The sequence below is a fragment of the Megalobrama amblycephala genome, linkage group LG1 (assembly GCF_018812025.1).
Source record: "Megalobrama amblycephala isolate DHTTF-2021 linkage group LG1, ASM1881202v1, whole genome shotgun sequence".
Lineage (NCBI taxonomy): Eukaryota > Metazoa > Chordata > Actinopteri > Cypriniformes > Xenocyprididae > Megalobrama > Megalobrama amblycephala.
Genome location: NC_063044.1, coordinates 10,564,881 through 10,625,828, shown reverse-complemented (window position 1 = coordinate 10,625,828; position 60,948 = coordinate 10,564,881). Strand labels below are relative to the sequence as shown.

The following is a 60,948-nucleotide window of genomic DNA, read 5'->3' as shown; positions in this document are numbered from 1 at the left end:
CTTTTCAGCCCCTTGAGTTCCCTCAGTTCTCGCCATCGCTGGAAAGCCACGCCGATATTAACTCGCGTTTTATTTCTTTGTTTATCCAAAGACTTTTTGTTCATTGCCTTTTCTTGTACTGTTACTGTCTTCCTTTTTTGCCTGGTTTGCCTTCACTAACTGCATAGGCCGGTACTGTGAATTTAGCTTGCTGTTTCTCTGCCATTGTTTTGGTATTCCTAGGATCCATGCCTCTTGGATTCCCCAAATCAAACGTGCGCGCGCAAGTGGGCAGGTCATGTGTGGCAAAAGGGTGGTTGCCATGGTTGCGAGAGAGTGACAGCCGCCTAAGCCAATCCTATGTTTCGTCCCGGATGGAAATAATGAGCTGTGTTTAATACAGATTAAACGGTATAGAGTCACTCGATTTTTATACTCTTTTTATCAGAGTTCTTACATTTTAATTATGCATGTATATATATAGAAAGTTTAAACAAATTTGGAACAAAATTTCTTACCTACCCTGCCTTTAATGTCTGCCTGTATCACATTGCATCAAGTTTTTATGCATTGCATATTCACATTTAACTTACTGTAGGATTATTCCTGAATGAACCCCACCAAATTAACATAACTCCACATCCCAAAGATCAAAGAGATCCAACTCCCACCACCGAACCATTTGTGAGCCATAAAGTTGAACCTGGGGACTAAAATTGTCGATCGAAGATGGCTCCTCCATGTCTGCTTAGTTACAAATATTTGATTTTAGTAACAGAGCAAAATTTTCAAAGAGACCATCTTTTATTTTGTTAACTTTAATCAAAAAGAGGGATCAGCAAACACAAGGTGTAAATTCCCACTGTTATCAGGAAACTCAGACTTGCGACACATCTCGAAGTGAAAAGTCACAGCAGGCCACCACGGGAATCACCTACAGGAAACATTCCCTCTGCCAGCTTTGCATTTTAAAAAGACATTCCAAAGTTCCCCTGGCAGACAGTAAAGCCACTCTCTTTGTTCAAACAGAGAATACTGCCAAAGATATGAAGTTATCACCAGAAGTAGCCTTTAATATATCATATGTATTAGGCATATTTTATTTTGTGCATAGAACCTGTGTAATTCTTTCTTTGTATATTGATTACAGGTAAATTCTTAGGAAAATCTACCTCAATTACAGAATATGTACTGTTTGGTATGGTTGTGATGGATGACTGCTTTCCAGTATTTTGGTGCAAAAATGATTTATGTGAGATGTACTTTTGTGTGAGACTTTTGAACTAGCTAAGTTAATTTCTCAAAGTTCTGACTAAAATCCTGAGTTTGAGAACAAAGGACTGTAAGGACATTATGCTAATTAAGTACAAGAACAGGAGAATTGGGTGTAGGACCCACCCAAAACCATATCTAATTGGCTAAAACACTCGGAAAGGCGGAACCAACAAACTGTTCAAAACCCTTTTGCCTTTTGCCTTTGTTTGTGCTTTTTCGCCTTGGCCTTCACTGAGTCGACGGACCGACCATCGTCCTGCCTGCAAGCTAAACCACTTCAAGAACTCACTCAACCCCCCTGCAAGAACATTCGTTGAACTTTGCAGAAGAAGACTCGCTCAAAGTCTTTTAGTTCCAGCAACTCCTCGAGACACCGAGAGAAATCCACGCAGCAACGCGTAACCCTGCAACCACTCACAAAGATTCCATTTCCTGCAAAGCCAATTATTTCCCCACGGGAACGCCGTTCTTCAGAGCTCTTGACCGACCAGCACCGCAAAAATTCCTTCAACTCCATCACGAAAAGAACACGTGGTTACAGGAGCATCTAATGCAAGTAAAACAGGTCTCCTAAATTTGTTGAGCTCCTGCAATTTTTATTAAGCAAATGAAACTGTAGTTGAATTGCTAGTATATTAATTCTCTCAGGTTATGGCCAAAGAATATTGTTAAAACTTGACAACTGGGGAATCCATTCACCTCCCGATAACAATCTCACAATTTTCCTGTAACTTAATGAGTGTGCGTGTGTGTGTGTGTGTTTTTGTTAGATTAGTTTGTGTGTATTAGATTAGTTCAAATAAAGTCTTGTTTGATTTTTCACATATACAAGTGTCTTGTGCTGTCTTTGCCAAATTACTGCCTTAAACTAAAGATTGTGCTACCTTGCTCATATCAGTAATCATAACTTTATATTATTACCATTGGCCACGGGGTAATATCTTGTCCAGAATTGGTAAAATACTTAAACCTCAATTTTTCGTTGGACGAATAATTGATAAAGTGTTAAATATAAATTATGAATAATTTACAGTTAATTCTGTTCTTATTCACTGTAATTTAATTACCTTTGAGATATAATTGATCGAGTTAATTCTTACATTACCTATCAAAAAAGTATTTAGTTGATAATTAATTACGCAGAATATTGTTATGTTCCCATTAGTTAGAGTCAGAGTAGCTCTTGCAGACGAGTAAATACTTCCCTAGGATTAATGTGATTAACCATCAGAGATTAAATGACCAAATCATCTACAAGTTAGCACATCAGCTAGCCCCACATTTACTAGCTGCGTGAACATAGCAGGAGCATTTATCATCCCAAACGTCATTACAGTGTACTGTAGAAAGTAATCAGATGTCACAAAGTCTTAGATATCAAAGGGTGTAGGTGTTAAAGGAACCTGTCAATATAAACATCCCTTTAGTAAGTACAGTTTAGTGACATATTTTGCTGAACCAACATTATCTTATACTGTATTTGATTCTTGGAAATGGATAGCAGTCAGGTAGAGTAATAGAATTCACCCTCCTGTAATCCTGTAACATTATTTTTAACAATAACTGAATATAAGAATATAACAATTCAGTGCATAAATTTCCATACTTGAGCACCCCCCAAACATATGCACTTACCATTCAGTTCAGACAACATTCCTACAATCAAAACAACTTGTCTCAATAAGAAACTTGTGGACTCTCCTGCTGGTGCACAATTGACTCAAAAAGGTTTGGCTGATTTTATGTTTTATCTTCTAAATATGAGATGAGTGCAACTCTAGCATCACCAGTGTATCTTTCATACATTTATTTGTGAAATGTGGCATAATGGCAGACACACCACTGGAAAGCTTGATTTTCATTGTAATTTTTAATTTTTTTTTTTTTTGCTCATTTTGGTGAATGTTCATATTAGCGTGTGAACTATGGTTACTATGGTTATCGTCAGGAACTAGGAACCTCTCCTGGTTGGGGTTAGAATTTATATAATCTTTATATGACGCACTTTGCAAATGTATTAAAATTGAGTATAATATGGTTCAGTGGTCTGTTTTTTTAAGATATTGCAGGCCGTATCTGAGCTGCCGGCTGTCAGTTGCCCATCTCTGATCTAGAAGAAACTCAACCTCCTGTTTCTTGATGGCTCTCTTTACAGGATTAATATGATGCTACTTAATATGGGTCACATCTGTGACTACTATGTCATGCTGTAAAACTCTGTTTTGGGGAAGTATATCTCCAAAAAGTGTGGAAAAATCTGCAACTTTGCAGAAAAGGTCACCTTGCTCAGCTTCTGACAAAGGTAAATCAGAGATCATTTGTGAATTTCTAAATGTCTATCTGAATTTGTACCAAATTAGAGAGTACTAGATCATCTTCAATCTCTGCCTCAGCAGGTACTTATATTATTGCCAAATGCTTGGAGGTTACATCGTCATTAACAGCAATGGTGTTCTTTAGCATGTTAATTTGACAGATACGGGTTTGACGTTTCCCTTACATTAGTTGTGTGAGCAGAATCAACAGATAACTCATCTCTGAAAAGTCACAAGGAGCCATGAAGAGTATGTCCAAAGAAAGGTTCTGCAGGACTAAATCAAAGGGACTCCTGCACAGCTTCGCACACAGCAAAAAGAACGAAAGGAAGTCTTTCATCCCAGCACTTTTCTGTTTCCAAACAGTATTTGCAATGGATAGACTTTAACATCTGATGCCAACACTCAAGTGGCTTTGAGGGCAGTCGGTTAGAGAGTCAGACTGGTGGTTATGGGAGGGAAACATGGGACATGGGAAACATGGAAAACATCTAGAAAAATACTTAGAAAAGGAAAATGACAACCATACACTGAGGCAACTATAGCTGCCGGTGGGCTAAAATGGGTCAGTAACCTGATTATTTAGTCTCTAAATAATATAAATATATCTAATTAAGCAGAACCTTTAAAAGCAAGTAGATGGCAATATAATTGGGAGCATGTCTCTACTGTAAAAATAAAATTGTCCTGTAAATTAACAGTTAAATACTTGCAAAAAAAAACAAAAAAAAAAAAAGCCAGTAAATTACTGTTAATTTTACAGTTCTTTGTAGTAATCTATACCATGCACTAAATTAAAACTTGAAACTGCCATTTAAGTTTATAAACTAATATTTATAATGTGCTAGTAATGTGAGCATATTAATGCTGTGAATTTATTTAATTTGAGCCCACTAAAAATATTAATACTTAAAGGTAAATGAAGCATCAAATTAATTTGAGTCTCTTGCAGATAACTGCTAGATAACAACAGCACACATGCATGTGCAACTGGAACTAACTAGGACATTTTCACTGCATCAGCAACTACACAGTTACTGCCTTTAAATAATGCAACATACAACTTATCATTCAACTTAACTTAAAATATAATCAGTGTTCTTGATCTTCTCCTGGACTAAAGCACATGCTCTACTCTTGAGCACAATGGTGACCCACAAAACTCAGACAACAGAAACCTTTTAAATTCCGGGGATCACGTGACCCTTCGACGGCGATGCACACATAGTCCTTCGCTCCGCTCACTTTGTCAAATTTTTCTGTAATCCTGAATTTAAATTTCGAACCACTCTTCATCTAACCCATCATGAGTACTTCAACGACCAAGGACAATCGGAAAAGAGAGATCGAGCAGTCACCAATAAAGAAAAAATTCAAAGATTCCACCATCTCCAAAGAGGACCTTGACGACGCCATTGCTAACGGTATTAAGCTAGCACTCAAAGAGCAACAGAGTACCTTGGATTCGGCTGTGGCTTCAACAGTAAGAGATGCAATTGACTCTGGTACTGACCCCAGCATTGCGTAATATACATATGGACATACAAGCTACCAACAATTCCGTCAAGGAGTTAAGAGCAGAACTTGAAATGTTAGCCAGCACGACGAAACAGACACGTGACCGAGTTGATTCCGTTCAGGCAGCTGCGCGTGAGGACAGGAGGACAGTCACGAACTTGAGAAAACAGCTGGAACAACTTACCGACAAATTTACGGACATTGAAGACAGAAGCAGGAGAAACAATGTACGACTGGTGGGGTTACCGGAGGGGCGGAGGGCTCCGACGCGGTCGGCTTTCTCAGAGCCAATCTCTCCAAGTGGATTCCAGCACTGAAAGGCCGCGACATCGAGATTGATCGCGCTCATCGTATTTATGACGGAAGAAAGAACTCCGATCGGCCGCGTACTCTTATCTTTCGGACATTAAGATGGCAAGACAGGTCAGCGATCCTGAGGGGTGCACGACAGTCGTACCCAGTGAAATATACGCAAGACAAGGTCACGCTGCTATTTTTTCCTGATTTTAGTCCAATCACAACGGCTAAGAGGAAGAGCTTCAGCCCAATCCTGAAGAAGATGACGGCACTGGGTCTGCAGCCTTTTCTCGTGTATCCGGCGGCGATTAAATTACGGCACAACGGCGAGCAGATGATGTTCGACTCTCCTCAGAAAGCGGAGGATTTTATCACCTCATTGCCACAGAAGAAGACGTATGCTGCGGCTCTACAAAGCAACGGGAAGGCAACGGATACCGTCTCTACCTCCTCTGCTCAGCGAGGGGAATTTGTCGATTGCGGTGGTGGTGATTTTAATCGCCCAGGAGAGGAGAATAACGACGCTGACATGGTCACTTAAGTTTCTTGCTGCGATCTTGTACTTCTCTTTTTTTTTTTTTTTTTTTTTTTTCTTTAAACTTGTCTAGTGACTGGTAAGCCTTAAAATCTCTCTTGGGGCTAATGGAGGGAAGGTTCGACTATAGTTCTTGACACCGTGGGCTGTATGGGGACATGTTTTGCGTTGGAGTGGACTGGTCACGTATCGAAATATTTTTCTGTTTGTTAGTCAGACCTATATTCTCGGTAATATGCGGTCTGTTTTGGTTCTTGTTCAGAGTTGTTTATCGTTCCTGTTTTCTGGGTTACTTTTATATATATATTTTTTTCTCTACAACAGACATCAATACTTTATTTATTATTTTTTAACTTTAAAAGGACTAACTCAAGTGGCTTGGTATATAGAATACTTATCAGTGTTGACATGTCATTTACAGGTTGGAATTGATTGCTGCTTTTCACTTACTAGATGCAATTTTGAAATTACGAATATACAATGCTGGCTTTAAATATTTTATCACTGAATGTAAATGGCCTAAATTCCGCTATTAAACGTACCCGCGTATTAGAATATTTGCACCGTAAATCGATTTCCTGTGCACTGATACAAGAGACGCATTTAAAACAATCTGACGTGGCACGTTTTCAGAACAAGCATTATAAATTGGCAGCCTTTTCCTGCGCTCTTAATAAAACTAAGGGGGTGCTTATCTTAGTTAACAGGAAATTGCAGCTAACAGTTGAACATACCGGAAGGGATAATGAGGGTAGATTTGTTTTTATTCGTTGCAAAGTACATAATGATAGGATAACATTGGTCTCTATTTACGGTCCGAACGAGACAGACAGTAATTTTTTTACAAATATATCCAGTACATTGCTTGAACAGACTGATAGCCCTTTAGTGGTCGGTGGGGATTTTAATGCTGTCGTAAATCCTGCTTTGGATAAATCTCATTCTGAGACAACAACCAATCCATCTTCTAAGTTGTTGAATGAATTTATCACCGAACTCAATATAATGGATCTTTGGAGAATTCAGAATACCACCTCTAAGGATTTTACTTTTTTTTCTAATAGACATAAGACTTTCTCTAGGATAGATTACATATTTCTCAGTCCATCTCTAATCTCGTCTAATTCCTCCATCTCTATATTACCAATCTTATTGTCTGATCATTCTGCTGTGTTGTGTAAAATTCATCTTTCCAATATTAAAGCCAAAGCCCCTAGATGGCGTTTTAACACATCATTATTAAGTAATCAGACTTTTACCAATTCACTAAAAGAACATATAAAGGAATTTCTGGAAATTAATATGGAAGGTGATATAGATCCTCAAATATTGTGGGAAACGACCAAGTGTGCTATACGTGGATTTTGCATAGCTTTCTCTTCCACTCTTGCAAAAGCAAAAATTTGTCAGATTACGCAATTAGAAAACAAAATCCAATCATTGCAAAACCTACAAAAACAACATTTTACTGATCAGCGGGCCATACAGTTGTCCTCCTTAAATGAAGAATATGATTTACTTTCACAATCAAAGGCAGAGTTTATCTTGCATAGAACTAGGCAAAAATACTATTTTGAATCGGAGAGACCCAGCCACTTGCTGGCTCTTAGGCTGAGAGAATGTGAGTCCAAAGCATATATCAGCGCAATAAAAGCATTAGATGGTCAGGTCACTACAAACCCTACGATGATCAACAACATATTTAAAGACTTCTATATAAACTTATATAAAGCTGAAACAGATTCTGAGGAATCAGTTAGTAAACAGTATTTGGCTAAATTAGATTTACCTCGGATTTCTCAGATTAACAAAGAATCTTTGGAGGCCCCATTAAGTTTGGAGGAGCTCCATAAATCACTAAAGAGCCTACAAAAAGGCAAATCACCGGGTCTAGATGGTCTTCCCCCTGAATTATATTTAGAAATCTGGGATTTGATAGGGACACTTATGCTTAACTCATTTAATTTTGCGATCGAGCATGGTGCATTCCATAGAGATCAAAATACATCGATGATATCGTTACTTCTTAAAAAAGGGAAAGATCCATTAGACTGCTCCAGCTATAGACCGATATCTCTTATCCCCGGTGATTTAAAAGTTTACGCTAAAGTTCTTGCCTTTCGAATGGAGAAGGTCATTCATGGTTTGATCAAGGAGGACCAAACTGGTTTTATAAAAGGGCGCCACGCATCTGATAACATGCGTCGACTCTTCCATATACTTGATTTTGCAGACTCGCATCAGAGCCCCTGTGCGGTTTTTTCACTTGATGCAGAAAAAGCCTTTGATAGGCTAGAGTGGAATTATATGTGGGCAGTTCTGCAATGTTTTGGCTTCGGTGAACATTTCATTTCTATGATTAAGACTCTATACCACTCACCTGCGGCATCAGTCTTGACTGGCAATGTTATTTCTCACCCGTTCTTTCTACAAAGGGGAACGAGGCAGGGATGTCCACTTTCCCCATTACTGTTTTGTCTATCTCTTGAACCATTAGCAGAAGCCATCAGGAAGTCTGAAGTAGCATCGATTAAGATTCAAGATCAGATTATTTCACTGTATGCAGACGATATTATTTTGTATTTAGATAACTTTGATGTATCAGTTCCTGAGATAATTAAGGAATTTGATCACTTTAGTGTTTTTTCTGGATATAAGATAAATTGGACCAAATCTGCTTTAATGCCAATTAACAATGTTAAATTTAATTCTTCTATTCCCTCGTTTATTCCTATTAAGAACTCTTTCATTTATTTGGGTATTACCATATATAAAAACATACATAAGATTACTAGAGACAACTTTAATAGTATTATAGTTAAGATCAAAAGTGACATTCAAAGATGGAATAATCTTAAAGTTTCTCTTCAAGGTAAAATCTCTACAGTGAAAATGAATTTGTTACCTCGTCTTAACTTTTTTTTTTCTATGCTACCACTCTCTCCTCCTCCAGGCTACTTTAAGGAGTTAAACTCCATACTTTCCCGTTTTATATGGAATGGTAAGCGCCCCAGAATCAAACTTACCACTTTACAGCAACCTTTGTGTGCGGGAGGACTGGCCGTACCAAATTTTGAATTGTATTATTGGTCGTTTCAACTTAAGGCCCTTTATAATTGGGTTGATCCGCAATCTAAAGTTGCATGGAGAATGATTGAAGCGGACAGGGTTAAGCCAAACAGACTTCAAGATATTTTATTTGCTGGCACAGGGAAAAAAGATAATTATAAATTCGGCCCAGTTATAGCTAATTCTATTAGAATTTGGAAAACAGCTTGAACGTCTGATAGGAGGACCCTTCAAACTTTGTAACAGTGCACCATTATGGCATAATCTCAATTTTTTATGCGGAAATCGTCCATTTGTCCAACCATCTTGGTCTTCCCTAGGCATAAACACATGCGGAGATTTATATGATGATCAAGGCCTTTGTTCGTTTCAGGCACTAAGAACTAAGTTCTGTTTACCAGCATCCTCATATTTTGTCTTTTTTCAATTGCGCTCTGCCCTTAAAGCATATGGAGTTCCCTGGGCATTCTCCTATTTCCTCTCATCCTATGCGAGATTGGATTGCACCATCCTCTGGTCGATCATCTGTTTCTTTATTATATAGTAAAATTATTGACCGTATTATAAAATCTCTTTCTATCAAGTCTGTTTGGAATCGGGAACTATCTGACCTTAATTTATCTGTCGACTGGGAGAGGGTGTGGGCTAACCTCAGTTTAACTTCTAAAAACTTGGCTCATCGTCTTATACATTTTAAAGTTATTCATAGAGCATATATAACTCCCTACAAAAGATTCAAAATGAAACTGCAATCAAATTACAACTGTTATATCTGTAACATTGTGTCTTCTGGTACTTTTCTTCATATGTTTTGGGAGTGTCCTATTGTCAATAATCTGTGGTCACATGTACATGTCGTTTTGTCCTTTATATTACAAATTGATTACCCCAATAAGCCAAATTTATGTCTTCTTAATGATGATTCTGATCTCTGTATAAGCTTAATACAAAAAAAAATGTTGTTTGCTGGTTTTACAGCTGCTAAAAAGACAATAATTCAGAACTGGTTTACACCACAAATGTCTAGGGAAACGTATTGGATACATAGTCTCCTTAGAATAGGGGCCTGTGAATGTACAATAGCAAGAATCAATAAGGCCAAACCTAGTACTGTTGATGCTTGGCAATGTTTTTGTTCCAAAATACTGGATTATATAAAAGAATAATGTTTGTTTTTATTTTATTATTATCTATATCTCTCTTTTTGGAACATGTTACTTCATTATGTGTCTGTTGTTTTTGTTGTTTTGTTTTTATCCCGAGTGGATGTTATATGCAAAAGCTAATAAAAATTTGATCACAAAAAAAGAAACCTTTTAAATCCCAACAGAACATTAAACACTAACAGATCTCCACTATATCATTATGTGCATTTAATTAATGTTAAGTTTTAAGTATATGTTTATTAGTATATACATAAGCTAGAGCAGAAGTGAAATGCAGAAATGTATTAGATTTTCTAACATACATTTCTGAAACTGTGCTATATGCACCACCAGTGGCAGAGGGAGTGGATGAAGCACAGTACTTTTTTTAACTTTTTTTTTTTTTTTTTAAAGCTAATTATAATTTTTCAGTGCATTTCAATTTTTTTCTAACTTTTGATTTATTTAGGGTGCAGTATATGCTAATTTCTATGCATAGTGAAATATTTCCTATGATGAGAGCCAGAAAAGTTCCAACAAATAATTCACAGGGAAGGTCCTTTTTTTTGCCAGTGTAAATTAAAGAATTAAGAACAGAATTATGAAATTTGACCGGGGAATTGAGCAGATAATTCCTGTTGGTGGAGATGAAAAAAAATTGCCCTATTTATACAGGTTTTGCTTTACAGCTGTTAACTAGTTACGAAAAGATACAAAATACAGTTTTTCTTTCAGTGTCCGTTTTCATTTTCCTCTAAATTCATCCTGACTAAGTCATTCATCTCTGTGGTGAAAGCAGTTTCCTTCATTTCAGTTCGTTGCTTACTGGTGAGAGGAAGGTTTGCGTCTGGATTACACAGGTGAAGCCAACGCTGTCAAGACACACAAACACAGGGTTTATATAAATCGAATTGGATAGTTGTGTAGATTTGCTTTGCTTAAATAGTTAGTTAAACATTTGCATCCCTGTTTTGATGAGATCTCAGTGGCTTGTTTATCTGAAGAGACACTTTAATCCTCACCTGTTTCAGGCTTCCGTTCCCAGCAAACATTCGGCCCATCAGCCATCCAGGCACCAGCAGAATGGAGGACAGGGCCAGTAACCAGCCTAGTGCATATGCCCAGTCCGGGTACACATACCAACGGTTAAAAGTCAGGGGCTTGTACTCCACCACAGAACAGACAAAAGATGCCTGAGAATGAACAGAAGAGAAAGAGAAGTTGTTGGAAAATGTTGGGGAAAAAAGAGTAAGAACTGATCTTAATTGAAGTGGTTATGGCAATGAAAAGCCTCAGGTAGGAATATAAAACCAAAAAAATACTGATTGGTTGTTTTGACCAATAAAACCATCAGTGAAGCCTAAACAGATGAATCAAGTCCAAAGACACTCACCAAGGACACGAGAGGAGTCAGGTATTTCCAGCACAGCATGAATATGTAGTTGGGTCGTGAGTTGGTCATGTCTTCAATGACGTCAAACATTCTCGCAGCTCCTGTGGTTGGACAGCAACATTTTAAATCACTACACAGATAGCAAGCAACCATCAAAACAATGTTAAATCAATGTTAATGTGTCAACGTTAACTACATTGAATCAACATCACTTTTACACACGCAATTAATATTGAAAATGTAGAAACTTCATCAAAACATCAATGGTAATGGCATTGAATCAATGTTACAATGTGATGATGGTTCAACTTCATGCTTGCACTCTCAGAAAATGAAACACAACAACTACAACTGACTTAAAGCCACACAGCCTGAAATCAACTGAAGATAAAAGAAGACAATAAATCTCTGAAGATCGCTGCAGAGGAGAATTAAATATAAAACTATATCACCTGATCGTCTTTGCTTCAGGCTTTCTTTGTAACAAATTATGTGTTTTGGAACTCACACAAAAAGCCAAGAGTCAAACTGGCCAACTAAATGAAACACTGATCACCATAATGATGACCATATTTTTTTCAATAAAACATCAACATCTAAACTTCTGTTGATTCTCATAAAGAACTTCTGTAGATGAACGACAGAAATAAAGTCAATCTGGTTAGTAATAAGTGAAGCTGGTAATGCTGTTTGTGGAGATGTTTAATCCTGCTGTGCTGAGATCTTCAGAGATTTATTGTCTTTTATCTTCACTTGATTTCAGGCTGTGTGGCTTTAGGTCAGCTGTAGTTGTTGTCTTTCATTTTCTGAGAGTGCAAGCATGATGCTGAACCAACATCACATTGTAACATTGATTCAACATTAACTGCAGGGGCAAAAGTGATGTTTATTTAATGCAGTTATTGTTAACACATTAACAATGATTTAACATTATTTTTATGGTTGCTTGCTATCTGGGTAGCTTTCCAATACTACTATTGTATTCTGTTGGCTTTTAAGGTCAATTTTTGTTGCTTGTGTGTGATTCACCAAAGATCCAACCCATGGCCAGAGACTCAAACACAGACAGAAAGAGAAGACAGGCTCCACTGCAGGCATAGTGGTCAAACAACTGGAATACATACATCCCCCCCTGCAGGTGGAGCACAACGCAATTAAGTATAAGGACTGAGGAGAGGGAAAACACAGGTGTGCCCTACACAAAACACCCGTCGTATAGTATGCATATGATCTGCCACGATTTCAAATAATTAGCAAAGAAATTTGTCATATGTAAATCCATATTCATAATAGAACCATAATTCATAAAATCTTTCACTTGGAAAGTTGAGTCAGAACTGTTATCTTTAACATAAGGCCTGACATTTATATGTTTAATTCAATTTTATTTTGTGTATTATTATTAATTTTTCACACTTTTCTCTGACCTCTGTAACCATGAAGAGCTGCCCGACAATGCAAGCAAGACAAAAGAACAGGAGGAAAATTTCTCTGCGTCCCACTCTACGCAGAACTGCGGGGAACAGATCGATCACTGATGTAACGACAGCTTCCACTGCAACAAACTTCAAAGGGAAACATAACAAAAGCACATGCACTGTGAACACAATAGAAGATAATAATAATAAAAAAAAATCCATGTGTTTTGTAATGTCCAGTGTTCTGTAAAATACCTTGGTTTACGTTTTTCAGAAAAAAGAAATGCATATAGGTTTGGAATGACATGAGGGTGAATAAATGATGATAGAATTTTCATTGATGTGTGAACTATCCATGTAACGCAAAACTAACCCTGCGATTTGTTTGCACGTCTAAATTTAGACTTGTAGATGTATTTTAAATTCTTAAAGTAAACATTTGTTGTCATTTCCAGTTTCTTCAGTTCATGTATTACAATTTATGTGTGAGTTTAAGCTCACATGAGTATCTAGCCCCAGTAAAATAATCATGATGAAGAAACAAACAGCCCACAGCTGAGGGAAAGGCATCATGGCTACTGCCTGTGGATAAGCTATGAATGCTAGTCCTGGCCCTGAAAGAGAGAGAAATATCTGATTTTGAGTATTGCTTAAATACATTCTCTGATAATAATCATTTTCACCTTGATTTCATTGAATGTTCCCGTACCTGATTCTGCCACCTCGTCAATGGGGACACCCTGTTCGTGGGCCATGAAGCCCAGGACTGAGAACACAGCAAATCCAGCCACCAAACTGGTGCCACTGTTCAGAAGGCAAAGCCAAAAGCAGTCCCTGATAGACATGGATAATATAAACACATACACACACATCAAACTCATTTACTGAGTTGCGCATCACAAGAAACACTATACACATTTTTCAAGAACATTCATCATAACCCACATAACCACAACCAAAACTTTCTACCTTTGACTCATTCATTTGCCTATTTGTCGGTACTGTCACTTTATTAAAAGCACCAATACTAACCTGTAGCAGTTGTTGTTGTATTTATTGTAACTGCCCAATACAGTGAGAGTGCCAACAGACACACTATAGGAGAAAACAATCTGAGCTCCGGCCTCCATCCAAACCTACACACACACACACACACACACACACACACACACACTTGTTGGGTTTCCATTTTTAATGGGGACATTCCATAGATATAATGGTTTTTATACCGTACAATCACAGAAAACTTTCTTCATTTTTAGATTTCCAAAAACAACATTGTGCATGATTTATAAGCTGATTTCTCATGGGGACCAAAAATGTCCCCATGGTCAAAAATTACTGGTATTGCCACTTTGTAGGGACCTTTTGTTCCCATTATGTTTCTTCACATCATGCCTGCCAAGCCTAAGCCTGCTCATGTCATGCCCGCTAAGCCAGAGGCTGTTCACGTCATGCCTGCCAAGACTGAGATTCTTCACATCACATCATGCCTGCCAAGCCTGAGTCTGTTCACGTCACGTCATCCCTGCCAAGCCAGAGCCTGTTTACGTCATGCCTGCCAAGCCTGAGTTTCTTCACGTCATGCCTGCCAAGCCAGAGACTGTACACGTCATACCTCCCAAGCCTGAGTCTCTTCACGAGAATGCCACCGCGCCAGAGTCATCAGCCAAGATGGCCGCCACGCCTGTGTCTTCAGACAAGATGCCCACCAAGCCTGAGTCATCAATCAAGGTGGCCGAAGGTGGGGTTGGCTATAGGTATGTTGCCCTGGAGGTGTCCTAGCCTGCCGGCATTGCCCATGTTCCATGGCTCAGGTCCACCCATGCTCCATGACCCAGACTGCCTCTGCTCCACCACCCTTCTGGACTTTCTTGTCATGTCTAGTTTTGTTTTTTTGTTGGGTGTTGGGAGCCGCCCATAGAGAGGGGGGATCAGTAATATACAGTTTTGTTTTTTGTTTTTTTGTTCCATGTTTATGTTTCATGTCTCACTGTCATGTTTCCCGGTTTGCCATGTGCTGTTTTTTGTCATTTGATTCCCTTGTCCTTTGCTTCACTAGTCTCATATGTGCAGTGAATAAACTGCACATGGGTTCAACTGCAATTTGCCAACAGTGGACTTTATGACAGGGTATCATTTTTACAACATTGTCATCTGTACAAAAGAAAAGACCTTTTCATTTTTAGTACATTGTTGTGCTGTAAACTTACCCTTAATGTGAAAAAGGGTTACCTGTGAGTCAGCAAGAAGGGACGGTTCAGGGTACAAGTAAAACACAATCCCCTGCAGAGCTCCAGGAAGAGTCAAACCACGAATCAGCAAGACCAGCAACATCACATAAGGAAAGGTAGCTGTGAAATACACCACCTTCAGGCACAATATAAGAAAGCCTCATGTTAATTTAATGCCAACAAAGTAACAATTTTTATTACAAATTAATGTCATTTTTTTTTTTTTTTTCTGGCACACAACTTAAACTTATTCGTTGACCTTTAGAAAATAATAGACACCAGTAAAGTCTCATACTTACACACCTTGCCTGTAGATTTGACTCCTTTCCAGATGCAGAAATAAGATACGATCCACATTGCAATGAGACACAGAAGAATCTCCCAGTTTATCCTACCAACCTCCTCAATACCCCCAGAGAGAGCCAGTACTCTGCGTCTGTATAATTTGACGTGATAAATAGATATAGAAAGATTTTTTAGTTCATTTTTTATTTAATTTATTTAGCTTATTGCTATAAAATGTGTTAATGCAAAATGGTCAGGTCAGACTCATTAGGTTGCATGTACACAAATATATATTTTCTATGCACATAAGAACACCTGCATGTACTGTAGTTATCAGTAAAAATGATCATATAATTTGTGTTTACTCCCAGAACTCAGTAGCTGCAGAGGTTGAATTAATCAGTGTTGTCCAATTGAGGGTCAGATTCTTTGCAGCAAGATTTACACAGTCATCTACAACAGAGAATTAAAAAAACAAAACAAAACAAAACAAAACAACTTTTTTTTATTACAGCATATTATTCAGATGTAATGTGAGTTTTGATTGATTCATTTATTATCACCTGTGTTCCACATGTTGTCACAGCTGGCCCATGGAAGTTGGGAACTAAAAGAGAAGATGAGGTAGAAAAGCGCCCAGGCCAGAATGATGATGTAATACATGCAGCTGTACACCTGAATAAGCTGTCCTGCATAGCCGATACCTGATGTAAAGTAAAAACACATGTTGTTAAGAGCTATGAGGTCCCTCTAGGAAGCAGTTTTGCTGCTTTATGACTCTCACCCTCAGCCAGTGGACAGAGACGACGCCAACATGTAATGCCTCCTTCCTGTGTGTATTGTCCCATTGGTGTGTCTAGCAGGAACAGAGGAAGCCCACAAGTAGCCACAAACACCAGGTATGGTATCAGGAACGCACCTGAGAACATGCCAATACAGTAATATATTATTAAATTACCACTGACACAATGTTAAAACATAGTGTGTTATTAAATGCATTCAAATTAATTAATTTTTGTAACAAAACAAACAAACAAAAATCCAACAATTGTGCATTTGGACTGCCTCATACCTCCTCCGTACTTGTAGCAGAGGTAAGGAAACCTCCACACGTTACCCAGTCCAACCACATTTCCTGCCACGGCTAAAATAAACTCCGCTTTACTCCCCCAGTAGCCTCTCTCTTCTATCTGTCCTTCGATTGTATTCATACCGTCACTCCGTTTTCACCAGATCACACTGATCCTGCTGTCCAGACGGATGTAATTCTACAGTGGTGGAGGATCAACTGAATTCTGACAAAGGCATAATTTGAAAAACAAATAAGACAGTGTGAGAATTCTGGTAAAATATGTGTTTCAAAGAAATTCACTTCAGAAATATTTTAATATGTAAAACCTACAGCCCTGCCCTACAAAGGCAAGGAACTGAGAACTGAGAAAAATAACTTTAAAGATTTTTAGTTGTCCAGACAAATTAATTAAACGTAGTACACTAGAAATCTGGTAATTAGATGTTTTAGTAATGAAAATGATCTATATAAAAAAAATCTTGAGCTCAGACTTTTGACCACTATTTTGAAGTTACTGTACTCCTTTGTATTGTTTGTAAAAAGTGAGAAGTCACACTAATGCAAATGGAAGTAACTTTCACATGATCAGTATTTGGTTGCTGATCACCATTTACAAAATCATTATAGTAACACCAGTATAAAATAAATAGTGATTGTGGTAATTATTTTGGATGATTTACAATTGCTTTGTTATATGGAGCAATTTGGTAGCTATTGAATAGCTGACTAGCCTATTTATGCTATAGGGTGCTAGCTAGCTAAATATTGTGATCTATCTAATTTGTTTGTCTAATGCATCTTTTGTGTTACACAATTTCTTACCTTGACCTCGATGTCTGCATTTCAAAGCCATCTCAACCATCATTTTCCTTCAAGAGCAATGGGCCATCCTTAATCACTATTGGTAAAAACTACCACTCAACTATTTGTTTTACCCACACTTTTTTTCAGATATCGTGTGTGTCATAAGTGCTTCAGTGACAGATGTATGACACAGGCTACACCATAATTTAAACGCAGCAAACTTTAACACAGTAAAACAAAGGCAGAACACCTTAACTCCAAGCCGGCACAGTAACTTCTAAACAACGGTCAAACAAAGGCAGAGTACCCTAAGTCAATTTGGGCATCCCAAAACAAAGGCAAAGAGTGGTAACTGATGTTATGGTGTTTTGCCTTGGTTTCTCCTGTGCTTTTGGAAGTTACTGTTAAGACAACCCATTATTTTTCATAAAAATCAACAGAATTGACTTATTGATACTTATTCACAAATGAGGTCTTGAATGTCCCAAAAATATCAATAACTCATTTGCGACCAAAAGTTACTGCCTTTTGCCTTTGTGGGGCAGAGCCTCTAGCATGCATTTATTCATACAGCTGCTGCTACTGAGGTCTAACATTTTAAGGGTTTACCGAGAAAGAACGAAAACCCCATTCATTTGCATAGTTTTCGACTCTATTTACTGCCCCCTTCAAGCTTTTCACTACATATATTTAGTTTCTCCCCCTTTTCAGTAAGGTGCCATAATCTGCGTACAATATCATAAGCCACAACATATCATAAGCCTTCTCTTCATCGAAAAACACTCCAACTACTACCTCTTTATTCATTTGAGCATCATATTTGCTTCAGTGAGTCTTCTTAGAAATCCCAGGTGGTTACCTGCCACAACAGCTTATAACTGCCTGGATGGGTCTGATCTTTCCCTGGCTTAGCAATCGGCACTATGATCCTGTGTTTCCACTCGAATGGAAGTTTCCCTGTTTTCTATAATTTATTAAACAATCGTAGTATCATTTTAGTGATGTTTTTGATATATATATATATATATATATATATATATATATATATATATATATATATATATATATTTTTTTTTTTTTTTTTTTTTTTTTTTTTTTAAATATCTCAACAAAAATGTTATCTTTTCACCCTCGATAGTGCTCTCTTCATTTCATACAATGTAAACTCTGCCTCTATTACCCCCATGCCCTCAATTTTCTAAGATTTTTCTCTAACATATAGTTTCCTGTATCATCATCATTACTATGCACCTTCATGAATGTTTCTGGTAATACTTCTGCTTTTTCCCATGTGTAACTGCTAATTAATCTTTATTTGTTAGAGCTGGTATACTACTGTATCGCTGAATCCCTCTCATTTTCCTAATCATCCCCCATATCATTAATTTCCCTCCAATATTTTCTATTTGCTATTCTTATAACATGCTCCACAATTGCCTGCTTGTGCCCTATTATAGTTTATTAAATCCATAAAATTAAAACTACTTCTTAGCTTTATTCCTCATTGAAACTACCTGCTTTCTTTTTTGCTAATTGCTTCTGCTGCGCTCTATATCATCTTGCAATTTATTTTTGATAAACTGATCTATATCCTCCATTTAATTTGACAACACTTCAAATGATTTTCACAAATCTCATTAAATTTATCCCAGTTAGCCATCTTTCCATTCTTTCTACCTCTTCTTTTTGAATATCTATCCCTCTTTTACAGAAAATTGGAAAATTATATTGTTATTGTAATCGAGAAAAAAAAAAAAAAAAAATGTGGGCCAGATCTGGGTTGCTAACAAGGGGCTAAATGGGACTACAGAGGTTGTCAAGGACATTAAACATCATTACACCAAACAGCAAAATCTACTCATAAGTCGCTTTTACAGCCTTGTTGTGTTTATAATAATGCTCTTGTAAACTATTCTAACTCAAACTTTCAGGGAAATGTTTTTAAATAATGACTGAAAGAGTTGCTGAAGGCTTAACGGTGGTAACGTTGAAGTCATGTGACTTTGGTGTAGTTTGTTTATAGCCTACATTTAGTTATTACTTCATTTCGATTAAACTTAGACTTTAAAGTTCATAAAAAGTTTTGTTCATTTGTGAAGATTATCATGATGTACAAAACATGTAAGAATGATACATTTTTGTTGGTCAAAGAGCTTATTTTCTTCAATCATCAAAAAGCTAAAAGAAAAATCCTCTGGCATTTTGTCAAAGGAACCAGTGTTACGAACCGAACTTTTAAAGTGCTTGTTAGGGAAGGGGGTAAGTAAACTTCCAGGGTGATGTGAACTTCCAGATCGGAGAATAATGTTCAACCGTCTGTTACTCATTTTAAGTGAGGACTATTAATGCTTTGTAAAGCTTTTATAAATGAGATTTAAAGGTTCAGAGATCTTCTGCACTGCTGTTCTCTAATGTTTTAAAGTTAGTACTGAGGTAGTTTTGACACTAGGAATATGTTAATAAAGCATTTATTAACACACTGAGTAACTATATGTCTAAATAATAAGATGCTTACATGTACATTTAAATATTTTATTAATCATTTACTTACACTTCCTAAATGATCTGACAACTCCTAAATAACTGGTTGGTGAATAATGTAATACATAATTTAGAAATGATAAATTGATCATTAATAAAGTATGAAAATACAATTATTAAACTCATTATAGATATGCTTATAAATCAAGAACAAAGCATTTACAGTATAGCTGTATTTATAAATGGCTTACTAATGTCTATTAATGTTTTATAAATGATGAATTGACTATTTACTAATGCTTAACTAATGCTTAACTAATGCTTCATAGCGTGAGTTATTATAAAGTGTTACCGAACTGGTAACTATCAGTATTATACTGATATACTAATGGAAAAATATCACACATCCTTACTACAAAACATCTGTGCATGTAAATTTTGATCTTTACTGTGATGGTCACTTTTGGAAATGAATATAAGGGGTTTACTGTGTGAAGAATCACAAAAATATTCTTCTTTCCCTAAACACTGACAAAAAAAAGGGACCGGAAAATGAACCATATGATGATTTCTGATATTAAGAACCACACAAACTCAATCATGCAAACAAAGATTTATTGCTCAATTTTGTAAGACAGCAAAATACAATTAAACTGAATAGTTCTGGATTCAAAGTAATAATTTCTAGAGAACAGAATATGAAAATGTTAGAGGGCATGAACAGGATAACAGTATCACATTCACAATACTTCCCCCCCCCTAAACTATTGTAGGTCAACTATGATATTATGTTGACTATGCTTTCGTGTGACCATATTTATTTGCATGCAATGACAAATTGAACATATAATGTTGGCTGTTATTTGGCATTGATTTTTGACCCTTAGAGAATATTGATACAGATGTAGACAAAAAAAAAAAAAAAAAAAAAAAAAAAAGGTTTATAATTTGGCTAGAGAGCAACAGGACAGAAGGTGAATGTACAAGTGAACAACAGATAACTGTCATGATCTTTTGAGAGAGTTGCTGTACATTAATAATCAACTGGACATTCTGGCTGTTTACTTTTTGATGTTGAAACATGTAATGGAGATACTATATTGTGCTTGTTGGCGTGTTTGACTGCACAGATGATGGTATTTCTGAGATACTCATACCCTTGTTTTGGCACTTTCATAATACTGAGAACAGAGATGCCGTTATCTCGTTGAATTGGTTGAATTGGTCGCTGGTTGAACCCTTTATGTAACGCCCATTTCCCACTTTCCACATGATATAGACATCACCAAGTTTAGGGCTGGTGACCTCACACACCAGAGAGACTGTGTCTGTGGGGATAGTATCAGGTGTGTAAATGAAAACACTGGGTTTCCGTCCATCTGAATTGAAGAAAGTCATAAAGATTCATTAAACAATCGAACAGAAGAATCAAACAATATTGAATAACAAAAGTTTAACAAGCCAAATATGGACAGCATGTCTAAGCATTTCAAATGTCCATACAATAAAATCATATTCAACCTTTCATTATCTGAATGCACACAGAGCCACACAATTGATGATTTGGATTGACTCACCTCCTTTATCAAAATGAATCTCCTGCTTGATGTCTCTGTCATGAATGCTGCAGGTGACTATTTCACCATCAAACCATTTCTCTGTATCAACGATGATGTAGCGGGTTTTTTTAAACTGTGAAGTGCCTTCAGGAAAGTTAAAATTTCCTGTAACACTGGTTACAGTTTCATTCTTCACTTTGCACGACACTGAAGCTTCTTGCACTGTCTTTAGATCATCTCCAGAAACAACAGCTTCCAAGACAACTTTATTATTGACAAATAATTCTCTCTCAATTGGTGGCTTCAGCGTCAGTGTGAGTTTATCTGCAAAAGATTCAATGTGTAAATTTGTATTTATAGAAGTGACAGTGTGAACTAGAGAGCAAACCAACATTAGATGACTTACCTTTAAAGTTCTTCCTCACACTAATCGGTTTTCCCTGGTGGTTGACCACACAGGTATACTCAGTATTTGTATTCCACGTCTCACTGCTGACTTTACACAGACTCTGTGTGTTGTAAAGACCTTCATCATTCAGTTCGTACTCCAGGTTTGATTGTCTCGAGCAGTTAGTATCATTTACTTCCCACTGCACAGTGAGGTCCTTGGGGTAGAAATCCTCAATAACACACATGACTGATGTACTTTTCTGAGTTATTATGGGAACCAAGCTCATGGTTGGTGGTTGTGGGTTCACTGAAATGAAAACAATTTTGGTTTATATACAACAACTGTTATTGTCTGTCCTTGCCAACTGTTAGGCAAGTTATACAGCTTTGATTTAATTTCTCTTAAAAAAAAATTTTTTGTCTCCAGTTTTTACTGTTGGGCACTGGATGAAATCAGTCAGGGCATTTCCACTCTTATCCATCCTTTTGAAATCAAGAAAACTGGCAGACGCAGCCATCAGAAACCAACAGACAAGATTATTTTTCACCAAACCCTATTGTGAACCACAGAACACTTGAAAATTATGATACGTGTTCTGTGATGCTTTCTCATCTTTTTTTAACCCTTAAATGCATGAATGTTTCGCTAATCATTCTTACATATTTCGTCGCTGCCCGATGAAACTCACGTATGTCCAAAACGGTTACTTTTCAGGAAGTGAAAAAAACACCGTATTTCAAAAGCAGTTGAATGTAGCGTTGTCATACTTGGTACGGCATCTTTACATGTAACCATATTCTTGCCAGTGTAACGATATAATCCACATTTGACCAAAATTGAGTTTAAATGGACATACGTGCATATTTTACAGTAACGGTGGTCGATACGCGTTCTTCCGATCATTAATTAGAATGGCCAAGTCGCTTTTCATATTGACAGATGAATACGCTCAGTTTATTAAATAGCCTACGTCTTAGTTTATTTAATATTAATTATAAATTTATTAAATGTCTCTTGCAAACTATGAAGGGACAATGAATCAATACACTGACATGGTAATGCTAGACAGATACTTTGTTTTCACAGTCCTACCGTAATTTTGTCACTCCTAGACGTAAGTCTGGCGTCAGGGGGGGAAACATTTACCTCGATAAAGGAAAGTCATTGTATCACCAGGCTATGTTTATTTGGCAATGTAACCTCACAGTGTTATAGACCCTTTTCACATGACGTCACACAGCTTCCGTTAGGACTCGAAGCAGTGTATCCTCACTTCCATCAGCATAGTGGAATACTAGCGCGACTCGAATGAAGTGCACTCAATAGTTGTACATATGCCACAAATGTGGTTAAAGGATGACTGTAGTCGGCTAATTTCATGTAAATTCAAGGTGAGGTATTTGGCAGCCGCAGATCTCAATTACCATAGTAAAAAAAACATTGTCATCATTCATCTCTTTATTGCAGAACAAGATCGTCGCATACAAAAATATACAGAGGATTTACAACAGTACTCATTGTTATAGCATCATTAAATGAACAACATCAAGTTATTTCTCCAGGGAATAACATTAAATGAACACATAGGCTACTTCCGTTTTGTATTTTCAATACACTTCTTACAAATTATACAATCTTAATATATTACAGCAGTTCAGTTTAAACTGGTATGATGTAAAATGATCTCAAATCTTCACACCATTAATTCTTCGGAGTATTTGTGTTACTTCCAGGTCCGTCCATTACTCGTAAATAAATCTCACAGGAACAATATCCATTATCATATAGCCTACCAATTTCTAAAAATAAAGATTTGTTTTTAAAGACAATATTCTTGTTATTCCAAATAGGCTAACAGATTTGTGTGGACACACAATCGTTGTGATAAAACTCAATTCAATGACAACATTGCTAAATAAGTTTCTGCTCGTGGAAACCCTAACCAAGGCAGTTACAGAAAGGAAATAATAAATATCATTACCAGAAGAACCCGACTGTGTAAATCCTTGACATAAACAGTTCGCATTTAAAGTTATTAAAGCATTTTCCCGAGAAGTCGCCGGCGCGAAGGTAAGATGGAACAACTGATACACTGCTTTGCGGATAGGCGGAAGTTAACTGACGTCATTGTGAAAAGGGTCTATTCGGCTATCCAGTGCTGAGCTTCGATGAAACTTCACGAGACTGGCGAGATGCTTCCACAGGGCGGGAGATACGTGGCGTGATTGACAGCTTTGACACCAAATGGATATACGTGAAAATCAGATGACATGATTTCACAACTTTTCATTGGCCATTTAGATATGTGAAGCATACTGTATACGGAAATGAACCTGGACATTCAATCCGTCTAAAAATCTCAAAATCGGCAAAATGGACATACGTGGTTTTCATCGGACAGCGACGATTTGTGTCTTTATTGACCCGGATCTATATCTAACACTGATGGATCTCCACCTGTTGCGATGATATAAAACTCCTCTGATATTAGAGTAACAATTACAGAAGAATAAAATAAAGCATATTTTGTTAGCTTTTGGAGCTTGAAAAGGTTTATTTTGAGCAGATGTTTTATGCCATCATCACTGTCCTCACCAGAGCTCATTTCCCAGCACATTCAGCAAATGATAGTTTTGAGAATATGTTTGAGATCACGAATATGAGCCCATTCTCAGTCTTAAACATTCTCAAAACTATCATTTTCAACATCTTCAAAATCAATATTTTGATCGCTGACAGCTTTACCAGATCCAGTCATATTTACTAGTGACAGTCATATTTTACTGAATTCAGTACTTGCTCTGCAGTAAATCGCTGAGCTATTTCAAGTTTTGCTGATGATACTTCTTATTCTTTTGTTTTCTGTCTGAATCAAACGTCACTTCATCATTGTGTATCAGACATGCCACCTTGTGGAACTGCACTAATTCCATTATCAAAGATTCAATTAGTATTCAGTTGTGCAGAAATAAACATGCGTACACTGATACACACCTCGGGTCGATAGTGACCCTATATAATTTTTACAAAAAATAAATGGGAAAACAGGCACTCTTTTATGAAACTGTTATCTGAGGTTAGTAGGGTGACAGTAGTTTGAAGCATTGCCTGGGCTGTCTTAAGGCCAGTGTAACCTGTCATGCAATTCACTTTTTCACCATCAGCACATGAAGTTTTCACAACTAGTTCTGTGTTTTCATATGTAATATCCTCTCAAAGACATGCTGAGAAGCCCAAACAAACATTACTCAAAGATTACTGTCTAATGTATATCACATGCTGAAGTACAAACTCAACTCTCTCTAAAGCTACATGAGGTCAGTTAAATGTTACAGGAAGTTCATATAATACTGTATGAGTAACTTTTACATTCAAGTCAATAAAATGCAAATGAAAAGGACACTGAAAATAAAGAACAACATCAACACTTGCCTTGACCTCGCACAAAACTGAAGAAAAACAACCCAAAGAGGAAGCAGAGGACTTTTAGTGGACCTGCCATTTTGAGCTCACTTCACAAGTCACTTTTTTGGTGTTTGCCTCTGAAACTCTTCCCCGCATGGGGATCAAAAAGTTGATCAAGTTAATAATTTACAAAAGTCAAATAGACATATTTTACACCAGTCTTCTCTGTCACAGACAATATTTCCTGTAAATAAAAACAACAACAAAAAAAAATCCTATCTGAAGCAGCCATTCATTTCTGTCATTTGGAAACACCACAAGTGTGAAGTCAAACTTCTTGAATCACATTTATGTAACATATCAAAGTTTAAGTTCTGAAATTAAGGCCATGTTCACTGCTGACCTCTGAGGCCTAAACCTGTTAGATGTTTTCATGTATTTCATTGATTCAAGAAGAATGGTATTTGACAGATAAATCTGACCCACAGAGCACTGTAAAGAAAAAATGAATAAAATTAAATAACTGATATGAAAAATCTTTCATAATGGCCTGGTTTCACAGACAGGGAAAGTCAGGATTAGTCCTTAGTTCAACTTACCCTAGAAAAAAAAAAAAAAAGCTCAAACATGCAGTTTAGTCTAGGACTACATTAAGCCTGGTCTGTGATATCAGGGGAACAACATATAAAGCATTGCAATGGTACAGCCATTGTAAAATATATTTGTAACTGCCACTGAAAAGCATATCGTTTAGGAAAAACTGAGATGTAGAAAAACGTTTGACACAAAGCATTTGAATGTGTTTAAACAGCACAAAACTAAAGTTACTGTTGTCTCCTAGATCAGTGGTTCTCAAACCTGTCCTGGGGACCCCCCACCACTGCACATTTTGCATGTCACCCTCATCTAACACACCTGATTCAAGTCATCAGCTAATTAGTAGAGACTGCAAGAGTTGAATTGGGTGTGTTAGATGAGGGAGACATGCAAAATGTGCAGTGGTGGGGGGGTCCCCAGTACAGGTTTGAGAACCACTGTCCTAGATGACCGTGATGATCCTCTTTATCTTCTCAAACTGAATAAAAAAATAAATAAAATGTCATTTATAGGATCTTGGACTTTTGATAAACACTGAAAATGTTCAACTCAAAGGTTTTTCACTTTATTTGCAAATGGTTGTTTGTTCTGAGTTTGAATCAAAGGTTGTTTTGTAGTAAATGATAAACTTATTTTCCTAAATTTGTAGGTCAGAAATATTGTTTAGATTTTAGAGATTATCACCAGATGAATTATGACCCTGTAGTGATTTTGGACTAGCCTCACTCAAGGGTACCACAGATTTAGTGGTTTATGGTCTTAAATATTAATATTAATATTTTGTATTAATATTAATATTAATATTGAGTCAGATGATTCCTTCCAATATTTTCGGGGCACCAGTCAAGTTTCACCTTGACAATAAAGAACAATCATGGAAGATTGTTGACTGAATTACAGTCATATGAATTGGAGGAAGTTCATAATCTGACCAATATGAAGGATTTGTGAGATATCGTTAACTTGTAGAGCCTCTTACTGTATTATCAACACAAGGAAGACACAAGTGTAATAAATGGATTTTATTAACAAAAGGATAGACAAGAGTAACTAACAACTACTGAACGGATAAAGTGCAAAAAGACTGATAAATGCAAGTGAATGAGTTGGATGTTACTATGGCAGTTACAAGTTAATCTTATGGAAAGATAAACTGTAGTTTCTCAAGAAGAAATAAGGTAAACCTTATTCTGAATTCAACAAATAAACCAAGAGATTATTTGTTATCAACTGATATCAGCTATGCAATATCTAATGCAAAATAGATAATCATAAACTGACAATATACACTAATGCCAAGGTCTCTAGAAAGAGGTTTGGTAAGTGATATTTACGTCTGCCTGGTCGTGCTGAGTCCGAAGGTGACGTCTTCCACTTGTTGAGCTGAGCAGCGTTGCAGTGGGAAGAAAGGAGTTGGAATCCGGTTCACAGACTTGAACACGAAGTACTTGTGAACGTTGAACTCCTGGAGCACAGAGAAGGTCTTTTCCTGGAACACGCAGAAGAAGAAGAAGCCTTGAAGAAGCCTTGAAGGTTCTGATGTCTGTGCAGATGATCCTTATTCTCTGGAACACGCAGACGGAAGGATCTTTAGATTCTGAAGTCAGTGCAGATCCGGAACACGCAGATCTGGAGGATCTCTGATGAGAGGACTGAAGTTGGTACAGAAGATATCTTGAAGATGGGGGGCTAAGCTTGTAGTCGTTGTCTCTGTTGCAGTTTTCAAACTCCCCAAATTCACTTCTTGCAGAACTTCCTTGTTTCTCTCTTTATAGCTTCAGAGTCTTGAGAGTGCAACCTCACAACTCTGTAGAGTTAGACTTAACTTAGCACATCTTGGGACCAGAACCTTGAACCGGGACTAGAACAAGTACTGGAGCCTAGAACCAGAACTGGAAACTGCAGCAACCCAACTGGAACAATTATCTGTCCCAGAAACAAGTCTTTTAACCTGTCCTGAGAGGGAGGGAGATGCAAATTTGCACCTTTCAGATGCACTGTTTTGATTGGCTGATGCTGTCAGAGGTGGCTGCTGGATGGCCCCCCTCTTGCATGAGGTTCATTTGCATAGCTTAAAGTTCACATTTAGAACAATGTCTTTAAGGTTTTTCCTATGCATAATTCACTTTCCAAACCAATTTCAGATTACCCTAGCATTGTGCTGAAAACATAAAGACCAAACATCATTGAGTTATATTGACCTTTTACCCATGCATTAATGTATACCTTGGTAGGCAAGTTTGTATAGTTTGCATGTACACAAACAACACTCATGAAGTATATAGAGTTCTTGATAATAAAAATGGAGAAGATTTGCTCCATTTTGTCCACTGTGTGTCTATTTTGTGTCCTTTGTGACTTCAAGTCACATAGCAAAACCTGTCTGGTGAGTGGAGTTCAGTTTACACCTCAGGTCTAACGACTGAGGGACTGGGGTGATCAATGGGGGAGAATGGTGATAGAATTAGCCTGCACAATGACATGCTAATGTCATCTTTCTTCCTTTCCGCAAATGGTCAGGGTGATTGTCTTGATAGGCTTATCTGCTAGCCTATCTATTCCCTTGTTTGCTTCTCTTGGAGGTGTGAGTTTTGGAGTCCTGTGCTTTTCATCATGGCAGATGAGGTGATGAGGGGAGTCTTCCCTCATGTCTGCCTGCTGATCACTACAACCCAATATATGAACTAATTACTGCTGTTTACTGAGTCAGTCATCACTAGTAAGAAACGATGGTAACTTTAACCACATTTAACAGTACATTAGCAACATGCTAACGAAACATTTAGAAAGACAATTTACAAATATCATTAAAAATATCATGATATCATGGATCATGTCAGTTATTATTGCTCCATCTGCCATTTTTCGCTATTGTTCTTGCTTACTTACCTAGTCTGATGATTCAGCTGCGCACAGATCCAGATGTTAATTCTGCGTAATGCATTGAACATGGGCTGGCATATGCAAATATTGGGGGCGTACATATTAATGATCCTGACTGTTACGTAACAGTCGGTGTTATGTTGAGATATGCCTGTTCTACTGAGGTCTTTTAAACAAATTAGATTTATATAAGAAGGAGGAAACAACGGTGTTTGAGACTCACTGTATGTCTTTTCCATGTACTGAACTCTTGTTATTCAACTATGCCAAGATAAATTACATTTTTCATTCTACGGCACCTTTAAAATAGTTCATGTGACTACAGTGGTTCAACCTTAATGTTATGAAGCGACGAGAATACTTTTTGTGCGCCAAAAAAAATAAATTAATTAATTAATTAAAAAAGTGACTTTTTTTTTTAACTATGTCTTTATTGAACTTTTTTTTTAAAAAGCAAAACAGAGTACAACTAAATACTTGACAAATACATGAATAAATAAACAACCATTAAGGGATAAATAATAATAATAATAATAAAAAAAAAACAAAAAAAAAACTTGACAGCGATTCAGTAAAATACCTTCAGTATATTACCTGCATGGTTCATACATTAATATATGTTAGAACTATTTCCTTCGAGCAAATACGTTTCAATAAGTGCCCACTTCTGTCGAAAAAGGTCAGATTTTACCTGCAAGTCCGCAGTCATTTTCTCAAATATGTATATCTGTTTCAGTCTTTGTGTCCACTCTGTCACAGTAGGTTTGTGCACCTTCATCCAGTTTACTGTTATTATCTTCCTGGCTGCCATTAATAATATATGTAATGCAAATAAATGGGATTTACTGAACTGTTCCAAGGGGAAACCATCAAGCAAAAAAAAAAAAAAATGGGGAGCATTGGTATATCTCTTCTTAACATTTTACTAATTTCCCTTTTAACCCCCTGCCAATACAATAATACTTTGGGACAATAATACTTATGACAGCCAGCGCATATATTTATCCACATCTCATCCTCTATTACTGTATTTAACTCCAATTCCCAATTTCTTTTGATATGAAATGTGTCATCAGATTGGTCCTGTATTAACTTCCTATAAATATGTGCTATAGGATTTTTAGTAGGTAAACCATGTTCAATAATATTAATAAAATATTTTTCAACATTTGTTGGAGTTCTTTTGATTATACCCAATGTTTATAATTTGTGATATAATGTTGTAATTGTAAATATCTGAAGAAATCATTAGATTTCAACGAAAACCTATCACATAATTGAGAAAAGGGTCTTATAGTTTCACCATCAAAAATTTGATTAACTATCTTTAAACCATTCTCTTCCCATCTACTAAAGACACCATCCCATATAGAAGGAAGAAAACCTGGGTTACCTTTAATAGGCATTGCACGTGATAAGGAAACACCCAATCCACTCTGTAAAATGCTTTCTCGGCATCTAAGCTGAGAAGCATTGAGGGTGTTTTACTGTTTTTTCCAATTTGTTGTAGATTTAAAGCTTTTCTTATATTATTTGTGCCATAACGTCCATTAATAAATCCAGTCTGATCCGGTTTAACTAATTTTTTAATATGTTTTTGAATTCTGTTTGCTAGTATTGAAGTTAAAATTTTCATATCCTGACAAAGCAAATTTATTGGTCTATAAGACATACATTGCGTAGGGTCTTTTCCAGTTTTATGAATTACAGTGATAATTGCATCAGACCATGAGTGCGGGGGGTCTTCGTTTTGTAATACATAGTTAAACACCTTACATAAATTAGGAGCCAATTCATTCACAAAAAAAAAAAAAAAAAAAAAAAATAGTGACTTTATTCAATAATATTTAGTGATGGGTGATTTCAAAACACTGCTTCATGAAGCTTTGATGCTTTATTAATCTTTTGTTTCTAATCAGTGGTTCAGAGCGCGTATCAAACTGCCAAAGTCACGTGATTTCAGTAAATGAGGCTTCGTTACATCATAAGTGTTTTGAAATTTCCATAGTTGAAGTGACTGGCAGTTTGATACATACGGAAGAGGATTAGGGCCAAGCAATAATAAAAAATAAAACCATCTCGAGATTAAAGTTATTAAATTTCGAGAAAAAACTCGTTAAATTTCGAGAAAAAAATTTGAAATAAAATGTTGAGAATAAATTTGTTAAATTATGAGAAAAATATCGTTAAATTTCGAGAAAAAAGTTGAGATAAAATGTTGACAATAAACTCATTAAATTATGAGAAAAAAGTCGTTAAATTATGAGAACAAATTCGTAATTTAACAAATTTGTTCTCGTAATTTAACTATTTTTTCTCATAATTTAATGAGTTTATTGTCAACATTTTATCTCAACTTTTTTTCTCCAAATGTAACAAGTTTTTTCTCGAAATTTAATAACTTTAATCTCGAGATGGTTTTATTTTTTTATTATTGCTTGGCCCTAATCCTCTTGCGTAGATACACGCTCCGAACCATTGCCAACTATCAGTATAATGCTGATATACTAATGGAAAAATATCACACATCCTTACTACAAAACATCTGTGCATGTAAATTTCGATATTTACTGTGATGGTCACTTTTGGAAATGAATATGTGGCTTTACTGTGTTCAGAATCACAAAAATATTCTTCTTTCTCTAAATACTGACAAAAAAAAAGGAGCAGAAAATGAACCATATGGTGATTTCTGATATTAAGAACCACACAAACTCAATCATGCAAACAAAGATTTATTGCTCAATTTTGTAAGACAACAAAATACAATCAAAATGAATAGTCCTGGATTCAAAGTAATAATTTCTGGAGAACAGAATGTGAAAATGTCAGAGGGCATGAACAGGATAACAGTATCACATTCACAATACTTTTTTTTCTCTTGAAATCTGTTGATTTTTCACACTATGATATTATGTTGACTATGCTTTCGTGTGACCATATTTATTTGAATATTGATACAGATGTAGACCAAAAAAAAAAAAGGTTTATCATTTGGCAAGAGAGCATCAGGACAGAAGCAATGGAGAATGTACAAGTGAACAACAGATAACTGTCATGATCTTTTGAGAGAGTTGCTGTACATTAATAATCAACTGGACATTCTGGCTGTTTACTTTGGGATTTTGTAACTTGTAATGGAGATACTATAATGTCCATGTTGGCGTGTTTGACTGCACAGATGATGGTATTTCTGGGATCTTCATAGTATTGTTTCGACACTGTCAGAATACTGAGAACAGAGATGGAGTTATCTCGTTGAATGGGAGCGCTGGTTAAACCCTTTATGTAACGCCTATTTCCCACTTTCCACATGATATAGACATCACCAAGTTTAGGGCTGGTGACCTCACACACCAGAGAGACTGTGTCTGTGTGGATAGTATCAGGTGTGTAAATGATAACGCTGGGTGTCCGTCCATCTGAATTGGAGAAAGTGATAAAGATTCATAAAAAAAAAATCAAACTATATCGAATAACAAGATTTTAACAAGCCAGCTTTTGACATTGTGTCTAAGCACTTCAAATGTGCTTTTTGCCATAAAATAAAATCATATCCAACCCTTCATCATCTAATAATGCACACAGAGCCACACAGCTGATTAACTGGATTGACTCACCGCCTTTATCAAAACTGATCTCCTGCTTGATGTCTCTGTCACGAATATTGCAGGTGACCATTTCACCATCAAACCATTTCTTTGTATCAACGGTGATGTTGTGGATTCGTATGAACTGTGAAATATCTTTAGAAAAGTTTATATTTCCTATATCACTGGTTACAGGTTCATTCTTCACTTTGCACGACACTGAAGCTTCTTCCACCATCTTTCGTTCATCTCCAGAAACAACAGCTTCCAGGACAACTTTATTATGGACGAATAATTCTCTCTCAATTGGTGGCTTCAGCATCAGTGTGAGTTTATCTGCTAAAGAATAAGAAAGTAAATATGATTTAATGTGTAAATTTGTTTTTATAGAAGTGAGAGTGTGAATTAGAGAGAGCAAACCATTAGATGACTTACTGTTGAAGTTCTTCTTCACTCTAATCACTTTTCCCAGGTGGTTGACCACACAGGTATAGTCAGTATTTGCATCCCACGTCTCACTGCTGACTTTACAAAGACTGTGTGTGTTGTAATGACCTTCATCATTCAGTTCATACTCCAGTTTTGATTGTCTCGAGCAGTTAGTATCATTTACTTCCCACTGCACAGTGAGGTCCTTGGGGTAGTAATCCTCAATAACACACATGACTGATGTACTTTTCTGAGTAATTACAGGAACCAAGCTCAGGGTTGGTGGTTGTGGGTTCACTGAAATGAAAACAATTTTGATTTATATACAATGAAACGATGTTGAAGACATTTGAAACAACTGTTATTGTCTGTCCTTGCCTTCTCTGAATGGTTATGTAACTGTTAGTGCTGTACTACACAAGTTATACTGCTTTCATTTCTCTTAAATATTTACAAGACTGATTTTAAATAACTTGTCTCCAGTTTTTACTGTTTTTACAACTAAAACCCTATCGCAGGCACGCCGTTAACACGGGGGACAGTGGGGTCAGGACCACGCAGTTTTGAAAAGACAGAAATGGACCCCCGCACTTTTGATAAGGGCTGCTTCAATCAGTCACACTATATCATCTTTTAGCTTAGGATATTTTCTTTCAAATGAGACCATTTTCACGTTTCTGTGAGCTTCCGTTCGTAAAAAATCAACTGTTTTGTCGTGGATGTGAACAGGAAATGCGCTCTCGAATGGAGAAACACGCGATCTCCAAACAATCGATCAAAGCGTACTAACGTTTTAGGACAGGTCGATGGTATATAAATCATACCCGAACGTTAGCGGTTGTCAATCAAGCCAAAACGTCCATTCAGAAACCGAGAAATTTGACACTTTAAGGTAAGGAGGCTGATCTTTCAGGTTGACGCGCGAGCTGGCTTGACTGAAGTTTTAGTGAGGATTACAGTTTATGGGCTGTTTTGATTTCGGTAATTACATCTAGAAGGGTAAAAGCATTAATGGCATCTATAAAAGAGATCTGAAAGCAAAACGAAAGTGATTATTGAATTATTGAAAATGTCTCCTGCGCCCCTGCCCTGTCGTAAACCCCAGAACACTTGAAAATTATGATACGTGTTCTGTGATGCTTTCTCATCTTTTTTAACCCTTAAATGCATGAATGTTTCGCTAATCATTCTTACATATTCGTGTCTTTATCGACCCGGATCTATATCTAACACTGATGGATCTCCACCTGTCGCGATGATATAAAACTCCTCTGATATTAGAGTAACAATTACAGAAGAATAAAATAAAGCATATTTTGTTGCCACCTTGTGGAACTGCACTAATTCCATTATCAAAGATTCAATTAGTATTCAGTTGTGCAGAAATAAACATGCGTACACTGATACACACCTCGGGTCGATAGTGACCCTATACAATTTTTACAAAAAATAAATGGGAAAACAGGCACTCTTTTATGATGTTATGTTTTTTTTTTCTTTCTTTTATGATGTTATGTTTTTCTTGTTATATTGTTTATAATGAATTGATTGAGGAATACTAAGAAGGCTGATGTCTAACTTTAAAAAAAGAATTAGGAGGAGGGAAATGAATGGCGTCCCGGGTCGATAAAGACCCGAGGTATGCATTTAAGGTTTTAAAGCTTCATGCTGGTCTCAGCATGTTCACTGCCAAAAATGATCTTCTTGTGGACCGAAAAAGGAAAAAAAAGGCATTATGCATTAGAACAACACCAGGCTAAAACCCTTTAATGTCGCACAAACTAACCAAATAAAATATTAAAAAAGTACAAGTTAAGAAAAATAGTTAGATCCTGTACAGCTTCCCTTTGGAATATTATAAGTGTTTTAAATGAAATTCAGTTTTAACATGAAACTGTTATCTGAGGTTAGTAGTTTGATAGTGGTTTGCCTGGGCTGTCTTAAAAAAGCCAGTTCTGTCAGGAGCACTATCATCAAATATGATAGATAATGCATAGAGTTTGTATTGGCGGTATGGTTCTGTTCTGGGCAAGACCTCCCTGCGCATCCATGCAGCCTAGCATGAATAAGAGCAGGGAGAGCAGCAATAAACCCCCTAGGGTAAACAGAACAGGACCAACATGCCGATATCATTAAATGTCATGATTTAACGTACACATATTTCGAGAATTAGTCTGATTCAGGGGAAATAATAAGGCCAATCCTGACTGAAGAGAGGAGGAGCTGGGGATGGAGGAGGGTAATTTGCTCCTGAGAAATGCAATAGCTGCTGATAATACTGAGGAGCTTATATATAGATGCCGTAATAGGCGTCGTATTCCTATAGGTAGACGCAAGTCACCTGGGAGTCAGCTGATGCGAGCTTGACTGACGTGACCTGCCAGAACTGACGCTAACGCTAGATTGTAACCTGTCATGCAATTCACTTTTTCACCATCAGCACATGAATTTTTCACAACTAGTTCTGTGTTTTCAATATCCTCTCAAAGACATGCTGAGAAGCCCAAACAAACATTACTCAAAGATTACTGTCTAATGTATATCACATGCTAAAGTACAAACTCAACTCTCTCTAAAGCTACATGAGGTCAGTTAAATGTTACAGGAAGTTCATATAATACTGTATGAGTAACATTTACATTCAAGTCATTAAAATGTAAATGAAAAAGACACTGAAAATAAAGAACAACATCAAATAATTTAATAATTTACAAAAGTCAAATAGACATATTTTACACCAGTCTTCTCTGTCACAGACAATATTTCCTGTAAATAAAAACAACAACAACAAAAAAATCCTATCTGAAGCAGCCATTCATTTCTGTCATTTGGAAACACCACAAGTGTGAAGTCAAACTTCTTGAATCACATTTATGTAACATATCAAAGTTTAAGTTCTGAAATTAAGGCCATGTTCACTGCTGACCTCTGAGGCCTAAACCTGTTAGATGTTTTCATGTATTTCATTGATTCAAGAAGAATGGTATTTGACAGATAAATCTGACCCACAGAGCACTGTAAAGAAAAAATGAATAAAATTAAATAACTGATATGAAAAATGTTTCATAATGGCCTGGTTTCACAGACAGGGCTAGACTAAGTCAGGATTAGTCCTTAGTTCAATTAGGATATTTAAGTAGCTTTTATAAACTTACCCTAGAAAAAAAAAAAGCTCAAACATGCAGTTTAGTCTAGGACTACATTAAGCCTGGTCTGTGATATCAGGGGAACAACATATAAAGCATTGCAATGGTACAGCCATTGTAAAATATATTTGTAACTGCCACTGGCAAAGCATATCGTTTAGGAAAAACTGAGATGTAGAAAAACGTTTGACACAAAGTATTTGAATGTGTTTAAACAGCACAAAACTAAAGTTACTGTTGTCTCCTAGATGACCGTGATGATCCTCTTTATCTTCTCAAACTGAATAAAAAAATAAATAAAATGTCATTTATAGGATCTTGGACTTTTGATAAACACTGAAAATATTTAACTCAAAGGTCTTTCACTTTATTTGCAAATAGTTGTTTGTTCTAACTGAGTTTGAATCAAAGGTTGTTTTGTAGTAATTGATAAACTTATTTTCCTAAATTTGTAGAAAATGTTGTTTCCTACATCACAATCATGATGGAGACACAACATACCCAGAGAGTTTAGAGATGATCGCCACATGAATTATGACCCAATATATGAACTAATTACTGCTGTTTACTGAGTCAGTATGCCTACACAAGTATTTAAGTCCTATATATGAATTCAAGTCATCTGATTCAGTAGCGCCTATTATGTCAATAAGAAGAAAAACAAAGAGCAGTAAATGCCTAAACGGTCAAACCATATACACTACAATCCAGTGTATTTAAGATTATGATAAAGAAATTAAAATTATATGATAATCAAAGGTTTGCAATATAAAGCAGCATAACAGCCTGTCTTTGCACAGGTAAAATTACTGGAAGTGAATTACACTAAAAGGAAGATTAGGAGAAATAAACTAAATTGTGAATTTAGGGCTGACCGATATATTGCATGTGATTGTCACGCGCATTACCGCTAAATCGCCATCACCTGCTTTCAAATGGAGCGCCATTTAATAGACAGAGCCGTAATTCACCGAAAAGCCATGCAATATCACGTTCATTATCGAAGGTGATTCATCTGCGATAATGAACGTGATATTGCGTAGCTTGTCAGTGATCTACGGTTTTGTCTATTAAATGGCGCTCCATTTGAAAGCAGGTGATGGCGATTTAGCGGTAATCAGGGAACCGGCTTTACTGACGAAATGCGCGTGACAATCGCATGCGATATATCGGTCAGCCCTAGAATTTACAATCAGTTCTCCTTTACTTCATCATGATTCATGACTATAATTCACCTGATGGGATCTTTATATATAACTGCATTCAAAAGCATCTGTTATGAACCACTGTGATCATCACTGTAATGATGGTAAATGTGTCAAATGGAGCACTCATAAATTCTGATCAAATCACCTCAAGTTCTGATTAAACTCATGATGCACTTTCAGTTCATCTCTATCCACTTCTACCTGCACGACATTCACCCAGTACTATAAAATACAACAAACATATTATACAATATCTAAAATAAATAAATAAAATGAAAAAATAATATAAATAAATAAATAAGTAAGTAAATATAGGCCACATAATGCAAATGGCTCAGTAACTTTATATAAGTAAAGAAACTGCAGTTTGAGGTCTTTTCTATTATAATATCTGTGTCACATTTCAGGGTGTGACACCGGCTCTTCATGTTGTTTGTCTTGTCCTGTCATTTTTCGGCAGCTCGTGACTGAAGTATCAGCGCTACGTGCTTAATCACGAGCTGATCTCCCACACCTGTCGCTCGTTCCCTCTACCCTTTATATGTCAAGCTGTGTCTACCCCTTGTTGTCAGTTGATCACTTCATGTCGCGTGGATGTTTCATGTCTGCATTGTGTTTTTGCTCTGTGTCTCACCTGTTTTAATCTTGTGTTCAGGAACCTTAGTCGAGGAGTTTTCTAGACTCATGTCATATGCTCTTGCTGGGTTCATACTCGTCTCCTGCTTTCTCAGTGGTCTCTCCAGCCACTGTCTGCTGTGTGTGCACAGTTAGTACAAGAGCCACCAAACAGTTTCCTCAAACTGTCAATTGTTTATTTTGACTGTTTCTTTTGTGTGTCAGGGTTCATCCTGAATAAACTTTTTGTTCACCGCAACTTGAGTCCTCCTTTCATCTACCTCACGACTGAATCAACTGAACACGATGGACTCAGCGGACGAACTAGAATTACGACGAGCTATTGCTCAACAGGGCATTCTGTTGGGACGGCAGCAGGAGGAGTTGTCAGCATCTCATCATGCCATGATGGAGAAGGCATGCCAGCTAGACGAGGTTACCCAGCGCCTCGAACTGCTTCAGCCCCATCCTCCCGTGGTTCCCACTACACCAGGTCTACCTGACACTGAGGTGGCAACCCCCCGCCGATCTGAACCCTGCCTTAACCCACCTGCTCCATATTCCGGTGAGCCCAACTCATGTCACCCATTTCTATCTCAGTGCTCATTGACTTTTTCACTACAGCCTTCCTGCTTCTTGACGGAGAAGTCGAAGGTAGCTTTCGTCATCATGCACCTGGTTGGGCTTGCAAGAGAGTGGGGAACAGCTATGTGGGACAATGAGCACAATTGCTCTCCGGTCCTGAGAGGGAGGCCATGGAGAGTTACATCAGCGATTCTATATTAGCCGGTATAATATGTCCTTCTTCCTCTCCGGCCGAGGCGGGGTTCTTCTTCGTGGGGAAGAAAGGTGGATCATTGCGTCCCTGTATAGATTATCGGGGGCTGAATGACATCACGGTAAAGAATAGCCACCCTTTGCCGTTGATGTCTTCAGCATTCGAACTCTTGCAAGGAGCAACTATCTTTACGAAGTTAGACTTACGTAATGCTTATTACGTAATGCACTCGTCAATGGCGTGCTCAGAGACATGGTCGACCAGTTTGTATTTGTTTACCTCGACGACATCCTGATCTTCTCCCAGAACGAGCACAACCATGTTCAGCACATCAGGCGAGTGTTACAGTGGCTATTCGAGAATCGTTTATTCGCTAAGGTGAAGAAGTGCGAGTTTCACGCACGGTCGGTTCCGTTCTTGGCTTTCGTTTGAAGGCATCCAGATGGATCCCGGGAAGGTAAAGGCAGTTGCTGATTGGCCCACCCCAGAGAATTGTAAGGCGGTCCAGCGATTTCTGGGGTTCGCCAATTTTTACCGACGATTGATTCGGAACTTTAGCCAGGTCGCCCTACCACTGACGAATCTCACTTCCACACAAATTAGTTTCTGTTGGTCAACACAGGCTCAGAAGGCATTTGAAAAACTAAAGAGCCGCTTTGTTTCGGCCCTGATTCTCGCTAACCCTGACCCATCTCGTCAATTCATTGTCAGGAGTGGGAGCGATTTTGTCTCAGAGGTCACCTTCGGACGACAGAGTACACCCATGCACATTCTTTTCTCATTGTCTTACTCCTTCGGAACGGAATTATGACATCGGGAATAGAGAGTTACTGGCTGTTATGTTGGCATTGGAGGAGTGGCGTCACTGGTTAGAGGGCCCGGGGGTTCCATTCTTAGTTTGGACAGACCACAAGAACTTAGAATATATTCGGTCCGCGAAGAGGCTAAATTCTCGGCAGGCTCGCTGGGGATTATTCTTCAGCCGGTTTAGGTTTAACATCTCCTATTGACCCGGTAGTAAGAACGGTAAGCCCAATGCGCTCTCACAGATTTTTGAGGCTGAGGCTAGTCCCACTTCCCCGGTGACCATCATGCCCCACAGCCAGGTGGTCACGGCGGTTACTTGGGGAGTGGAATCCAGGGTCCGTGAGGCATTACACGATGTCACGTTTCCCGCGGGGTGCCCAGTGGGTCTGATGTTCGTGCCGGAGTCGGTCTGAACTGCCGTTCTTCAGTGGGGTCACTCATCCAGTCTAGTTTGCCACTTGGGAGCAGCTTGCAGGGCTACTCTGACCGCTGTCAATCCCTTCGAGACCCTGGTCACACATAGCCATGGACTTTGTCACGGGCCTACCCCCGTCTAGTGGCAATACCGTGGTTTTTACCATGGATTGACAGGTTCTCAAAGGCGGTTCATTTTATTCCCCTCCCTAAATTACCTTCAGCGAGGGAGACAGCGGTCATTGTCTTAGATCACGTTTTTCACATTCATGGCCTCTCGTTAGACGTGGTTTCTGACAGGGATCCCCAGTTTTTGTCAAGGTTTTGGACAGAATTCTGTCGACAGCTGGGGGAGACGGCGAGCCTATCCTCTGGTTATCACCCGGGGGTGGGGTCGGTTCTGTGCCCCCTGGCATCCCTTATGAGGGACACAAGACAAACAAGGCAAACATACACGACAACACAAGACAAACACCAACATGACAACAAGACAACAAGACAAAAACATCAAAACACAGAGACAAGGAGGGGAGGGAGGGGAGCCAAGTCAGAGTCAGCAAAATAAAACAACAGTATCAAATGTCCTTAAAAGGAACCAGGGAGGGATGGGAGGGTTGAGCCAGGGAGGCTCAGGCAGGTCTGGGGTCCCAGCTGAGGAGCTGGAGGGACAGACCAAGGCGGGACCGGCGGGACAGGAGTCCTAGCAGAGTGCCATGGAAATGCAGGGGCCTTGGCAGGCACCGGCAGGGCAGATGGCTTGGCAGGGCAAGGCGCTTGGGTGGCTTGGCAGGGCAAGGCGCTTGGGTGGCGCCGGAAGGGCAAGGCGTTTGGGTGGCACAAGAAGGGCCGGCAGGGCAAGGCACTTGGGTGGCACAAGAAGGGCCTCCAGGGTGGACTCACGGGCTGGAGCGGGCTCTGGAGCGGACTCACGGGATGGAGCGGGCTCTGGAGCGGACTCACGGGCTGGAGCGGGCTCTGGAGCGGACTCACGGGCTGGAGCGGGCTCTGGAGCGGACTCACGGGCTGCAGCGGCCTCTGGGGCGGCCTCTGGGCCTACAGCGGGCTCTGGGGTGGCCTCCTGGCCTACAGCGGGCTCTGGGAAGGCCTCCGGGCCTTGAGGGATGGAGGAAGGCTTCTTCCTCCTCTTCCTCCGTTTGCTAGGGCGAGGTGGTGGCACTAAGCTTTCCGCCTCTGTGTGCGTTGCAGCATCTCCAGCCGCCTCTTGGGGTGCTGCAACGTCTTTGGCCGCCTCTACTGGCACTGCAACGACTTCGGCCGTCTCATTGAAGGCTGCAGATAAAAATGAGGCGGGGCCGTTCTTCCTCCTCCGTCTCCGCGAACGGGTCATCGGAGGGCTGGGGCCTCCACTGACTGCAGGTGGAAGTGGGAAACAGTCAGTGGAGTGGGACTCTGCTTGAGGTCGGGGTTCAGGCTCCCCACGATCAAAGATGTGATACACACAGTCCCAGAAACCAATATTCCCCAGCTTCTCCATCTCCCACTGGCTGAGAGGCTGATCGAGGCAGATGTTGAAAACCTCCTTGATATCAGCCTCACTGTAATCCAAATGATCTACCTCAATAAGCAGATCACGGGCAAAGTCTCTCACATCAGCCCCCTGCTGACGAAAATAGCGAGAGTTGACATGCTGGATCAACAGCTGGCGGGTGGAAAGTCTTGTGGTGGGAGATGAAAAAAGGAAGATGCCCATTCTCTGCTTGTGGCTGGTTCATTCTGTCAGGTTTTGGTGATGGAAGGATGAAGTGAGGACTCAATAATGCAGGATGAACGGGGTTTTATTAAATAATAAAAATAAAACGAAACACAACAAAAACTACCCCATGGGGGAAAACAGACTTGACATAAACTGGACTTGACTCGGCTTGGCTTGGCTTAAGGAAAACATGTGGGAATATACGACAACGAGCCAACACAGGACTGCAAACACAAGGAGAATAAATAGGAGAGCAAACAAGGCAGGTAACGAGGGAGGACAGGTGGGGCAAATCAACCAATAATGAGGTAACAAGATGGGCGGGGTCAAGACAATAGACATGAGAGCACATGGCACAAAAACACATGACAAGCCATGTGCTCACACCAAACAAAACAAAAACACAAGCACATGGCCAATGAAGACAAATCACAAGCCATGTGCTTACACAAGACGAGACATGAACACGCAACTATGAAAACTCATAAGCCACGTGTTCACACAAAACGAGACAACATGAGAGCACGCAGCCCGTGAAACACAGACTGCGTGCTACACAACACAACACAAAAACACAACATAAAAGCACGCGGCAGGTGGAAACACACCGCGTGCTACACAAAACATACAAAACCTTACAATACAAGAGCGCCTGGCCGATAAGAACCGACCAGGCGCTAAACAAAACATGAGACAAGAACGCACGGCAAGTGAAAGAACACTCGATCGCACGCTCACAATAAAGACAGGACTGGGAGCATGAGTGTCCGAATCCCGACACGAAACCGAAACCAAACTAGACACGAGTGCCGGGATCCGAACGCCACGCTCCCAACATGAAACAGGGCACGCAAACAAGAGAGCGCACGGCTCGAGAACACTCGAGACCGTACGCTCACACAAAAACAGGACAAGAACGGGACTGTCAGAGCTCTCCCACATGGAAAAAACCTATATAAACATATATGTTTCAATATAGGTTTTGATATAGGTTTTTAATATATGTGACATATATAAAATTGGCCGTTTTCCTATATTATATGCATATATATGTACACATATATATGTGCATACATATACCTATATAGGTACATATATGCACATATATATGCACCTATGTGTTCACCTATAATAGTAAAATTAAAATCCATAGCTGCTAGGCAACATAAATAAAAGTCCAAAATGTAGAAATGTACATTATTTATTTACTTAAGATCAATCAATTAGTACAAAACAAAAAATATCGTACAAGAACAAAAATAAGACAAAAAACCTGCTAGGCAAAAAATATAGAAACTAACATTTTTGTAAGTCCTTCATGATTTCAAAAACAATATAGAAACTGGAACTAAAACCATAAGAAAGGGAGCAAGAGAGAATATTGACTCCGAAATTCTACTTACAGATTGAGTTGTACACTCAATTTACAGTGACAGGAAGTCCGTCTGCATCCTTCAATTTCAAAACAACACACTTCAAAAAGGTCAGTGTCTTTTTCAGTCCTTTAGGATACTGGATTGGATTCGATTCCAAATGCAAAATATACACATAGGAGGAGGTCCAGTGCCATCAAGATGTCCTCACTCTACTCTGTGATTAACTGGCCATCCAACGTGAACAAAATGTGGTCATACTGCATGAGATGATCCTCCCGCAGGCTTTAGGCACTATCTTAGGTGTTGGGATGACAGGAGGGCTGGTCTGAGCATGGCCCTGGAGAAGAGGGGATAATACAATTAACCATCTTCACATATTTATTTGAAAGGCAAACCTTATAAGCTAAATTAATTTCAACTACTGTCATATACAACTGCTCAAATACTTTTGGCCATTAACTGAAAATGAATGTAATTTTCTCTTCACATTGAGAGAATAGTTTGTGTATTATCATTTGTATAGCAAAATGTGCAATAAGTGTCGTGCTTTGATTAGATTGTGCTTCACACACTGTAGTCAACTGTTCATGGCTCACCTCAATGTCAAACAGCAACCCCAGGTCCACCTTGAACAGTGCAGGCAAGAGGAGAATAACTGCTTCCAACTGTAGGCCTTTAAACAAAATAACATCATTAGGTTAACATAACATGGGGGATTCTTTTACCCAATACTTTTTTGTTTTGTTTTTTAAACATTCATTACTGTGTGTAAAGCCCAAAGTATACTTCGTATTTTATGCGTATGCTTTTTCTGAACTCAAAACAAATTAAGATCTTTTTGATGAAGTCTGAGAGGTTTCTGTCCCTCCAATGATGAGGGTGAGTAATTAATAACAGAATTTTCATTTTTGGGTAAACTAATCCTTTAAAGGTGATTACCCTTGCACAAATCAAAGCAATTCTCAAACAACACAACTGGATATTCATACAACTACACATTTGTACGAGACATACACTAGAGCTGCAGGATTCTGGATGAAATGAGAATCATGATTTTTTGGTTGCAAATAGAGATCGCAATTCTCCCACGATTCTAAATAGACAACTAAAAATAACATTTAATTTACTAGTTCTAGCAAAATATTAATTGCTGGACTCTAATTGCTGGAAAATGTTTAATTTGAATGAATTATTTTTAAAAAATGGTTTTGAATATATTAATAGCTCATTAATAAATACTTGTTTCACTACTAGATGAATCAGGGTTTAACCTTAACGAATCTATTGAATGAATGATTCAATGACAACGTCACTGGTTGCCACCTAGTGGCTTAACAAGGTAATTTATATACAACAGTTATTTGAAGCACCAAGTTAGTTTCGATTTGCTCTATTTTGATCGCTATCTAATGTCCAGTGATTATATCCTAACTGTAAACTTTTATCTTATTACTTCTGTGATAATTTTGATATTTGTAAAAGAAATCAAATAACCAAATCCTTGAATAAATACAGTGTGGTTCAAAACTGCTGTCTCTGGATCAGTGGCAGCATGAACACCGAATGTTCCTGTAGGATTTTTGTCGAAGGTTTAATAGACGCAGGCGAATTGTTGTCATTAATAAAGTAGGATGGGTGTTTGAATCGAGATTGCGATCTTTTTACGATAAATTGTGCAGCTCTAACATACACATACAAAGTAAATCAAAGGGGTTTCGGACAAGCCAGGTTGATGATGTATATCATACCTAGAAGCAGGGCACAAGCTGATGTAACTGAAGTAAGTTGATTCAAAACTTTAACTCCCTCAATGTCAGCAGATGGTTCATGAAGTTCTCCCCCTCCTTCCAAATAATGAACATCGCCATGGTGAGCTGCTCCTCGATCATCTGTCGTGTTATCCTAAAATAGTGAACATAAAAAAAACAAATTTGGTCACCTTTTGCTAGCATAACTACAAAATACACAAATTTAGACTTATTTTTCTGAAAATAAACCAAAATAGAATATTCTTACGTTCAACTCAGAAAGTACTTCTTGATGAGGTCTTCAGGACTTTCTCTCAGGAAAAAGATAAGGGCCTTGAGGACACACTTCTCAGGTGAATGTTTTCAGTCTGTGATAAAGCAATTGTGATTATTTTTCTTATTTAAAAAAAAAAAAAAAAGCACAATAATCTGTAATAGGGAATCAATTTTTTGCAGATATGCAATAGCAAAGGACAAGAAAATATAAAAATAATTCGTATTAATGACTGGCCAAATTTGCAATTAATATATTTATGGACAATACCAGCAACACTTGTGGCGTTGAGGGATCCAAAAAAAAAAAAAAAAAAAAAATCAATTCTTTATTTTTCCAATGCGTTTCGGCACACAGGCCTTCGTCAGTGCTAAAATACTACAGATTAAGAATTAAGAAATGCATCTGAATCAGTCATTGGTTTCATTTAAAATTATGAATTTATAATACATAATTATAAGTCTGAAAATAAAACATGCATCAATTAATAAATTAGCTTTATACCCCAATATATTTAATCATTCTTGATTAAAGGGATATTTCACCGAAAAATGAAAGCTAGCTGTTAATTTACTTACCATCAGGCCATTCAAGTTGACTTTTTTTTTATTTCTTCAGTAGAACAGTAAATATTTTAGCTGGAACTGTGATCTTCTGTGATTAATGTAATGTCAATGGTTACTGTCACTGTGAGAATAAAAAAGAGATGGCATAAGAGGGAGTTGATGAATGTTTTGGAATGGATAATTCTTAGTCTAAAGTTTGTTAATGAGGATAACATTCAAGTCAATAGACAGCATTAGATGGATTTTATTCAAACATGTCCAACATTGGTAATTCATATTATCTATTAACAATTATAGCCGTTTTTATAGAAATTACTTACCATGTAAAGTTATTGCAAAGTGTCCTTAGTCGTCAAACATTGAAGAGATTCAGATCCTATGGGGGGAATCAGTGTTTATAAATGAAAAAAACTTGTTTGCTGCAGACAGTGCAAGTAATTAATTAGTTATGTAAATACGCAACCCATTTCATTCTACTAAAAAAAAAAACAGGATAAAAAAACACCTCGCGCTTGTCAAATGAAGTAAGCCTTAAGTATGTCTTTACTCACAGACTTTCTTCGTCATTTTGGTCGAACAAATAGATCAATAAATTAGAGCTAACGTGAAAGAGACAAATAAAAGAACTGACAAACATTAATTTAAAAACCTAAACTCAATAATTGTAATGCGAGGATCCCCTCAGCCTCGACTCGAGCGACTCTCCCGCTCCCCACGCACTTCCTGCCCGCAGCATTTCAAATAGTACACGCTACATACACGGTAGAGACGTTTCTTTTAAAAATTATTTAGAGACATACTAAATCATGGTCAAAACTGAATACATTTCTTTAGAATAAAACGAGTAAATTCAACATCTTGTATAGAATAGAAAAGTTGAAATCGTAACTAACCGAATTTTTGAATTTGCGCGGCCTGCAGTAACGTTATACTGCAGGCCGCGCAAATTCAAAAATTCGGTTAGATACAATTTCGTTAGTATTCATGTTCACAAACAACGCTTAACTCATAAACAGCTAAAACACATGTTCAACCTTTGCATTATCGAGTATATTAATTAAAACATTTCCAATCTACCTTAATTCATCCGAGTCCAGGGGAAATTAATGGCGGCCGAGCAGAAAACTCGAGAAAGGCTCGTGAGTCATGACATCAGAAAAAAAACCTCTGTCACAGGGTCCTTAAAGAGAAATTATCCTTTGGCTCAAAGTGAGACATTTGAGTAGTTGAGTGTACAATATTGAGAGCAATTCGCAGAAAGAAGAAGTAATTAGACTCAAATAGTTATAGCAATCCAACTTACACCCATATTCACTTTTACAGAGGGCTTGGGGACAAAAAGGTTGAGAACCAGGTTATGTTTAGAAAATACACTGTAATTTAATGTTGTTTTTAATCCTTTCCCCACCTAAACTAAGAGAATAAGAGAGTTAGAGAACCTTTAAAGAACTATACAGAGGCTTAACAGGTTCTTTTTATGGCAGTGGTGCTATATAGCACCTTAACCACAGCAAGGAACCGCTGAAGAACCATACAGGGGCTTTACAGGTTCTTTATAAGGTAGTGGTGCTATATAGCACCTTAACCACCCCAAAGAACCGCTGAAGAACCAATCTTTTTTAGAGTGTAGTTAAATTCCATAACATGCCAATTACATGTGATACCAATTTCACTTGTTCGCACATACATAAGTTCTTGCATAATTTTTTTCGTTAATTCTTAGTTTTTGCCTTGATAATAGAAAATATGAGCTAGGCATCATGTATGACAGTCAAAAATGAGATATAAGCTACAAAATGACCAGATCCTGCCATTAGCTATATAGAAGACATATCTTGTATGTATAGGGCTTATATGTGGATATGAAGAAGCAATACAGGAGACCTATATTTCCTGTATATGCACATATATGCACCTCAATTTTGCCTATATGTGGCATATATACGCATATATGCAGTATATATATGGCATATATACGCATATATGCAGTATATATATGCATATATGCAGCATATATATTATCATATATGTGCATATATGCAGCATATATGTGCATATACACTGCATATAGGTTTCATATATGCGCATATATCCACATATAGATTATTTCCATGTGGGACAAAACCAAGAAATAAACTAGACAGAAGTGACAGAACCCTGACAGTTACACTTTATATTGGCAGATACTATTTGCACCTCAGTATTTTTGTACTTTAACAGGATGAAATAATATCATAGTGTGTAAATGATTATATTTATTAAAATTATTAAATGGATGCTGCCTTATTGAGAGACTAAAAACCATCCCACACTTTCCCCTAACCCTACCTAATAAACACTTTTAATATTATTAAACACTCATTCACAGTTTATTTCCACTTTTAGAACATTATTTTCATTATTATTATTATTATTATTTTAATAAATGCTAGCTTGTCAAAATGCAGATGCAGATGCATTACTCGATCTACATGCATTACATCGAACTGAAGACGATGAATTTTGTGTCTTTTTTAAAACTTGAGTGGCTCAACCAGACATTGGTGGGTGGATCGTTGTGTGTTTCTGGTTATTTTATTAATAAAGAACATGAAATTGAGGATGATTTAATGATATTAGACAATATAGAAGGTGTACATCTGTCAGATACTTGCTATATACAACACATTTTTTCATTGAGACAGATTTTTTGTTGTTGAAAGTCTTTATGTCCAAATATGGACAGCATGTCTAAGCATGTCTTTTTTTTGGCCATACAATAAAATCTTATTCAACCTTTCATTATCTGAATGCACACAGAGCCACACAATTGATGATTTGGATTGACTCACCTCCTTTATCAAAACTGATCTCCTGCTTGATGTCTCTGTCATGAATGCTGCAGGTGACTATTTCACCGTCAAACCATTTCTTTGTATCAACGAAGATGTAGTGGGTTCTTATAAACTGTGTAGTGCCTTCAGGAAATTTTATATTTCCTCTAACACTGGTTACAGTTTCATTCTTCACTTTGCACGACACTGAAGCTTCTATCACTGTCGTTAGATCATCTCCAGAAACAACAGCTTCCAAGAGAACTGTATTATTGACAAATAATTCTCTCTCAATTGATGGCTTCAGCATTAGTGTGAGTTTATCTGCAAAGGAATAAGAAAGTAAATATGACTTCATGTGTCAATTTGTATTTACAGAAGTGAGAGTGGGAGAAAGAGCAAACCAACATTAGATGACTATCCTTTAAAGTTCTTCCTCACACTAATCAGCTCTCCCTGGTGTATGGCCTCACAAGTATAGTCAGTGTTTGTATTCCACGTCTCACTGCTGACTTTACAAAGACTGTATGCTGTGTAAAGACCTTCAGCATTCAGTTCATACTCCAGTTTTGATTGTCTCAACTCAACTAAACTCAATTTTGGTTTATATACAATGAAATGATTTTGAAGACATTTGAAATTTTGCAACAACAACTGTTATTGTCTGTCCTTGCCAACTGTTTGGCAAGTTATACAGCTTTGATTTAATTTCTCTTAAAAATTTATAACACTGATTTTAAATGAATTGTCTCCAGTTTTTACTGTTGGGCACTGGATGAAATCAGTCAGGGCATTTCCACTCTTATCCATCCTTTTGAAATCAAGAAAACTGGCAGGCGCAGCCATCAGAAACCAACAGACAAGATTATTTTTCACCAAACCCTATTGTGAACCACAGAACACTTGAAAATTATGATACGTGTTCTGTGATGCTTTCTCATCTTTTTTTAACCCTTAAATGCATGAATGTTTCGCTAATCATTCTTACATATTTGTGTCTTTATCGACCCGGATCTATATCTAACACTGATGGATCTCCACCTGTCACGATGATATAAAACTCCTCTGATATTAGAGTAACAATTACAGAAGAATAAAATAAAGCATATTTTGTTAGCTTTTGGAGCTTGAAAAGGTTTATTTTGAGCAGATGTTTTATGCCATCATCACTGTCCTCACCAGAGCTCATTTCCCAGCACATTCAGCAAATGATAGTTTTGAGAATATGTTTGAGATCACGAATATGAGCCCATTCTCAGTCTTAAACATTCTCAAAACTATCATTTTCAACATCTTCAAAATCAATATTTTGATCGCTGACAGCTTTACCAGATCCAGTCATATTTACTAGTGACAGTCATATTTTACTGAATTCAGTACTTGCTCTGCAGTAAATCACTGAGCTATTTCAAGTTTTGCTGATGATACTTCTTATTCTTTTGTTTTCTGTCTGAATCAAACGTCACTTCATCATTGTGTATCAGACATGCCACCTTGTGGAACTGCACTAATTCCATTATCAAAGATTCAATTAGTATTCAGTTGTGCAGAAATAAACATGCGTACACTGATACACACCTCGGGTCGATAGTGACCCTATATAATTTTTACAAAAAATAAATGGGAAAACAGGCACTCTTTTATGATGTTATGGGTTTTTTTTCTTTTATGATGTTATGTTTTTCTTGTTATATTGTTTATAATGAATTGATTGAGGAATACTAAGAAGGCTGATGTCTAACTTTAAAAAAAAAAGAATTAGCGTCCCGGGTCGATAAAGGCCCGAGGTATGCATTTAAGGTTTTAAAGCTTCATGCTGGTCTCAGCATGTTCACTGCCAAAAATGATCTTCTTGTGGACCGAAAAAGGAAAAAAAAAGGCATTATGCATTAGAACAACACCAGGCTAAAACCCTTTAATGTCGCACAAACTAACCAAATAAAATATTAAAAAAGTACAAGTTAAGAAAAATAGTGTTAGATCCTGTACAGCTTCCCTTTGGAATATTATAAGTGTTTTAAATGAAATTCAGTTTTAACATGAAACTGTTATCTGAGGTTAGTAGTTTGACAGTAGTTTGAAGCATTGCCTGGGCTGTCTTAAGGCCAGTGTAACCTGTCATGCAATTCACTTTTTCACCATCAGCACATGAAGTTTTCACAACTAGTTCTGTGTTTTCATATGTAATATCCTCTCAAAGACATGCTGAGAAGCCCAAACAAACATTACTCAAAGATTACTGTCTAATGTATATCACATGCTGAAGTACAAACTCAACTCTCTCTAAAGCTACATGAGGTCAGTTAAAATGTTACAGGAAGTTCATATAATACTGTATGAGTAACTTTTACATTCAAGTCAATAAAATGCAAATGAAAAGGACACTGAAAATAAAGAACAACATCAACACTTGCCTTGACCTCGCACAAAACTGGAGAAAAACAACCAAAAGAGGAAGTCGAGGACTTTTAGTGGACCTGCCATTTTGAGCTCACTTCACAAGTAACTTTTTTGGTCTTTGCCTCTGAAACTCTTCCCCGCATGGGGATCAAAAAGTTGATCAAGTTAATAATTTACAAAAGTCAAATAGACATATTTTACACCAGTCTTCTCTGTCACAGACAATATTTCCTGTAAATAAAAACAACAACAAAAATCCTATCTGAAGCAGCCATTCATATCTGTCATTTGGAAAAGAAAAGAAAAGAAAAGAACAGAAAAGAAAAGAAAAGAAAAGAAAAGAAAAGAAAAGTTCTCTTAGTGAAGTCAAACTTCTTGAATCACATTTATGTAAAATATGAAAGTTCAAGTTCTGAAATTAAGGCCATGTTCACCGCTGACCTCTGAGGCCTAAACCTGTTAGATGTGTTTCATGTATTTCATTGATTCAAGAAGAATGGTATTTGACAGATAAATCTGACCCACAGAGCACTGTAAAGAAAAAATGAATACAATTATTAAATAACTGATATGAAAAATGTTTCATAATGGCCTGGTTTCACAGACAGGGCTTAGACTAAATCAGAATTAGGCCTTGGTTCAATTAGGACATTTAAGTAGCTTTTATAAACTTAGCCAAGGGAAAAACAAAAACAAAAACAAACAAACAAACAAACAAACAAACATTACTGGTGTTCATCTTGAGACAAAACAATGACACTGACATATTTTAAGATATATCAATGCAAGTTGCTTTCTGTTAAAAAAGCTCAAACATGCATTTTAGTCTAGGACTACATTAAGCCTGGTCTGTGATATCAGGGGAACAACATATAAAGCATTGCAATGGTACAGCCATTGCAAAATATATTTGTAACTGCCACTGGCAAAGCATATCGTTTAGGAAAAACTGAGAGGTAGAAAAACGTTTGACACAAAGTATTTGAATGTGTTTAAACAGCACAAAACTAAAGTTACTGTTGATGATCCTCCTTATCTCAAACTGAATAAAAAAATAAATAAAATGTCATTTATAGGATCTTGGACTTTTGATAAACACTGAAAATATTCAACTCAAAGATCTTTCACTTTATTTGCAAATGGTTGTTTGTTCTAACTGAGTTTGAATCAAAGGTTGTTTTGTAGTAAATGATAAACTTATTTTCCTAAATTTGTAGGAAATATTGTTTCCTACATCACAGTAATGATGGATACACAACATAAACAGAGAGTTTAGAGATGATCGCCACATGAATTATGACCCAATATATGAACTAATTACTGCTGTTTACTGAGTCAGTCATCACTAGGCCTACACAAGTATTTAAGTCTTGAAGTTCATATGCAACAGCCAGCATGCATAGTACATTATAGCTTATCATCCCAGCAAACAGTTACATTGTGAAGAAGTAAGCCATTTTTTGAATGTGCAAGTCCTCCGATTCAGTAGCACCTACTATTGTCAATAACAAAGTGCAGTAAAAGCCTAAATGAACAAACCATTTGCACTACAATCCAGTGTGTAAGATTATGATAATGAAATTAAAATGATATGATAATCAAAGGTTTGCAATATAAAGCAGCATAACAGACTGTCTTTGCACAGGAAAAATTACTGGAAGTAAATTACACTAAAAGGTGGATAAGGAGAAAGAAACTAAATTGTAAATTTACAATCAATTCTCCTTACTTCATGATTCATGACTATAATTCACCTGCAGGGATCTTTATATATAACTGCATTCAAAAGCATCTGTCATGAACCTCTGTGATCATCACTGTAATGATGGTAAATGTGTCAAATGGAGCACTAATTAAATTCTGATCAAATCACCTCGAGTTCTGGTTAAACTCATGATGCACTTTCAGTTCATCTCTATCCACTTCTACCTGCACGACATTCACCCAGTACTATAAAATACAACAAACATACAATATCTAAAATAAGTAAATATAATGAAAATAAATAAATAAAATTAGAGAGCAAATTGCTCAGTAACTTTATATGTAAAGAAACTGCAGTTTGAGGTATTTTCTATTATAATATCTGGAGCTGCAGTTCTACAGTCTCACCGCCAGAGGACAGAAACAACACTATATTTAAACTTTCAACTTACAAATCACAGTTAGAAACACTTGGTTTTACTTACAATTAACACATATGTGGGGTTTAAAAATGTATACAATCAATGTGTATGCTGTTTTTTTGGTGTAACTGAAGTAATAATTACCTGAGAATTGAAAAAAAAAACAAAAAAACACTGTGCTGATAATGTGAAGCTGCTGGAAACATAATTATTAAGTGACAAAAGCAGTATTTTCTTAGCGATATGTTATTTACACTAAGTGAATATAGTGATAGATTCTATTTACACCATGTAAAAGTATCAGCTCTTTGCAATAAGAGTAAATAGTAATTAGATGCTACACTTTATATTGGCAGATACTATTTGCACCTCAGTATTTTTGTACTTTAACAGGATGAAATAATATCATAGAGTGTTAATGATTATATTTATTAAAATTATTAAATGGATTCTGCCGTATTGAGAGACTAAAAACCCTCCCACACCTACAGTAAACGCTGTAAAATAAGTGTGTGTGTGTGTGTGTGTGTGTGTGTGTGTGTTTAGCTTCTAGCTTGTGACCTTCAACTTTTTTTTGATTTTGTATGGTGATTATGAAGCCATGATCAGAGACTGAGAGAGTTTAGAGATGATCACCAGATCACCTACGCATTACATATGAAATTATCTTTGAACTAATTACTGCTGTTTACTTAGCTATCACTATTATTTAAGTCCTTAAATCCATATTCAATAGCAAGCAAAAACAGTGCATTATGAAGCTCTTATCACAATGATAAAATCCCTCTTTGTGTCTACTGATAATGTGCACTTACAGTAACAGTGTGGGTTATTTGTGATATAATTCAGCACCTTTGTATCTGAAGGGTCTATATTGGTACCTTAAAAGGGATAGTTGAGCTTGAAAGTTTACATACCCCTTGCAGAATATGCAAAAAAGTTAATAATTTTAACAAAATAAGAAGGATCATGAAAATTGAATGTTATTTTTATTTAGTGTCCTGAATAAACGATTTCACATAACAGATGAAGTGAAATGACTTGTGGCCAAGTATGGTGACCCATACTCAGAATTTGTGCTCTGCATTTAACCCATCCAAGTGCACACACACACCGTGAACACACCCCCGGAGCAGTGGGCAGCCATTGCTGCGGCGCCCGGGGAGCAGTTGGGGGTACGGTGCCTTGCTCAAGGGTCTCACCTCAGTCGTGGTATTGAAGGTGGGGAGAGCGCTGCAAATTCACTTCCCCTCACCGACAATCCCTGCCGGACCTGAGACTCGAACCCATGACCTTTGGGTTACAAGTCTGACTCTCTATCCATTAGGCCACGACTGCCCCCAGATGTATATATAAAGTCCAAGACAAACAAAACAAAAAACAAACAAACAAACAAAAAAACAAAACAAAACAAAACAAAACAAACAAACAAAAAAAAAAACTTAATTTATAAAAATGACCCACTTCAAAAGTTTACATATCCTTGGTTCTCAAACACAACTATTAAAAAGGTTCAAACATTCACTGATGCTCCAGAAGAAAACACAATGTATTCGGGGTGAAAACTTTTGAACAAAAAGATAATGTGCAGTTTTTTTTTTTTTTTTTTTTTTTTTTAAAGATCATATTTTTAACTGCCCTTTGGAAAGTACAGAAGATACTTACATATTTCCCAGAAGACAAAAAAGAGTACAATTTATCCTGTTCTTCCAATTCTAAAGGTTTTTACCCCCGGCTCTTAATGCATCGTGTTTCCTTCAGGAGCATCAGTGAATGTTTGAACCTTTTTTATTAGGATGGATGGAGGATTTTTCTGAAGAACAGAGCTCAGTTTAACTGCTCAGGACAAACAAGAGACTCATGAACAACCATCACAAAACAAAAAAACAACAACAACAACAAAAAAAAACAGTCATGGATCATCCAGATAATCACAAAGTATTAAGAATCAAGGGTATGTAAACTGTTGAGCTCAAATGCACATATTAGTACCTTAAGGTAAAAAAGTGTACCTTTTGAAAAGGTATACCACCACAGTGAGCTTTTATCATTTTTTTCTGAAAGTATCTGTAACAAAGAGAGCCCAGAGAGAAACCACCTTGGCCAGACTTCACAATTCAAACATGCCCAGAAAAAAACTCAAGCTAGACCAAATCAAATTATTAAAACACAGAAAGAACAAGATCTAAAACATTAGCCAAAAGTAATGTAGCACATGTGTCATTTTATCTGTTCTTTATACTGCTTTTTGTAATGTTTTAAATAAATGATTGTGACTAATTTATCTGCCTGTTACACTTAATATATCAAAATGGTTATGCTTAAAGTTATAGGGTGGAGTAGGGAGCTTAAAATTATACTTTTTTTATACGATAGTATATTAACTAAGTTAACAATCATTGTAAATATATCTACAGTATATTGCTTCTTTTTTTGTGAAGTGGCTAAAAAGTGGTCATTTGTAGGCATAAGGGGTGAGTTAAGTGTTAAAACAGGTGTTAAAATGGAGAAAAAAAACCTTGGGAGAAACCAAGCTTAGTCGGTTCTCCTCTGGCAAACAGGAGCTAAACCATTTAGAGCCTTATAGGTCATTAGCAATACTTTATAATCGATACGGAACTTAATAAGTAACCAGTGTAGAGATGATAACATTGGTGTTATATGATCATATTTTCTTGACCTTGTAAGAACTCTAGCAGCTGCATTTTGTACTAATTGTATCTTATTTATTGAGGAAGCAGGACAACCAGCTAATAATGCATTACAGTAATCTAGTCGAGATGTCATGAAGGCATGAACTAACTTTTCTGCATCAGAAATAGATAACATATTCCGTATCTTAGCAATGTTTCTGAGGTGGAAGAAGGCTGTTTTTGTAACATATGAAATATGATTTTCAAAGGACAAGTTGCTGTCTAATATAACACCCAGGTCTTTAACTGTTGAGGATGGAGTAACAGTACATCCTTCTAAATGCAGATTGTAGTCTGAGAGATTCTGTGTACAGGTTTTTGGTCCAATAAGTAATACTTCAGTCTTATCTGAATTTAATAGAAGAAAATGACTGGTCATCCAATGTTTTATATCTTTAATACACTCTGTCAGTTTGGATAATTTAGAGATTTCATCTGGTTGTGTTGAAATATATAGCTGAGAATCATCCGCATACCAGTGGAAACTAATTTCATGCTTTCTAATAATACTGCAGAGTGGCAGCATGTATATTGAAAATAGCAGAGGGCCTAACACTGTACACTGTACAGACACCTCAAAAAAAAAAAAAAAAAAAAAAATACTGTCAGTCATCACTAGTACACAACTATTATGCAACAGCCACATGAATAGTACTTTATGAAGCTTATTTTTTAAATTTATTTTTTGAATGTGCAACACAATTCAGTAGTGACTATATGTTAAAAACTAGAAAAATGAATGAGCATAAATAACTGGAATTTATCATTTAAAACAATTGAACTCTTTCCATTCTGTCTGTAATACATTCATATTATAGTCCTATAAGGTACAACAAAACATGCTATACGATATCAAAAATAATGAGAGAGCGGTTACTTTAGAGGTGAATGAATAATGGCTACAGTATGTGTAACTACAGGCTTTTCTACTATAATATCTGGAGCTTCAGTTCTACAGCTTCACCACAAAGTGAGCAAATTTACACTTGCATTATCATTATTTTCAACTTAAACATTACAGTTATGATACTTGGTTTTACTTTAATTTAAAGCTTAAGGTATTTACATAAAATGTCTTATACAAAAATAAAAAGGTTCACGTGCATGAAACTTAATTGGGCTTTTCGTCCTGTTTACTGGTGTTATTGAAGTAATAATTACCTGAGAATCAAAAGACTTCACATCCATCTCATGTTCTCCTCGTGTGTTTCTGATAATTTTACTTATGAAGAAAGTGAACATATGATAATATTCAAACAAGACAATGTGAAAAGTGGACACCTGGTCAGATACTATACAGAACACAAACTAGTCATCAGTCATCAATTATTACAATACCACTGAAAGCTCTCTAATAAAAATGAATTTTTGTTGTTGAAAGTTTTTAAGGTCTTTTTCTTTCTGGCTTTGTCATTTACACAAATTATTCATCATTCTCACAGAAAACATAGCTTGAACTTTTTGCTGCATTTGTTGTCAGACCAGACAGACAACAAATGTTTTTTTCTTTTCTTTTTTTTTCTCGACTCCACCCAAAAACTTCAGTTGCTTGCATGTTGGAAACAAGGAAAGAAACGTCTAAGCATGAAGAGACCTTGAAAAACAGGTATAATATTTTATTATAAATACTCTCTTTATGTTTGTTCTATAAACGTTAATTGTAATGTTTAACAATAAATAATGAGATTGGTTTAAATATGAATGTAATTATTAATTGTATGAGCTCCAGTAACATCAGTGAGTTTCACTTTCATCTTCTGTCACATAACTGAAGTAAATCTGTGTATAAAATGTGTATAAAACACTGTTCAGTGTTGAGAAGCACAAATATTGCTGTTATCATATTGTTTTCTTGCTACAAATCAATGTACAATTGTATCAAGAGATTCTGGAGCAGAAAATGATAGAATTGTTCTATATGATGTTGCTCAACAATGATATCTTTTTATTTTAGATTTTATTATATTAAGGAGCAGATCATTCATCTCCTTCAATCATTTAGTTTATTGTGGTTCAGTATAGATGATTATTTACATGATTGTGTGTGATGTGAAAAACATCCAGGTTTTTCTGTTGCACAACTAAGGACAGTTAAATGATAGATTTTTAGAAAGCATACACCAATTTTGTTGTGTTAAAAATAAGCCAAAAAATAATTTAAAAAGTGATTATCTTAAGCAGATGAGGTTTTGTTTCACATCAGGTTTTGCTGCTTCTTTTCACTGACACTTCCCTCACAGAAGAATGTACTCCAGCAAGACGAGCAAGGAATGAAATGTACTGTTGATTCATTCTCAGAGATGAGCAATGTACAGTAGAATTCAGGCCCTTTCTTTTTTTTCACAGTTCGATTCTATATTATAATATTCTTTATATTATTTTTTATTACACAAATCTTCATTCCACACATTTCAGATGGCACTGTGCATCTTTTGCTACATTGTTACATTTGATTTTATTCTGATTTACTCTGAACTTATTGATTCTAGTAGATTACGTTGTATCAATTGTGACCGCAAATCTACGACCAGGGTTAAGTACATACTAAATCTCAGATTGTTTGGAGCATGAGGGGACATCAGGCAAGATTCTAGTTTCCTGACTAACTGCTTGACTTTAAAGGATTAGTTCACTTTTAAATAAACTTTTGCTGATAATTTACTCACCCCTATGTCATCCAAGATGTCCATGTCTTTCTTTCTTCAGTCGAAAAGAAATTAAGGTTTTTGATGTAAACATTCTAGGATTTTTCTCCATATTATTCATTTCAATGGGCACCAAATGGTTGAAGGTCCAAATGGCAGCTTCAGTGCAGCTTCAAAGGGCTTTAAACGACACCAGACGATACCAGACGATGAATAAGGGTCTTATCTAGCGAAACGATCGGTCATTTAAAAATAAATAAATAAAAAGTTTAAGTTTTATAAGCACAAATGCTGGCTTTGCTCTTTTCTCCGATGCGCGTTCGTGACGTCACGTAATACGCAATTACGTTGAAAAGGTACGTACGCTGAACGTAGCCACAATAACACTGTATGAGAGATGGATCACTATTATTTTGTTTTTCCTTTTTATTTAAAATATTCGCAAACTTGCTTACATGTCTTCAACTATATGATATTCCGATTCTCAAATATGTGTAAGTGAGTGTGTTTTGTCGTTTAAAAACCTTTATAAATGATCTTTATCTTGATCTATAATACGAGATGGGCGCCGCCATCTTAGTTTGCACTGCAGTTCAGAGTTCTGTCAGTCTGATTTACAGCAGGTGAATACATCAGTTTCTCCTGAAATATATGCAAGTAAGTGGCTGGTGAACTGGAAGAATAAGAGAGTAAACTTTATAGTTACTTAGACCCATTATGTGTGTCTGATATGAATAAATGTCGGCAAATTATATTTGAATTCATTGTTTATTGATGCTTCCACTGACGTCTGACATCAGTGTGTATTTTATAAACTCCAGATGTATTGTTTAATGGTGCTTATGCGTATTTAAATGTCTGAAACCTTAAAAGAAACATTATGTGGCTGAAAACACTGCATAGCTGTGATGACAAGAGAGCGCGCGTCCATCTCGCAGCCAGAGCGCGAAAGCACAGTTTGAATCTAGCAGTTATGTGACGTCGCTGAACATTCTAAATCCCATATGTGGAACCGTACGCCCAGGAACACAGAAATAAACATCCACAAAGACATTTGAATATGTATACGATCCTCCTTCCGCACATTTGTAATGTAAACACTGACTCGATACTTCCGCCTACGTCAACCGTGACATTTTCAACGTAATTGCGTATTACGTGACGTCACGAATGCGCATCGGAGAAAAGAGCAAGGCCAGCATTTGTGCTTATAAAACTTAAACTGTTTTATTTTTTTTTAAATGACCAATCGTTTCGCTAGATAAGACCCTTATTCATCGTCTGGTATCGTCTGGTGTCGTTTAAAGCCCTTTGAAGCTGCACTGAAACTGCCATTTGGACCTTCAACCGTTTGGTGCCCATTGAAATGAATGATATGGAGAAAAATCCTAGAATGTTTACATCAAAAACCTGCATTTCTTTTCGACTGAAGAAAGAAAGACATGGACATCTTGGATGACATAGGGGTGAGTAAATTATCAGCAAAAGTTTATTTAAAAGTGGAGTAATCCTTTAAGTTGTTATGCAGTCATATTCACAATAGGGGGCTAGATAAAAACACTAATCATAGCAAGCATGGGGCGGCATTTTTCGTAGTACTGGCCATAACCATTCTTTTGTCATATCATATCTCCATAAGCTGAAGCTATGCAGTGTGTACCACCGGAAACAGAATTGATTAGTTCGCCTCTCAAGTCTTTGATTATCTTTGATTAAAATAACCATTATGACAGAAATTCACAAATGTATAAACTGTAAGAAATAAAAAGCTACAATCTGAGACCAGAAACGCATTGCATAACTGCAAGAGTTTACTTTACTAAAGTTTACTAAAAAACTGACTACCCATGTTTGTAAGGAATTGTTAACTATTATTTCTATATCCAATATGACTGTCATGTAATGTGACAAAAGAACGAACGTCTCAGACCCGAACTCAGAGGTGACCTAATCATTTCTCTGTCCGGTACAGACAGCATATGGGGCTGTCACGGGATGAACAAATGACTCGGACCCAAACCCGAACCCGAACCCGAAGAATTGAGAGGTGAATAAATAATTTATTTTTCTTGTACAGAACATATAGGATGTTGGTCAACCTGAAATGAACCAATCCCTCAATGAGGCAACACGATGTTCCCGAGTCATTCAATTTCAGTCGTTCAATTTGAACAAATCGTTCATGAAAGACACATCCCTAATATTTGTTGATTGGGAATCAAACCCGTGACCCACAGCAGGTGTGCAGCTCCATATAACACAGTCTGATGAATCTTTTTACAGGACAATGAACAGATAGACATCAGGAATCAGAAAAGATTAAGCTGAAACTAAAGAAAGACACTGAGGAGAGAACAGAATATCAACATGTCAACTGTTGAAACCAGAGGTGAGACTCACAGACAAATCCATTTTAAATTATTGTTCAAGTGCATTCTTAATTAACTGTCAATACAAATTGTTTTTTAAGTAGGCTATGTCAAGGAAATATCAAAATGGAGATTTAAACACACACACACACACACACACACACACACACACACACACACACACACACACACACACACACACACACACACATATTATCACTGTTGCCTTAATAAACATAATTTTATATATATACTGTATATATACTGTATACTGTGGTGAAAGAACCAATTGTAATGTAGGACTTTTGTTTTATATAGAGAATGATGCTCACAATTCTCCTCATAGGAAAAGATGGAGCAAAAACCAACCTCTTGACTGTAAGTCTTGATAAACAAATGACTCAGCTAACATAACGTTGTCATAACTTTGACAAACTCAAACTCCTAATGTACTGCTTATTAATAGTTGGTGAGGTAGTTTTTGTAGAATTTAAGTTTAGGTATTGGGTAGGATTAAGGGATGTAGAATAAGGTCATGCAGAATAAGGCATTATTATGTGCTTTATAAGTATTAATAAACAG

At 37.0% G+C, this 60,948-nt stretch overlaps 1 protein-coding gene, 1 long non-coding RNA gene and 2 gene segments (V, D, J or C); 1 reads left to right on the top strand and 3 right to left on the bottom strand.

Moving 5' to 3' along the window:
• Positions 1-4,604: 4,604 nt before the first annotated feature.
• LOC125262610 (sodium- and chloride-dependent GABA transporter 2-like) lies at positions 4,605-16,674 on the bottom strand. Its single transcript, XM_048181450.1, has 15 exons — positions 16,536-16,674; positions 16,248-16,382; positions 16,027-16,167; positions 15,829-15,916; positions 15,482-15,614; positions 15,180-15,314; positions 13,977-14,080; positions 13,654-13,778; positions 13,446-13,558; positions 12,954-13,091; positions 12,556-12,658; positions 11,527-11,627; positions 11,156-11,326; positions 10,302-11,005; positions 4,605-4,747 (listed from the first exon to the last, which is right to left on the bottom strand). Exons 1-14 carry the CDS (start codon positions 16,672-16,674, stop codon positions 10,865-10,867), a joined length of 1,767 nt encoding a protein of 588 aa, XP_048037407.1. The 3' UTR covers positions 4,605-4,747; positions 10,302-10,864.
• Positions 16,675-20,908: 4,234 nt separating this feature from the next.
• Positions 20,909-22,072, bottom strand: LOC125249462. The segment is given in 3 exon segments: positions 20,909-21,199; positions 21,398-21,703; positions 21,786-22,072. Coding segments are annotated over 3 exon segments (783 nt in total).
• A 9,372-nt stretch (positions 22,073-31,444) lies between these two features.
• LOC125267289 lies at positions 31,445-33,098 on the bottom strand. The segment is given in 3 exon segments: positions 31,445-32,077; positions 32,276-32,581; positions 32,681-33,098. Coding segments are annotated over 3 exon segments (873 nt in total).
• A 23,802-nt stretch (positions 33,099-56,900) lies between these two features.
• LOC125249446 lies at positions 56,901-60,739 on the top strand. The gene is made up of 4 exons (XR_007180564.1): positions 56,901-56,958; positions 59,970-60,044; positions 60,281-60,386; positions 60,685-60,739. It is a non-coding gene; the product is annotated as an uncharacterized LOC125249446 (long non-coding RNA).
• Positions 60,740-60,948: the final 209 nt, after the last annotated feature.

Coding starts and splice junctions, on each gene's coding strand:
- LOC125262610 (XM_048181450.1), bottom strand. CDS start 16,674: ATGAATACAATCGAAGGACAGATAGAAGAGAGAGGCTACTGGGGGAGT. Junction 16,383..16,535: donor CTGCTACAAGTACGGAGGAG/GTATGAGGCAGT, acceptor GCATGTTCTCAG/GTGCGTTCCTGATACCATAC. Junction 14,081..15,179: donor CCCTTCTTGCTGACTCACAG/GTAACCCTTTTT, acceptor GTGTGTGTGTAG/GTTTGGATGGAGGCCGGAGC.